This window comes from Sinohyriopsis cumingii, chromosome 14 (genome assembly GCF_028554795.1).
Source record: "Sinohyriopsis cumingii isolate HCF-2022 chromosome 14, ASM2855479v2, whole genome shotgun sequence".
Classification (NCBI taxonomy): domain Eukaryota; kingdom Metazoa; phylum Mollusca; class Bivalvia; order Unionida; family Unionidae; genus Sinohyriopsis; species Sinohyriopsis cumingii.
Window position 1 is genome coordinate 52,249,956 of NC_142974.1, and position 72,089 is coordinate 52,322,044.

Genomic DNA, 72,089 nt, shown 5'->3' on the forward strand with positions numbered 1-72,089 from the left:
GAACTTTGCACAAAAGATTCCTGCTCTGTTTAGAAACCCAAATCTGTTCATAAATGCTTCAACATTAGCATCATAGTCAGTGATCTGTTCATATTTAAGTTCATTAAATGGTTACTGACCATGACCAGATAAGCTATTAAGAAGGCACAATGCTTTTGCACAACGATCTGAACCATTTACGTTTTCATTGTTCTCCTGTACAAAATATTCATTGATTTCTATCTTAAACCAAATAAATCAGATTTCATTTTACATTTGATTTGCTACTCATTGTATTGAATTTACTTTCTACTTTTGATTGATCTATCCATGCATTTCATGTCAATTGTGACCAAGGCTACATGTTTCATTAAGTCAGTTATTTGTCGCCAAGACAAACATGTATTTGTCATATCATGAATAATCCCACTTAAATGTCTATATTGTCCTCAAATTTAAACAAAGTCTTCGTTTAAAAAATTTCTATATCATTCCTGTTATGATGCCAGAATTAAATTTAAAAGGCCAGATGCATCCCCCAAAGACTCTCAAGTGCATAACATCTGATATGTGTGTTTCTTCTGCCATAGGTACCAGGTAAACTAATGAATTTTCAATACTTGACCAACTCAAAATGGCAATGTTTATTTGCTAAAATTATATTTTGTTATTCCTCAGGATCCCACTTTTGACACCACATGTTAAATTTTTCATGTTCCTTAAACCAACATATTGACTTCTGGGTTAGCCTGATGAATATGTAAGGTAAGAGATTTGGAAAGACATCTGAATAACAAAATCATGATAAACAGAATATATAACAACAGAGAGGTGAATGAAAAATTATGTGATATTTATTTATGCTTAATATATAAAGACTTAAGTTTTCACATTCTATTGCATGATCTCTTGCGGTTATTTAGTTGCATAGTAACAATTTTCTATAACATAATGAATATTAACTTTTAATTATAGACTTAACATAGGAGGGATTCTGCATCAAAACAATTGTACGAGTATTTGTAAAATACATATTCCTTTATTGCAACAATTATATGGAATGCAAATATGTTCCTAAATTACAAATTTATATTGTTCAGAATTAAATTTATAACAGTCCTATTTCTTTTTACTTTTATCATATTTTAATACTCAAAGTTTCATTGAAACTTGTGTATCCCAATTTTTAATTTAAAGTCATACTTTTATAACTCCCATATTAGTCTGGCACCTAACCTAGTCTTATTTATCAACACCTACATTTGCCTGTGTCCCAACTGCCAGATAAGATGTGAGTTCTAAACTGACAGCAGCATCCCAGATATTATTTAACTTTTTTGTAAGTTTATCTTCAAAACTTTCTTTTAAACTTGCTCATCCCAATTTTTTAAATTTTTAAAAAAACTGTTTGCATTCCCATCCCAGGACCAGCAAATAACCTAGTCATATACATATAAACACCCACATTTGTCTTCTTTCTTTCTGTGTGTCCCACTTGCCAAAAACCAGGTCACAAGTTCAAAATACATGGTGGAATCCTAAATTTATTTTTACTTTTTTTGGTATTTTCAAGTTCAAACTTTCTTTTAAACTCACCCATCAAATTTTTTTTTAATTAAAACAAAATATACTTTTATGTTCAAACTTTCTTTCTTAACTCCCATCCAAGGACGAGCAATCTGGCTGCCAAACAAGAGGTCGCGATTTCAAAACAAATGTTTTCTTCTATTTCCTTGTAGAACAGCCAATTAATATAGTATTACAATATTTACTCAGGAAATTAAGGACAGTGGATGTAATTCTTTGGTTTTGAAGGCCAACTAATCAAGGTTCCATACCTAATAACCTGTGAGAACAACGATATATCAAACATATAAACATGTGTGCACTGACTCTGATTAAACATTCTTACATTTCTTGGGCATACCGTAATCATCTTTAATATTAGTTTTGTTTTAGTCTTCTCTCTTTGCAACAGAGAAATTCCTAATACTAAAATTTCTGAAATGTAATGAAAGCTATTTACAAGTTTACTCGAAACTGGATCAGAAATCGTAGTTATTTAACACCTACTTAGCAACGTATTGGGCTATACAGATATTGCATCCAATAATATATATATATATATATATATATATATATATATATATATATATATATAGTTCATAAGAAACTAATACACAGTTTAAAACTGTATCGGCAACTTCTCATGTTTAACAAACCTTCCTCTAGTCCCAGTGATGTTTCGTTTGAACAGCCCTTACTATATTCACCCATGAAATTAAAGAACAGTGAATGCAATAGCTCTACTTTGGAGAGACAACTGATGTTCTAGGTTTCACGGTTAAGTCTAATAGAGAGCCATAATTTACAAGAAAAAATACAGATATGAATAAAGGGAGACAACAACTTGTATGGATATTACTATCTTTGAAGAACGTTCAAACTATAAGAAGAAAGATTGGTTGCTCTAAATATCTGTATAATCCTTTCTTAATGGACTGATATGTTTACATAATGAAAACATTTGCCATATTTAGGCATTTATTACTGTATTCAGAAATGAATCAGTACAGGGTCCATAGGTATCTCTGAAACAATTATTTCACTACATAGATATGCTGCGATGTGGGCATCTAAAGCACTTATTACTTGAATTGCTTTCATTTCTTGCACATAAACTGCTGTTATGTTTCATTGGTTTAATTTAGACTCTCATTGGATGACATCTCCTCTAGGATATCATGGATATGAGAAGTCCCTAAGCTTGTTTTACAGTGCACAATAATGCAACCTACATTCTTTCAATCCCTGGTAGAGATGAAAGACAGTGCAACAAATATCATTATAGCAATAAAAATATATTCACAATTCCCATATTTCCTGGGTAAGAATTAAAAACAAAAAATTATTGTGTAGTACAACATTTATTAAATTTTATAGAACCAAAGCACAGCAGGAAATTATAAACAAACCTGAACTGATTTGTGACCGTTCATTTAACAAATTGATAAATAACAACTAAATTTACTTTCATGAATGAGTCAACAATAACTATTGTCCTGCAGATGCGATATACCTTAGATACTTGCTTAAAAGTCGATCTGGCCATAAGTCGACCCCAGTTTTTGGTTTTAGGGCTTCAAAAACGAAATTTCTCATTCACGATCCTATAAGTCAAGGTGTATTTTTCAAGTCATATCTGTATGAAGAGGTAACTTGTCAGTGAGGCAGAGCTGAGTTGCACTTTGGAAAACTAAACAAGCCCAACAACACAATATCCCATAATACATTAATTCCATAAAATGAAAGATAAGTCCAAAAAAAAAATTCAAGGTATCCTTTAAATATCACTATCTAATGTCATGCAGTGCAAAGTCCAAGAATTTGTCATCTGTCTGATAAAGTTCTGAAATTCTCTGTAGTAGTCTACAGTAATCGATAATCCGCATGGTCCAGTCATTTTATATATTGTTCAAATCCATTTCTACCTCTTCTCTGTCATATGAAGGTGCTAATGTAGAGAAAGGTTAAGTTGATTTAGCTGAACAAATGACAGTTATGAAGCAAGATCACAGGGAGTTCAAATAACCAACCTTTCTTACTTGGCATTGAGCAAATGTCATACTCACAGTTCAATCAAAGGTTTGCCACATGCAAAAATAAACAGAGTGCTGCCATTACAAGCTAATAGAGATTAATGTCAAACACTGGAATATTGAAAGCTCTATTTGGCGCTAAACATGTACATGTACTAACGTTGCAGCTGAATCAAAATGATTGTCAACCTGAAAATGGATGAGTGTTGCCTTTAAAAGCGAAGGGTTTATCAGGTCATATGCATTGGCAGAAAACGTTGGGAATATCAGCTGGAAAAAAAATAAATTATTGAAAATTAAAATATAAATCAAAACTTGTAATGCTTCAGATAGTGTTTGCACATCAAATCACAAAATTAATACAAAAAAAATACAGTTTGTTAGGACTGACATGAAAATGGAGCAATATTATTGGTCGACAACACATATGATAAACAGCATTGACAAAGAGATGCATAATGTCCCAACAGCATCATTATTTCTAGTCACTGGTACCTGGTAATGTTGACATTTTCCCCTCCTCCCACACAAAATACCGTAATGTCAAGAATAAAAAGAGATGAAATATCAGAGTTTATGTTCCATGAGTACAAGTTAATAATGATATGTATTCAAGCTGTTTTGTTTAAATGTAAATTAAGGATTTGATTGTGATGGATAGTTACTTGCATTACTCGATTCCTTGTAGGCAGGCATATTTATTGGAAATGTGATATTTTTCTCATATTTAGTGCATAAATGGCTGCAATTTCAATATGAAATTATCAGAACTGTATTTGATGCATATGAATAAAACATTTGATCATGTTGAAGCATTATTATATCTCTAAGACTGAAAATAATGGATAAAAGTCTTGTATCATTTGATGACATTTATTATTCCTTGACCTTTGCTAATGCAGTTTAACAAGCATATGTCTGCAAAAATCGTATACCCATTCTAAGACACTATTCAAACTCTTGTTGAAAAATTAGCAAGACAGGAAATTCTTTGCTATTTTTTATTGGCACCCATATACTGTTTTTTTATATATCTTTTTAAAGCTGAGGCTGTAGGGAAGACACATCCTCTTTTGACGATCTTTAGTTCTGTATTAATATAACTATCCAAGTAACTCAAAAATAAGACAAATGTTCCTGATAATCAAAAAGGAGAAAGTAGCTAAGAAATATGTTTTGTTAATATCTGATTTTTAATAAAGCCCTTAGTACACCAGGACTGTGAACCACTGAATGAAAGCTTATTTTGGCTTACATATTCAATATGTGATTTTCTTTTCTGTGTGTGTAAAATATACAGTTACTTAGGCTTCGTAGAAATTGCCTCATGATCAGAAGTAAAGAACACAAGAGCTGACTCAAACATTGTTGGCACTGTGAGAATATAAAGCAATAATGAAAAACAAGTCCAGTGCACAAAATACATCAATACACATAAACAAATACATGAATAGCTCTTATGTTAATTAACTTTTACATGGTATTTATTGATGAACAAATTTAATATTTGACAAAAATTGTAGCATCATATATATAATAAACAGACACACACACATACACACAGATATATATATATATATATATATATATATATATATATATATATATCAACATGCATGCACCTCCATGAATACATTTTGTTTTGTCAACATAAAACTTTAAATAATCTTTATATCTGAAGAAAGTCATCATTATTAGTCTTGTATGTATCTTTTAGTTTGTTTGTTACCTAAATCTGTTTTCAAGACATTCATCATTTTACCTGCCTGGGACACCTCCAATGGCTTAAGTGGTTAGAATGTCTGCCTCAGATTCAAATCCCAGCCACATCATACCAAAGACTTACAAAAGGAACCAGCAGCTGCCTCGCTTGGTGCTCAGCATTTAGAGATCAGTCTTAAGACTGGTCAGCCTGGTGTCAGGATAATGTAACTGGGTGGGATATGATGCCACATGTCTGCGATATAATACGCCAGTGCTAGGCATCATTATAAACTGCCACACTGCAGACATTATAGCCATATGACTCAAATTGTTAAAACTACATTAAAAATTAAAGAAACCACATAAACATGCCTGGCTCATCATTTACGTTGTTTTAAACAATGCGCCCCCCACCCAACAAACAATCACCACACACAATGTTAAAGTTGAATGGTAAACATACTCTTTGTAACATATAAATGTTAAATGTCTCTCAACACTGAAATCCACACTGAGACCCGTAACAGATACATGTAAAATTACTGTCTCAATACTGAAATCAATGCTGAGAACAGTAGCACATGAATGTAAAATGATTGTCTCAATGCTGAAATCCACACTGAGAACAGTAGCAAATACATGAAAAATTACTGTCTCAATACTGAAATCAATGCTAAGAACAGTAGCATGTGAATGTAAAATGACTGTCTCAATGCTGAAATCCATGCTGAGAACAGTAGCACATGAATGTAAAATTACTGTCTCAATACTGAAATCCACACTGAGAACAGTAGCAAATACATGTAAAATTACTGTCTCAATACTGAAATCAATGCTAAGAACAGTAGCATGTGAATGTAAAATGACTGTCTCAATGCTGAAATCCATGCTGAGAACAGTAGCACATGAATGTAAAATTACTGTCTCAATACTGAAATCCACACTGAGAACAGTAGCAAATACATGTAAAATTACTGTCTCAATACTGAAATCAATGCTAAGAACAGTAGCACGTGAATGTAAAATGACTGTCTCAATGCTGAAATCCATACTGATAACAGTAGCAAATACATGTAAAATTACTGTTTCAATACTGAAATGCACACCGATAACAGTAGAACATATATGTACAATGACAGCCTCAATGCTGAAATCCAAGCTGAGAACAATAGCACATAAATGTAAATTGACCATCTCAGTAATGAAATTTACTCTGAGTACAGTAGTAAACTGACCGCCTCAATACTGAAATCCACACTGAGAACTATTAATTACATTAAATGTCATTGGAATGTTTTCAAAACAAGGCCCACTTGCTTGTACAAGCAGAATAGGTTGTGGTATGGCACAATAATAATATAAACTCTTAAATCATCTAAGATTGAATTTTGGATGGTGAGTGCTTTACACTTTACTTTGTCAGCTCTTAGGGTATTAATTAGCGGACTGTCCATTAAAGTTGCATATGCCATGCTGATCACATTCATTTCTAGCATGATGATAAAAATGCATGCAAAGAATCACCATCGAAATCAACCAAGCTTATTTACATGTTAACCCATCTTTCAAACAGTACTTAGTAATTTATATTCCATCCACTAAACCCACTGTATCTGGGCTTCCACAGAACATTTCTGCTAATTTAGCTTCAACTCATCTCTGTGCACTTTTCATTTAATCATGCTCAAATTATGTATAGCAAAACTTTAAAAGGTTATTACGTTTAACTGGTCTCAACTTGAAAATAATACTAATTTCAATTGGAACAAAACCTCAAGTAGAAGGCATGCTTGCTTGCTTTTAGACATTTACAAGCCACTTCTCTATATTATTCACAAATCATATCCCACACTACTACCAAATGTAACACAATCCATTACATCACAACATTAATTAAAGTGTCTGTGAATATAATGATGTTATATTTTTATTTTCATACAATCTGCCTTTAATCAAGTTTTCTTTCTTAATACAACATCTCATTTTAGAACCACTATAAATTCATACATTCATTTTCTTTTTTGATTATGCAATGCAATTTAAGACCACAATAATTGAATACATTCATTTTCTTTGACAGATGCAGCTTCTAAAGAATCCTCACCGTGCCTGCATTTGAAAGACTGAAAAATAAAAGGAAACTCACAGGTAAAAATGCATCCAAAACCTTTGTAATGAATATATCAACATAGCTCCTATGGCCTATGCTATTTCATACAGCTATTCAATGAACCATTTACCTAAGCAGGCTCATGTATATTCACCAATCCATCAGAAACATTCCACACACACAATATATATATCTATATAGTGCAACCCTGCCATAATGTGCCCTGCTATAACACGAATTCAGATATAACGTAGTCGTGGCATGGTTCCCGAAATTTCCTGTATTCATTCGCACATGGAAAAAAAATGTTCAAAGTACATGAAATAGTGTCTACAAATTTTTTATCATTATGGGGAAGAGATCACGCATGAATTCAAATTTAATATAATTGTAGCGTGGTACCTGAAATTTTAAATGATTATATGTGTATTTTTCACGTTTCTTCTTTAACTGCATACAAACCAAGCAGCAGACAATAAAGTGGTTGATAACAGATTCTCACAATTTAATAATCATCAAAAAAACGAAAGCTACCAGCATATTTGCTGGGCTTGGCAGTGTTATTAGACACAATCAGCTGACCAGTAAATAATGTCCGCTTTATTAGCTGGATATTGAAAGGGTATGAAATTGTACATGCGTTCAGCTTATAAAAATTTATAAAAGTGACTTGTGACTATTGCAGACCTACTGCACTTTGTTCTCAGGTTTTACATGGGTATGGTGTTTGTTTATGAACTCGTTATTAATTTCCTAATTTTTATAAAAATATTTTACCGCTATGGAAAAGCAAGTTCACAAACGCAAGTCATTCTCTGCACTTTGTGCAATGATTAGTAGAGTAGTTTTCACGCATTTCTTTCAATATTTACAAGATCTGAAGTAAAAGTTATATGAATGCTGAAAGCATGTGTTGATTGTTAATTATTCTTGCTGTAGTCATTCAAATGAATAGGCATACAAGCGTTAATTATTGGAAATTTGCAATGTATAAATTTACACGGCAACGCACATTAGAAAATTTTAGCAGTATGAAATCTGTACAGATACTGTTCATAGACCCTGGAACATAATGAACCTGCTTTATCTTTCTCAACCTAATTTTGTTGTTAATGATGTGTGAGAAAATGATTAAATAGTTTAAATATGCATGCAATTTTTGCAATGGAATTACATATATTACGGATTAATTGCAAAACCTGACGGTACGATATCAGACGTCAAGTAAACGGTCTTGATACTCTGTTCATGCTGTATATTAGACGTTGAATTCAGAAAAAATGACCTGGGAAAAAAATTATTGAATATTGTAAATCTGTGTGCAATTTTTCAATGGAATTACATGCATTATAGATGAATTGCATGCTATGACGAGACAAAGGTAAACGGTGCTAATAACCTATTCATCATATACATTAGACATGAATACACGTCTATGTGCCAATGAGTTCTCTGAAAAAAGTAAAAAATTGTAAAACCCCACATTAATGCGACCCTGATATTAATGCAATCCAATTTTTTTTACCCCAATTATCGTGTTATAGCATGGTTCCACTGTATATATATATATATATAGAGAGAGAGAGAGAGAGAGAGAGAGAGAGAGAGAGAGAGATAGGTAGAGAGAGAGAAACATAGATGTAAATTTATTCATCTGCAATATTTTTTAAAAAATTTGAATCTTGTGACAGTACAGATTTCCTTCTAAGCCTGACACCGAACAATCCTATTGGTGGATCAAAACAATAATGATGGTAGCGACATCAGCATCATCCAAAATACTACTGAAATGGTAATCTTTAGTCAAACTATTACTCAATAAAACAATAATGTAATTCCATTAAATAGCTTCCTCATTTTGGTTTACAAAATTCTCTGCAATGCTCAAAGTATTGAAATCTACTGATTAGATGCATTCTTAATATGTTTACACGCTCAGACATTTCTGATATATTTGAATATAAGCCTATATACAGAGTTTGATCAAATTCTTTTAAAGAATTAGCATGCATTGTGCAAAGAGACTCATCCAATCAATTGAGGACTGTTCCATTTAAACATACATCATACCCAGGGAAGGCAGTTTTTTTAAAAATATGTCAAGGTACACCTCTTCCTCGATAACTCATGCACAAAGGGGTCCAAAAACATAGACTTCACAATAAGCAAGGCCGTGAGTTATAGTAGGGCGTCCATAACAATATGAAATGATATCATCCTTGCTGGCCATTGAAAAAACAGCTGGGGGGCATCAACTGGCTTGTTTAATGATCAAATACTCGTTTTAAAATCACGTTGGGAATAATTGCCAATAAAGTGCTTTTTCTAATGTAGTTTTTTGTTTTTATGTAAAAATGAAATTTATTTTCAAGATATCCAATAGCTGAAAGATTGTTTACATTATTCCAACTTTTTTTTCAGCAACCTTCACGTGTATGTGAAAACACTGTACTACATCACTGCTTTATGCTGATGTTGAGAAGTCTCTTTCCCTGAACCATCTACTCCCTGCTTTGCTCTCTCTTCTTGTGGAATTGATTGAAAGAAGTATACTAAGCAGGGAACCAGAATAGTTATTGATTCAAGTTCACAATCAAACAAGATTCAGTGTTCTAAAATAAAATTTTGATGACATGATTTCTTTGCCAGTAATAGTGAAACTTCTTCTCATCCATGAGGAAATCTCAGAGTGCCAATTCAGGAATTACATATTAACTTTAAACTCTGAAACTAGCTGTTCATTAACAAAATGTATCTGTGTAAACAGAAATTTATGTCATCAAATATTCACCATGCCTGGTTGTCTTGTTATAATTGATCACATTTGTGAATGAATATGCTAAATTAGTCCACCCCCTTTATTTGATAAAAAAGATGCAATTAACATGGAAATACAAGGAGGTCATCTTTGAATTTAGGGCAACAATATAACAAATACTTATACAAATTAGGAATCAAAACGCTATCGGTACTTAATTAAGTTCTCACAGAAACCCTTGCGGACATAGCTGCTGCGGTTGAATGACATATTTCATGTCTAAATACAACTGGGCACATTGTATTTATGATCATTACACTTAAACTGAACTACAAGATATAACTAAAACAAGCACTTCACATGATAATAAAAGCTTATTTAACTGGTATTTATTTATTAAAGTGCTGCTTCAACTAAGCGTTACTGATAATTTCATTCATCGAAATTTCATTGCATACTGTTATTTACGGTGTACCAAGAATGTTCTTTGGAAAGAAATTTTAACAAAATATGTGACTTCTTATCAAAAGTTGATAATTTCATAATGTTTATTCACATCTCCAGGTGATATCAACCGTTTTCAAAGATAAAACGAGCAATATATCAAGGTTTCCGTTACCAAATTTTATCATGATTTGCAATTTTTTGCACTTTCTATTAAAAAGAAATTGGATCCATGACTGACTCCGCATTATATTAGGGTTCATGAGTTATGAGGGCACAAGTTATTGAGTAAGTGGTGCACTTTGATTGCACAGAATGCATACTGAAATGACAATACATTTCTAAATTGCATCTATGAGTGAGTACCCCACATTAAAAGTGCCTTACCTGGGTCCCAGGTATGTTTTACTGGAACAGCCCTGATATATCCTCATAAACATGTTTACAATTAACTCATAACCATTTTCTCCAAGCAGTTTTAAAGCAAGGAAATGCAAAGATCTGAACAGTTATCAATGAAATAGTATAAATTTATTAGAATTATGAACAGCTCTCACTCTTCCTTTTTATCAAATGCATAGAAAGGAAGGTGTGATCTTCTTTAATAATAATACTATCAAACAACACGCTAAAACAGGGTCAGGATACTGGAAATACCTGCAAGTATCATTTCTCTACACACAATTCAAATCATAATCATTGCAATTTTATTGTTCCAAATAATAAAATGCACTTTAAAAGAGAATTTGCTTAAATGCAAGAATGAGAGAAATAGTTATGCAAAATAAATAACATATACTCAGATTGATTGATTGATTCTTTGTTTTTTAACGGCGCATCAGCACTTTTAGGCTATTTAGCGCCAAACAAAGTGTTACTTGTATAATCTTTTAAAACTTATAAAAGGTTCTATATCGACCAGCGATATAAAAGAACAAATGGTTGAAATTAAAAACGGTAAGATGGTAACGGTGCAAAATAAAGCTTCCCGATCAATGGGAGATGTAAAAAAGATGAATAGGTATTAAAATGGGACGGTATGTATATTGCATAAAACTGCACAAGGTGATAGCATAAAAGTCAGAGTTTAGAGTAAATATTTACGGCTTTCAAGAACTCGATAATACGAGTGATGTTTATATTATCAAAAAGTTCTTTCATGTCATGCACAACGTAATAACGATCGCGCGTAGGTTGTAGGTCAAAGCACTCTATCATAAAGTGCTTGACAGTGAATGGTTCATTGCAAGAAACGCACTCTGGTGGGTCTTCACCTTTTAGTATGTGGGTGTGGGTGATATAAGTATGACCAATTCGGATAGTTGCAATGACTACCTCCGCCCTACAGATGTTTCTGTATGAATGAGTCCATTCTCCTAGAGCTGGTTTGATTCCATGAAGTTTGTTATTTACAGCATCATTCCATGATGCCTGCCACTTCTGACGTAAGAACTTTCTGATACAAGGTTTAAAATCAGTATATGGTATTTTAGAATCAGATGGTTCTTGAGAAAGGGCCATTTTAGCAGCGCGATCTGCTTTTTCGTTACCTTTAATACCAATGTGGCTAGGTAACCAACAGTATATTATATTGTGGGAGACACTCAGCTCGGTATTTTTACGAGTATGTTTTTCAATAATGGGTTCTCCAGTTTTCTTTTGTGTAGTGACTGGAGTACTGATAGCGAGTCGGAGAAGATGATACTGTTTAAAATACGGTTCTTTTCTATATGTTGCAGAGCAAGGTCTATTGCTCTGATTTCGGCTGTAAAAATTGATGCTCCATTTGGTAAGCGAACTTGCGTTGTGTGATTTCCACAAACAAAGGCTGCAGCAGCCTTTTCCTCATCCTTTGATCCATCAGTGTAAATTCTGGAGTAGTTTTTAAATTCGGTGAGGAGTTCATGGTAAGAGTTGTGGAAGATAGAAGGGTTTGTTTCGGATTTTTTTCCATCGTGTAGCGTAAAACATACTTTTGGTTGTTTAATTAGCCAGGGTGGTGTTTCGGAGATGGATGTTTTCTGAATTTTTGAAAGATCTATATTTGTAGTGTCAAGGCTGGATGATATTCTAATGCCAAAGGAAGGTATGGCGTTTGGTTTATTTTCGTATAAAGTTTTGTATTTGGGTTGAAAAACAGCCGAAAAAGCAGGATTCAGAGGGTTTGATTTTAATTTGAGAGCATACTCTGCGGAAAGCATTTCTCTACGATGCGATAACGGTGGTTCATTCGCCTCAGCTAGAAGGCTTTCACACGGGGATGTTTTAAATGCTCCCAGAGCCAGTCTTATTCCCTGATGATGAATTGGATCAAGCATTTTTAGATACGATTTTCTGGCAGAACCATACACAACGCAACCATAGTCTAGTTTGGAGCAAATAAACGTTCTGTATAAATTTAGGATGACTTTTCTATCAGCACCCCAGTCAGTGTGCGCTACTACTTTAAGTAGGTCAAGTGCTTTTAAGCATTTGGCTTTCAAGTTTTTTAGGTGTGGAATAAAAGTCAGTTTTCTGTCAAAGATAATACCCAAAAATTTTGTTTCCTCAACAACTGGAATAGGTGTTCCGTCCAGCGTGAGTTTAGGTTCATCGTGGTGTCGTCGTAATTGACAGAAATGCATACATACCGTTTTTGATTTCGAGAATTTGAAACCGTTCGTACTAGCCCAATTTTGAATCTTGTTGATATTTTGCTGTAGTTGTCTTTCAATTGTATGTATGTGCTTTGACCGATAACATATGAGAAAATCATCAACATATAGTGAGCAATCCACACCAGGAGTCAAACACTTGGTGATGTTATTAAGTTTGATATTGAAAAGTGTCACAGATAAAATACTGCCCTGGGGCACACCCATCTCTTGCTCGTGCAAATCTGAGAGAGTACAGCCCACTCGTACCTTGAATTCTCTGTCGGAGAGGAAGTTGGATATGAAAGAGGGCAGACGGCCTTTAAGACCTAGATCGTGCAGGTCTTTTAGTATCCCGTACTTCCATGTTGTGTCATAGGCCTTTTCTAAATCAAAGAAAACCGCTACTAAATGTTCTTTCTTGATAAATGCATCGCGAATGAATGTTTCTAGTCTAACCAGATGATCGTTGGTGCTCCGTCCATAACGAAAGCCACTTTGGAAAGGAGATATTAAATTGTTAGTTTCCAGGTACCATACAAGCCGAGAATTGATCATTCGTTCAATTGTTTTGCACATGCAGCTTGTGAGTGCAATAGGTCAATAGTTGGTAGGATCTTCACTATCTTTACCGGGTTTGGGAACTGGTATTACTGTTGCTTCTTTCCATATTTTAGGCAGGTTACCAGTAATCCATAAATCATTGAAGAGTTTTAAAAGAGATGTTAAAGATGATTCTGGAAGATGTTTTAAAAACTGGTAATGTATTTTGTCAGGCCCAGCGGAAGTATCATGGGCCTTGTCTAAAGCCTCCTTAAGTTCTGATAGTGAAAACAGCTGGTTGTAGCTTTCCGAGTTGTTGGATGTGAAATTTAAACGTGACTTTTCTTTTTGAGTTTTCAATTTTTGGAAGGCTTCGGAATAATTAGATGATGACGAATTTTTAGAGAATGTATCAGCAAGAACATTTGCTATGTCACGTTTTGAGCTAAGATTGTTATTGTTCACTTTTAGATGTCGGAAAGAATTGTGTTTTCTCTTTCCGTTTATTTTTCGGATCGTGTCCCAAACTTTCTTAATTGAGGAACGAGAGTTTAAAGAGGAAACATATTTCATCCATGATGCTCGTTTACTTTCTTTGATTGTGCGGCGAGCTTTGGCCCGGAGAATACGATATTTACTTAAATTCTCGGGCGTCGGATGATTGTTAAATTTTTTCAAGGCTTCTCGGCGTTGCCGTATGGCTTCCTTACATTCCTTAGTGAGCCAAGGTTTTAGGGTTCTTTTACAGTTTGCTGAGGACTTGGGGATAGATTCTTCTGCAATGTCGGTTAAAATAGATGTAAAATGCTGAATGGGGTCGTTAACATTGAAAACTGTATCCTCATTCAGCCTGGTTTTACAGAGTGTTTCGAATTTGGCCCAGTCGGCCTTCTTTAAATTCCATTGTGGAATTACTTCATCAATTGTAGAGTTCTGATTTACAAGGGAGATTGGGAAGTGATCGCTGCTGTGAAGGTCATCAGCGACCTTCCATTCATAGTCCAAAAGCAGCGAAGGAGAACAAATTGTCAAATCGATGCATGTGTATGTACCCGTGCCTGGGTGTAAATATGTAGGTGTTTTGGTATTATATAGACACAGATCGTTTCTAGACTCATCGTTTCATATACTCAGAAAGTTTCAAAATATGGTTAATTTATGATTTACAGGGCAATAATTTGCATTGTTCATTATTTGCAAATACTGCCAATTCAGCATATTTGCAAACTATTATTATGATGCTGTGGGTTTAAAGCCATTTTTCAGCACATGTTAGGTACATGGATTTTAACTGGTGTAATGAAAGTGTCATTCTGGGAACCCTTCATAACAATAAAAAATTAAAAGGAACTTGATGGTAAAGGGGGCATATCTGAAGTAAAAAAAAACTGGATCAGAAATATGGATACCTAAATAGTAACAATCAGTTGTTGATACTGGATAATGGATAAATAATTATGCAGAGTCACTGCCTTTGACCTTCCAGCCAGGTGAGATAAACATGAACAGAGAAACAAATTTTGGAATGTTGGACATTAAAACCATTTTTTCTTTCTTCTTAAATTAAAGTCTAATAACACGCACATGAAACATGGAATACTTTTTAAAATAAATAAAACGTTCAAGTTCATATAGTTGTAGGAGTTTTGGAAATATGAACTGGATATGCACTTCAAATTGATTTTTTTTATTATGCCATTTTATTGTGATTTCAACCTGATGTCAAGTTGGAAATATGAATTGGATATGCACTTTAAACTGATTTATTTTATTATGCCATTTTATTGTGATTTCAACCTGATGTCATGTTGGAAATATGAAGTGGATATGCACTTTAAACTGATTTATTTTATTATGCCATTTTATTGTGATTTCAACCTGATGTCATGTTGGAAATATGAAGTGGATATGCACTTTAAACTGATTTATCTTATTATGCCATTTTATTGTGATTTCAACCTGATGTCATGTTGGAAATATGAAGTGGATATGCACTTTAAACTGATTTATTTTATTATGCCATTTTATTGTGATTTCGACCCGATGTCAAGTTGGAAATATGAACAGTATATGCACTTCAAATTGATTTATTTTAGTAACCCATTTTATTGTGATTTCAACCTGATGTCAAGATGGAAATATGAATTGGATATGCATTTTAAACCTTTAAACTGATTTATGTCACTGTGCCATTTTATTGTGATTTCAACCTGATTTCAAGTTGGAAATATGAACTGGATATGCACTTCAAATTGATTTATTTTATAATGCCACTTTGTCGTGATTACAATCTGATGTCAAGTTGGAAATATGAATTGGATATGCACTTTAAACTGATTTATTGTATTATGCCATTTTATTGTGATTTCAACCCGATGTCAAGTTGGAAATATGAATAGTATATGCACTTCAAATTGATTTATTTTAGTAACCAAATTTATTGTGATTTCAACTCGATGTCAAGCTGGAAATATGAATTGGATATGCATTTTAAACCTTTAAACTGATTTATGCCACTGTGCCATTTTATTGTGATTTCAACCTGATTTCAAGTTGGAAATATGAACTGGATATGCACTTCAAATTGATTTATTTTATAATGCCAGTTTGTCGTGATTACAATCTGATGTCAAGTTGGAAATATGAATTGGATATGCACTTTAAACTGATTTATTGTATTATGCCATTTTATTGTGATTTCAACCCGATGTCAAGTTGGAAATATGAACTGGATATGCACTTCAAATTGATTTATTTTAGTATACCATTTTATTGTGATTTCAGCCTGATGTCATGTTGGAAATATGAATTGGATATGCACTTTAAACTGATTTATTTTATTATGCCATTTTATTGTGATTTCAACCTGATATAAAGACACGTGCTGCTGCTATTGAGCAAGGTGCTCACAAGACATTCATGCTTCTGTAGCATGAATTGCTATCTTGATAGTGTTCAATTGAACATATCAAGTACGTCACTGAATTCCAGCTTTGGCAAGTTACACAGTTTCAGATATCCCTACTGCAATCACCTGGTAAAAATAGGTGTGGACATTTAAGCTGGGATACTACTTTGGGAAAATATTCAATACATTTCTAAAATGAGGTAACTTTGGTAAAGTTTTCACAAGAGACCCAAATTCAAATAAACATGCAAACTATGTGTCAATATGTGACATGTTGTTGTTGTTGTGGGGTTTAACGCCATTTTTCAGCACGATATGTGACATGGTAGTAGAATTAAAGCCAAACAGAATTTTGAAAACAGATTTTTGAATTAGGTCGCAGTTATCCAGTTTTGGTTAATGCGAAACACCCATCCTAATAAGCACACAGTTTTAGTTTCGCAGCAACAGAATAACAAGGTATTCAACTGAAAAACTGATGAAAGCTTTAAAAATATATATAACCTGGAAATGCAGTGACATTAACCAGGTGTTGGTACATGATATTTATTCATCACAAGACATTAAACAGTGGAGGCACAGTGCAAAGCAGTAAGGTACTATAGGAATTATAGGTCTAAATCACAATAAAATACCTTCACACAGACAGGATGTAAGTGAAACCTCATGCAAAGCAGTAAGGTACTATAGGAATTATAGGTCTAAATCACAATACCTTCAAATAGGCAGGATGTCAGTGAAACTTCATGATGCATCAAACCGTTCAACACTCAGTCTGAAGGAAGAAGAAAAAGAAAATGAATAACCCATTTGTCTGGCAATTAACAGTTAGAGCTTCACAATATTTAATTCCAATTGTTTCAGTGTATGTATTGTTTCAGTGTATGTATTGTTTCAGTGTATGTATTGTTTCAGTGTATGTATTGTTTCAGTGTATGTATTGTTTCAGTGTATGTATTGTTTCAGTGTATGTATTGTTTCAGTGTATGTATTGTTTCAGTGTATGTATTGTTTCAGTGTATGTATTGTTTCAGTGTATGTATTGTTTCAGTGTATGTATTGTTTCAGTGTATGTATTGTTTCAGTGTATGTATTGTTTCAGTGTATGTATTGTTTCAGTGTATGTATTGTTTCAGTGTATGTCTTCACAAAAAATGCATACATAATGAGTAACATATTGTGAACAATGGACATTTCACTTGGATATAATACTATTTTTAATTTGGTCTTTAACTTACCAACTGATTCTGCATACAACAAAAGTGAAACAAAAGCATCTGAACATCACTTTTGTCTTCAGTAAATGCAAAACCAATCCTTACTGACATGAATATGCTATAATAATGCAAGTTTCATGAGATGAGGAGGTGGGATGAAGAGGTGAATGGCAGCAGATTCAAGCAACATATATGCAGACCTTTTACTAGGTCTAACAATTAGTGCAAGCAATGGGAAGTTTACCCTCTCAAACCTGTGCCACCCACCCATGAATATTTTTAATTTTATAGAAGTACCTAAATTTACCAATAGCATGTAACATACCAAGCATGTATGTGATACCTTCTTGAAGATTTATGTGTCTAAAATAAATTAAACAAACTGTATCCACTATTCAGGCTCATATAAATATGACAAATGGTATCCACTGTTCATCCTCAAGTAAATGTGCCAAACTTCATCCACTATTCATATTCAAATAAAGATGACAAACTTTATTCACTTTTCATCCTGATCTAAATGTGACAAACTTCATTCACTATTCATCTTCATATAAACATAACAAAATTCATCCACTATTCATCTTCATATAAACATAACAAAATTCATACCGTATTCATCCTCAATCCACTGTTCATCCTCATTTAATATGCCAAACGTTATTCACCATTTATCTTCAAAGCATAGGAACATGCATGTAATATCTTCCCATTTCCTTTTGTGAAATGTTTCTAGGAGCCAGTTGGAAAATACGTATTATTCCTAGAGCAAGTAGATTATGTCTTATCTCTATTTTCTTAAGTCCCTCATCAATGACTGTAGTTTCTTAAGCACAGTTGCCCAGATACAGACATGATTTTGGTCTTCTACAAAAAAAAGCTGAAATTGTGAAAGGTGGGGTTTGGGTGTCCTCCCCCAACGAGGTCTCAAGGGGCAGCACCCCTGTTCCGGGGGTCCAGTCATAAAACAATGCTACTGATGCAACTTATGATCATAATGTATAACAAAATAATCATTTGAAAAACTAACAAACTTACCAAACATATTCAACTTGAATAAGTTCAAAATATTTATTGTCACATGAATTTGTTCTCCAATACTACTGATGCTTGAGTTATTTCATGTGCATGTCAGTGTTCACATCATAATTAAGTCACAATAATTTCTCATTTTTTGCAGCAAATATATTTTACTTCTCTCTTTTCATAACAAATTTGTAAAATAAACACCCAAGTACATTAACTATATACAAATAATCCCATACATTCACTTGTCTTTTTCTCCAGTAGACACAACCTGTTGATATGCCTGACAAGCTCTTTTTGTGGCTTTGGCAAAGATTTATTTAGCCTTCCTTTTGGAATGACTTGTTTGGCTCAATGTGCAATTGTATCTTTTCCTTCTCAATGAGAGCCTTTTTCCTTTCAAGATGGTGCTTGTATTGGCAACATGCAGGGCGCATATTCTGACAGAGACCTACCTATGTTCTCTAATGCAAGAAATCTTTCTTCTTATAGTAATTAACTGCACTTTTTCCAGATGCCTTCTAAACTTCAATTTTTCAATATGCAGCTTTTTTTGTAGGTGCTGTTCCAAACAGTTCTAACTATGATTACCGTAAAGCAGAGGTCACAAAATGCCAGTCCTCTAGTGTTCAGTTTTTTTATAAACTGAACAAAAAAGTTTCCGTCTACTTTTTGCTCCAGCCATTCTCCTTAATTATTAAACTTTATGTGTCATGGTCTCTCTCAGCAACTTGGGACAACATTGTTTGCAAACATGTTGTTTCCTTCCATTGCCATCAGTTTCCATTACACAAAGATTCAATGGACGAATTCAAAACTTTTCACCAATCAGAATATTCTTTACAAGAGTCATGGCCTAACAAATATATGGAACGAATACGTTACAAGGATCATTGCGGAATGAGACTGAACAGACCATTTTTAAAAAACCTGATCGGAAATGATTAAAAATACAGACTATATCAGGAAAAATTGAATTCAAGTCAGGAGAAAAGCGGAATCCCGCCTTAAAAAAAAAACATGTCTGCAGATAGCAAGATATCAGTCTGCCCTATAGTTGTTGATAGTGTTTGATAGTCATTGCTTAGAAACACAATATATACAGCCTACCACTGTCACCCTTTAATCAATACAGGAATGTGCAGGTCATTTACCCTTGCAAATCCACAGTGGTAAAAACAACACCTATTTCAAATAAATATATGGGTGTGCATAACCTAGAAAGGCAGTGATATTAAGTTTCTTAGAGCCACAATGGCCAAACAGTGACCACAGCACTTCAAATTTACATTTAATCTGTGTCTTCTTCATGCCAGTGGAGATCACATTAATTCTCAGTTTTGAAATTTTCTCCAGCATGGAGAAAAATACATAAAGACAACAACATCTGTCTGAGAACCCAATTATATTTGTGAAAGGAGCTTTAGGTACATAATCTTGTATTTATATTATCCAAGGTGTAAGCATCCAAAAGATTGTAACTCTTTTTTTTCTAATTTATAAGATGTCCCAGTCTATTGTTAAATTAGGTTAGATATCTTCTTTCAAGTGGCATGCATATTCATTACTTAGACTTACTAATAATAACATATTTATTTTATTTTCAAATATTTAGTCATACCTGACTAAATTAAACAACGGATGTCTTATTTATTGATTATACAATATACTACTTATAAACTTATACAAAACCTTGAAAAACAATGAATTGTTAACATTCTTCTAAATAATTAAACATGACTCTTTGATGGGACTTGTATGCTCTGTTTGTTGTAAAAAAATTCCAGGAATCCATGATAGGTCTATTTGTCCAAGTGTTATTCTTTTTGAACTGCCAGGTACTAAAACCATCTTAAAATTCTAATATACCAAATCTGGTAACAAAAATAATTCCAACATGTTTGAGTTAACATTTTTACAAGATACCTGGTAGTGCACTATAAACTGATTTGCCTTGACTTTTGAACTTGAACCTAATCGCACTGACAGATGATCAATGAATATTCGAGATATACTCACATGCTAAGATTTATTAACTCAATAATCAGATTTATTTTAAGGCAATAAAGGTCCAACTTACTGAACTGGCTTAACTCAAGGTATTCTTGAAACAGATCAACAACAAAATCCAATCTTACTTATCTGTGTTATCATGCTCATAAGACACTACCCAAGTTAACACTTTTAACCTTAAAATCAATGACAGGGTGTGAACTAAACCATACAGCTTTATATGGGTATGACTTTGAAGTTATAAAAAATGATGCAGAATGAATTACCTTGGTTGCTTGATTCATTTCAAGAACGATTTTAATCTAAGGGTGTTGAAAATACATGCAAATGAAATACTTAACAAAGTATCATACTATATTACTATATAGCTCAAGAAAAAGTAATGGATATTTTTTTCTTTTTAATGTTAGAAAGCAAATTTTGATAGGAAAATCTGTTTCTCTGACAATAATTATCCAATCTAATTATTGCTATTAATGTAAGCTTGCTACATCTCAAATCAAGCCCTCCTAAAAAGAAAAAAATCATAATTTGTGCCCATATAATATTGACAAAGGGCAATAACTCAAATGTTACCTCCCCTTGATGCTGCATTGTGCTGCTAGTTTTCAAGAAACATAAACAAGGATGCACTCACAGCATGTAGATTGGTAGAGTTTTAAAGTATTGTGATCTGGTAAGTATATTCTGATAAACAATTTACCTACTTGAAAGCATCTTAACCTGCAGTCAAGCGATCCATGAAAACTATACCCAGCTAAGATGCTTACTGAATTCTTCCTACCAGCAAACAGTTCACAGAAGAATCAAGCAAAATGTTCAATATGCCCCAGAGATGGCTGTATTGATTAAACTCGATCTGGACAGCAGCAACTATCAAATTAAAATTTTGTCTCTGCAAGGCTAAAACCAAGAGATAAAAACTTGAGAAGGTTGACTCTCAGCCAACAGTCTCGGTTATGCTTTGGAACAAACTGTTACATTCAAATGTTAGGCTAACATATCAATCTGATTTCATTAGCTGAAATTTTTATGCAGTGACTGATCCTTTGAGATTTCAGAGTATGCCAAGCGTATTATCTATTTCACCCAGTATACATTTTTTCCACAGACTTCAAGTAATGCATAACGGCATATACAAGAGCTTTGCAAGGTCACTTATCTTGATGGGTCTATCAAACAGTGAGAACAAATAATAAGGCTCTGATAACCCATATATTGCAGTATATTCTTTGCTACAAAGCATCATTTGGTCAGCAAAACAATGTGATCTTAACTGTAGCTCAGGTCAAATGAAGTAACTTGCAATATGTTCACCCTGCAAGCTATCAGGAAACATATTTTATATGATAACAGTTTATGTGAGATTCCAGTTAAAGGCTCAATTTACCTGAACTGACCAATGTCACAATAATACAGTTTTGGAAACAGAGTGAGGGGCTTTGGTTTCTTCAAGTGAAAATTAAAAGGTAAGTTGTCATGAATGTTCACCACGAACAAAATTCCCTGTCATGATGCTGAATGGTCATATATCATGGAGTGATTGCCTTCAGTGGTAATTTAGGCCAACATTTTCTACTTGTACAATCAAAGGAAAAAGTCTACCAGTTGTGGGATTGAGAGACATAAGGAACAATGCACCAGTCCATGAATGCACACCACATTCCCTCAAAAGCCATCAAGGTGGAGTGTATTCTTGCTAGCAAGATTCTCTCCTTAATCAAAGGTTTGACTTATTTCCTTTGCAGGGCTCCACTGACAAAAGCCAGGCATTAAGGAGCAGTATGTTAAGACAAGGATGTAGCATTTAAGACTATGGATGTTGGGCCAGAATCTTCCTTGGTAGATCTATTATCAGAACCAGAATATAATTTATCCAGGCCTTGTCCCATCTTAGAGGAGCAAACAGAATCAGAAGTTATCTGCATCACTTCTGCATAATTTCTTTAATACCACGATCATTGTTGGTTGGCAAATTAACTTAAAGTGCATCAATGGTCCAAGCTTTCAAGTCCAGTAATGAACAAGAGACCATTCAGTATTTGCAATCTAACGATTTTCTTGACAGAGAGTCAGCCAGGACAGTGAGTCTGTCATGAATGTGCTGGATTTGTACAATCATATTGAACTGGTAGATCCAAAGCAGAAACTCACAAATCAGAACACATAAGTCAGATGATTTGGTTCCCTGGTCTGTAGAGGCAGGTCTCCACCATCAAGTTATCTAACATAATAATGACTGTTTTCTCACAGAGATGGTCCTGACAGAACTGAAAGACTGTTAATCAGGGGAAGTCATAAAATTTTCATTGGTGACAAACTCCATACACAGATGGACACAACAATGGAATTTATGGAGGCTGATGGAGGTTGAACTTTTCTCAATTCACTAGAAAGTCGAGATGGTTCAAAAGGGATATGGAATTGTTTCTGCCCTTGAATGGAATGGAGCTTAAACTATGTTTCTAAAGCATGTTGCATAAATATATCTCCATTACTTTGGATAATTCAACTGGAACAGGAAGATAATTTTTGTAAAGCCCAAAGGTATATTCAGAGGGGCTTGAAACTGGTAAATATATCCTCGGTATGCAAATTAATAATTTATGTGATGCCAGGTAGAGACATGAAAGAATGCATTGATCAGGCCAAGATTGATGGCATACTCATCCAATCGTTCCATCTTTATTTAAAGGTTTGGAAGAACTATATACTGGTTGATACAACTCAGGTCAATGATCAACCAATGCTTGAAGTTGGTCTTTTGCACTAGGAACAATAACCCTGAGATTGAAGTTTTTGAAAATCTCCACTGCCTGCTTGTCAATTAATGATGAGATCTCCTAATGCAAAATTTTGTTCTACTCCAAATCTGATGGTATATTCGTCATACAAGAGGACAAACAAGAGGCAAGAATAAAAAGTGAAATCCAAAGGCCCTCCAAAACTGCTTACATCACCCACTCTATTTGCAGAAATACTTTGATCCATCGAGAGTTTAACTCTCAATGGACATTCAGTGTAGATAGTCAACAGCAAGTTTTAGGAAACTTGGGGGCTAAGAAACCCTACTTGTTGCCCTTCTATAGTTACCTCCTAAACTAGTTGGCTTGTTGTCTGCTGGTGTTTGACAGAAATAACAATTCTGGCATATGAATGAGTCATATCTTTTTGTTGGCAATCATCCATACTTTGCGGGAGCCAATGAGATTAAGTGAATGTGGAGGCTGAATGGCAAGTTTGAATGAGGGGGCATTTCCTAAGCAGCATATCTCCTAACTTCTTCAATCTAGCTTCCAAAGTGCAACCATAGCTTAAATGGTGTCATTTTTAATACCAGGGCATGATGTGGTGTGAGTGAGACAAACTAAGTTTAATTGGTATAGGCAGTCAGAATATTTGCCATGGAATTTTGTTCTGCTCTCTTAATGACCCTTGCAATTCAGGCCTCTGACCCCCATGTATGCTAGTTGCCTGATTTATTGGTGCACCAGAAAATCGCTAATGAGATCAAGTCTAACACTTATGGCATGACTATGATATTACAAACTTTGATGTAACACAAAATACATCCTTATCAATTTTATAGAAAATAGGAGCTGGCATACTGACAATTGCCAAACTTTGTCTAAGGCTGGATTTTCAGTATGAGAGGCATTACAGTGTACATTATACCAGTGCAAGGATAACAGCACTGAAACGTGACATTCTGAAAAGAAAGCCTCTTAACTGTCCTGATGGCATACTTTGCTTCACAGATGCTAAGTGATTTAGCTTACTTTTTATGACTCTGAAAGCAGACATAAGGACAGAATCTAGTCCCATTTGTCTTGATCGACAGTTGCCTTGACTTAAAGGCCTGTATAGTGGGAAAGGTGGATGGCACCTGGTATTTTTCTTCTGCTGCAACCTTAAAACTAACCTCAGTCCTATCCATTGTTGGATCTAAGCGCATCAGCTCTTCAGGATTATCATCATACGCTATGTGCGCTATCCTGGTCTAGCTGTGCTTCCATTTCCATATTACAGATGCTGGGCAGCATGGAGAGGGCAATCCCATCATCCCTTTTTGTCACAGCATGCTCTTTGGGTAGGCTGTGAACATATTATAAACTGGTTCCATAGTACAAACATGGATGGCTAGATCACAATCACCTTTTAAATATTTCTTGTACTGCAGCCTTAAAGCTAAACTCAAGTTATTCCCATTGTTGGATCTAAGTATGTCAGTTCTTAAAGATGATCATCATAGTCTTTGTGTGTCCTGTCCTGGTCTAGCTCAGTTTCCAGTTCCACATAATACATGCAGGGTGGCATGGAAGAGACATTTCCATCATCCCTATACCTGGCATAGTACCTTCCCTGTGGGTAGACAGTGAACATGTGATTAACTGGGTCCATAGTACAAATCTGTCATAGCAGTACAGTTAGTTGGTTCACTGCACAGTTATTGACCAGGTAGATAGTGGTATGGATGACTCTATAACTGGACGTGGAATATGTGTGGTGAAATGGACGCATATATCAGTAAGACCTCCACAATTATCCAGGTTTGGCAGCTACATACACCTGAATATGGTATGGATTGCCAGCCTGACCAATATATGGGCAGAAAACATGGGATATGGATGACCAGACTGCTCAACAGACTGGTAGGCAGCTGAGCTATGAATATATTATATGATGGAACTAAACGACCTAGTAAAAATGCCATGTGCCCAGATTTCCAGCCCTGAAGCCATTCTCTGACATTTGAGGAGCCTTGCAATTACTGGACTGCTTAAAAGGGAGTAGAAGGCTTATTAGCTAATAATGGTCAAGATGAAGATATACTATCATCTCTTCCTGCATCTAGTGAAACATCTGTAACACAAAGCAATGGTGTTTAAGACTAAGAAGGCAAATCTGCTGTACCTTGTTCATCCACTTCCACTGATTTGATGGTGGGGTGGGGAAGGGGCACTAACAACTTCATCCACTAGGTTCACACTTTATTCTGTCTTAGGGTGAATACTCAACGCACTTGGTATGTTCAGTGCAAGATTTGCCAATCCCCTTTTATCCAATCTTGTTACTCTTCCACAAAACTGTTGACCAGATATCTTCCATCCACATGGTGCATATACTGCATGGCAGTGATGAAGCACTTTTAGTGCAGATGATATGTCCTCTTTATCCTTGGATTTCATATACTTTCATCACATTTCATTAACAACTAAACATAATTAACAATTCAACATGTTCTAATGTTGCAAAAAAACTACTGATCATAAACAAAATTAGTGAATAGCAGGAAGTTAGAACAAAATATGAATCACAATATGCATCTGCAATACCATACAGGAGCATATCTCAAGAATAAACAGATCTGTAAAATTCACACAAAAATTGGTCAAAATAAAAAAATATAACACCATCTGTAGCAGAAAAGTTAATGCATATTACAAATCCTAATTCCAGCTTAGATGGTTGAAAACCATGGAGATAAAGCAAGATGTTTGTGAAGAATTTTCACACCGCCTGTACTTGAGAGAAAGCTTAAAACTAGTGACACTTGTTAGATGCAAATTTGAGGTGGATGGCAAGAGTAACTGCCCCTTATCAATATGATAAAGAAGGGAAAGATTAGTTGTATCTTTTTAGGAGGGGTGGATTTGGGAGGCAAGAAGTTTATATTTTTATAGTTAATGTCATCATGCAATGTATTTAAAGGCAATAGCTATAAAAGTGTTGCAGTTCTGTTTAAAATGTGAAGTTTTCTGACCCAGACATATCATCTTTCCTTTTGAACACTGACATTATTGTAGAAAACATTTTGTCAAATGCTGGTATATCTAATCTACCTGTAAAGACCTCTACTGTGAAATGTTCCATTTTCGATCATGCCCTCAGTTAATGTTAGTTTTCACTCATTATTGACCAGGAGTGTTTGTGTGTGTCTGTGTGATTTGGATTTTAAACACAGCTTTAAAAATGTGTCAGTCATATCACTATGATGTCAGCAGTGTGGCCGTGTATAATGTCTAGCAGTGGAACATCATGCCACAGACATGTAGCATCATGCCCACCCAATCATATAAATCTGACACCAGGCCAACCAGTCCTAACACTAACGTCTTAAGGCAAGCGACGCTGCTGCTTGTATGATTTGTATAAGTCTATCACATGGCTTGGGTTTGAACCTATGATCTCCCGCATCTGAGGTGAACACTCTAACCACTTATGCCAATGGAATGGTGTATCTATCAGGATTTTTTTATATACCAATTTAGTATTTTGCTTTTAAAAGAATAATAATTAATGGACTAAATACCAAATTGTGTATTTTCATAACCTAAATTATTTTTTATCTCTGCTGAATCTAATCTGAAAATAAATATGTTCTTGCCATATATCTTGAACTTACTGGGAGACTGAGAGTCTGACCTCCTAGCAAGGAGATTCCTATATTATCCTAGAGATGACATTTGTGAAAAGAATTTGAAATGCAACCTACAGGTGCCTATATTTCCCTTTCATAGCCATAAGAGCTTTCCCCAATTCGATGCCGCTGTATTGGTGGCCCAAGTCAAGAGGAGTCCACTCTACTAATGCCTCATTGGTTTGTTGAGCTGAAAACAGAATAAGTAGACATAAACGGACCTAACTAATCACTCTTATCTTTATCTTGATTGCAATAGTGTAAAATATAATTTCTAGATTTTTATTTTCAGAAGGCTATGCACATGAAAAAACATATCAAAAAGAAAGGTTCCTTAAACCCAGAGAACACATATACAATCAACATGTGTGGCAGAGTATCCTTATTCCACTTTTCATTAACAGTAAAGTCCAATCATCTGAAATATTTAGCACATGCAGAAAACTTGAAATTTCATATTCTGGTACAAACACAAGCATATGAATTCAGTAAGATATGCAAAAAAATTTAAAATGCTGACGTGAAATTTGTTCATTCAGAACGAAAATACTCAGCAGCAGATTTACCTTCCTTAACATCAGTGATATTTATGAAGTCCAAAAACTGCTCCTGGTGATTCAACTGTCCAATTTTTACATTCTTCCCAACAGTCACCTGGAAACAGATGAGTTTGGTGTTTTGTTACGTTACTGTTGACTCACCGGTAGAAATGAATTTTTAGAGTAAAATACTTATCCAATTACATTACACTAGGAAATAATTCTGCTACCACCCGAGTCCACTCCTCCCATGGCCTTCAAAAAGTATCTCAACTTGTATAGACAAAGGGAAGTAACTCTTACTTATTACCATCTCTTACCCAGCTACGTTTGCACTCTATAGACTGGATATCATTGCTTTTAAATTGATCACTGAGACAGGATGATCACATTGCACAGAGGGTGTGGAGGGATTTATATCAATGTGACTGGGCAAGTGTTTTCGGAGAAACAAAATCTGTAATAAAACCTCCTTTCTCCAAATACATTAACCAATCACATTAACATTAGGAGCACAGTTAAGAGGAAAATAAAAAATTATAAGCATCCAAACTCTCCTTTAAAACACCATGTTGAGTAAAAAATTACTCTGCTTTTAAGGACAGAACTCTCCTAATGGTACATAACACGACCGAATATAAGCATATACACAGGTGACCTATCCTGTGGACTCTGCAGTCAATACGTAACTAAATCGGTACAAAGGAATGTTTTTCCTTGGTGAATCGAACAAAAGTTGACAGGTTCTACCTCAGAATAAGGGACCCTGAGTGACTGAGTGGTAGAAAGCACTCACCATTTCAGATCACTGCCATCTCAATCACCTATGTCTGCATGGGTTCGAGTCTCTGGCTAGGCTAACATGTGTACGTGAGAAAGCCTGCCAGTAGCTTCTCTTGGGTCTGTGGTTCTTCCCTGCATTTTCCAAGGCTCTTCCTCCACCAGTTATACTGGCCAGTATGTATAGCCTATCTTGTGCTGAAAAATGGCATTTAGCCCTACAACAACAACAACAACCTCAGGATAAAGTTGAGCCAAGACAGGATTGATTCCACTTCAGGAACAGGGTTAGCAAGTAAGGTCTGGACAGACCTAAGTCGGTTAGCAACTCGGAGAGATTTTGGTTGTTGCTAATGTCAAGAACAAATAATGTCATTTCAAAAATAAGTTGAGGTAAGATTAATTATGAAAAAATTCCCAAATTTCCATTGTTAACTCATTATTTGTTATTTTCACCTGAAACGCAATCAGGAAACACATTTTGGGGACTGGTTATCAATACATTCAAAAAATTCTGCATCCAAGAGATTTCTATTTAGCCTGATGCCTAGTTGTGTTAGAACCTTGTTTTTCATTGGCTATTTTGCTCTCGCATGTGCAGAAGGGTAAAAGTTGGAGTTCTTTTTTCTTTTTGTTTTGTTTATTGGACCTATCATTTTCATGTCCGGGCCACATTTTGCTTGATATCCCTAACTAATCCTAATTTTTTACCAATAGACATATTCATAATTCAGACCGGTCTAAGGTCCAGACACACAAACCGATTCCAACAACTGGCAAACATTTTGTTGCATGTTCTTTTTCTTTCTTTAACAGAAGTGGATGTCATCAGGAATTACTTTTCATATTTAAACAGCAGAATGCATTTACAAAGTGTGCTGATCTTGACAGAGGTGACATGTGAATGATCTGTAAAGGCCACACCACTCAGCCAGCCATGGACCACGCCAATTTTGTAGCACTTAAATGAACAATTACTCTTTAATAAAATAAATAAAATTGATTACGAAAACATCATATGCTAAATCACATCGTAGTGTAACAAATAAATTGTTAGGAAGAATGTTGTACGATAAATTTATTTGTGCATCAGTGTAATATCACTCTTTACATCAGTGGTTCTCAACCACTTTAGGCAGCAAGCATAACAAATATTTATTTCTAAGCATAATGATCTCATTTGAAATGATGATATGTTTTGCAAACTAAAAGAAAATCCTGTCAGCCATCTGCAACTGTCCAGAATGTCCTCGTGACTTTGCTTTGGACCAGGACTTGGGGACTCGGAACCAAGCTTTGCCTTATGGACTTTACATCATAAAACTGAAGTCCCTACTGTGGATGTGAATAGTCAAAATGTGTCTTTAAAAATAAAAAAGTACACTGGGGTATAGTTTTTCTACTTTTTTCCAATTTTCGAATGTGCAAGCTCTTTAAGATGATACATATGCAGGTCAAGAACACACACACACATATAGTTTTTTACATGATGTCACAGGTATGTCCCAATACAGAAGATAATTCATTAAGCCTACTATGTTAAATACCATTCTAAAATATAGGCATTCAAGAACTGAATGATTTTTATCTCTACTAAATAAAAAATGCAAGAAAAGTTGAGTTTCCTTATTCAAAAAGTGTCATATCTGACAAAAAGTGTCTTTCAGTGAATGTTACAACACTGCAATGCTCACCCTGTACCCAACAGGATCATACTTGGGGTTGTGCAGAATCAGCCATCCACTGTATGAATTGCCATGCTTGGTTAAGCAAATTTTCTTGCCTGGGCTGGATAAAAATAAAGATGAATGCTTACTCATTATAATGAAATGAAAATTGAAAGTTTTCTGATGACTGTTCATCCTGTAAAATCTTCCATCATGGTGACAACAATACATCACATCTATGTAAATAATGTGAAATCATTTAATTGTCTTGGCATATATTTTCTGTTTTGGAGAAAATAACATTTCTACGGTCACAAAGTTCATGGGTTGTCAAAGACATCCAGTTGATTTCAAAAAATGATTGCCATTCAGTGAATCTGTATGTTCCTGGTTGTAGCAACCAAATGTAATTGAACTTTTAATAAATCTGAATTTTGACATTTTCCAATTGCCCTAGGTGCTGGAAACAGTGATGACATCTTTTGGTCAAATACCTGAAGCAAGGACACCATGTCTGCACAGATTTTTATTCTTGCACATAATGGTTGAGGAAATGTTACAGACAGATAGAAAGATGGACAGATAAAAGGTCTCAAAATATCTTTGACCTTCATTTTGTTGCTTTTAAAACTGGAAACCAATATAAATTAGTTATTCTGAATACAAGCAGCTGAATTAAAGAATTTCACTAACTTTCATGGTACTAATTTTTATTAATAAGAATGCCCTTTCAAGCTATTCATTGAACAAACTTTCTCTATGCAGTCACAGTCAAAAAACACAGTGCAATGTGCTTGAGATTGTAGACTTTACTACAAGCTCTGCACTGGACCACGTAGAGTAATCACACAATACCCCATTCAATACATGATTTATGTTACATGGTAATCCCACTTTAAGGTGTATTCTTTATGGCTTTCATAGACAGCATTAGAATGAGTACTGTTATCATGTACTTGATGATAAGGTAGTCACATTATAAGGCTGTATACTGTATGGCTCTCATGTACAGCATTACAATGAGTACTGTATCATGTACTTGATGATAAGGTAGTCACACTATAAGGCTGTATACTGTAGGGCTCTCATGTACACCATTACAATGAGTACTGTATCATGTACTTGATGATAAGGTAGTCACACTATAAGGCTGTATACTCTAGGGCTTTCATGGGCAGCATTACAATGACTACTGTATAAATTACTCCATTACAAAACAGCATCACCATAAGACTGTATATTGTATGACTCTCTTGGACAGCATTGTAATGGGTACTGTGTCATGTGCTTGATTACAAGGCAGTCTCACTACACGGCAGTATACTCAATTAATCTCATGGACAGCATTGTAATGGGTACTGTGTCATGTACTTGATTACAAGGCAGTCTCACTACACGGCAGTATACTCAATTGCTCCCATGGACAGCATTGTAATGGAAACCGTGTCATGTGCTTGATTACAAGGCAGTCTCACTACACGGCAGTATACTCAATTGCTCCCATGGACAGCATTGTAATGTGTACTGTGTCATGTACTCGATTACAAGGTAGTCTCACTACATGGCAGTATACTCAATTGCTCCCATGGACAGCATTGTAATGTGTACTGTGTCATGTACTCGATTACAAGGTAGTCTCACTACATGGCAGTATACTCAATTGCTCCCATGGACAGCATTGTAATGTGTACTGTGTCATGTGCTTGATTACAAGGCAGTCTCACTACACGGCAGTATACTCAATTGCTCCCATGGACAGCATTGTAATGGGTACTGTGTCATGTGCTTGATTACAAGGCAGTCTCACTACACGGCAGTATACTCAATTGCTCCCATGGACAGCACTGTAATGGATACCGCGTCGTGTGCTTGATTACAAGGCAGTCTCACTACATGGCAGTATACTCTCATGCACAATGGACAGTATTGTAATGGATACCGTGTCATGTGCTTGATTACAAGGCAGTCTCACTACATGGCAGTATACTCAATTGCTCCCATGGACAGCATTGTAATGGAAACCGTGTCATGTGCTTGATTACAAGGCAGTCTCACTACACAGCAGTATACTCAATTGCTCGGGGGCCCCGAGTGGCCGAGTGGTCTAAAGCACTCTCTGTCACGGATCACTGCTGTCTCACCTCTATCTGCGTAGGTTCGAGTCTCGGGCTCGGCCAATGTGGATATGTGAGAAAGCTTGCCGGTAGCTTCTCGTGGGTCAGTGGTTCTTTCCAGGGTTTTCCCGGGTTCTTCCTCCACCATTAATACTGGCCGCCATGTATAGCCTATCTTGTGCTGAAAAATAGCGTTAAACCCTATAACAACAACAACAACTCAATTGCTCTCAAGGACAGCATTGTAATGGGTACTGTGTCATGTACATGATTACAAGGTAGTCTCACTACATGGCAGTATACTCAATTGCTCCCATGGACAGCATTGTAATGGATACTGTGTCATGTGCTTGATTACAAGGCAGTCTCACTACATGGCAGTATACTCTTATGCACAATGGACAGTATTGTAATGGATACTGTGTCATGTGCTTGATTACAAGGCAGTCTCACTACACGGCAGTATACTCAATTGCTCCCATGGACAGCATTGTAATGGATACCGTGTCATGTGCTTGATTACAAGGCAGTCTCACTACACGGCAGTATACTCAATTGCTCCCATGGACAGCATTGTAATGGATACCGTGTCATGTGCTTGATTACAAGGCAGTCTCACTACACGGCAGTATACTCAATTGCTCCCATGGACAGCATTGTAATGGATACCGTGTCATGTGCTTGATTACAAGGCAGTCTCACTACACGGCAGTATACTCAATTGCTCCCATGGACAGCATTGTAATGGATACTGTGTCATGTGCTTGATTACAAGGCAGTCTCACTACATGGCAGTATACTCTTATGCACAATGGACAGTATTGTAATGGATACTGCGTCGTGTGCTTGATTACAAGGCAGTCTCACTACACAGCAGTATACTCAATTAATCTCATGCACAAAAGACAGCATTACAATGAGTACTATAGCTACTATGGTCTTATTGGCTCCCAGTAATGTAATTTTTTCTCAGTATAACTTCTTTATATATAATACAACTGTTAAAGATATACTTTATAAATAATGATAGCAAATAAGCAACCTTTTTCATTTTCTTAATGTTTATAATTTCAATACAAACTTGTTTTGGTATATACTTGTTACCCAACACAGTAAGTTCATCTTGATTTGTCAAGGAATTTTTGTGGCAGTTCACAATAATGGCACATTCCAAGATTTCTAAACCAGTCTGAAACAATCCCTGTACCATGTACATGTGGGCAAATGTACACGTGTCTTCAGATCATACTGTTTGTCATTTCTTTATTGCGGATAAAACATTACCGTTAACTATTCATACATAACACACTAAAATGCATAAAATTTAAAAAATGGCTCCTTTATAGTAGGTATTTAAACTAAACCCTTCTTTCCAACTATATCAACACAGACTTGAGTACAACTATTTTGAGAACGGTTTTTCGTAATGCAATCACTCACTTTATATAGCTTCATTACAAGAGCTGACTGAAGGATTGCAAACTCATGGTTTATTTATTAGTCTACAAACTAGTAGTAATTCTAGGCATTGGTCAAATAGTACAATATAACCGGTCTTGAATGAACATTCTTTCTGCCAATAAATAATGGTCTCTCAAGACAGGTCATAGCACTACATAATCGATAAATCTGTGCATGGAGATTCTGGTCTCTCAAAGTAGATGGTCTCTCATAGCAGTGGTCTCTCAAGACAGATTTTGCTGTCTCTGCTTCATTGCTTTTTTTCTCCATATTTTCAGAAATACAGGTCAAGTCAGAAAATAACATTAACCTTACAGCACTTCTAGCAAATTCCTCCACAAAAGAGCATTGTCTGACTTACATAATTACATTTTAAAGTTAAATCTTAAATAAAACAATACCTAGGTTTTGCTTTTAATGAATTGTATATTTTTTGGAATATATGTGCTCGATGATTCACAAAAAGAATCTAATAAACTGGTAGGCCTACTTCCCAGATATAGTGATGCCCGCCATTATTTCCCCCATCACTGATTCACTTAAATAAGTTTCAAACTAATTTTATGATGAAATAGTGTATAAGGCAGTTTAAATATCCAAAAACAGCCAGATGTATGTTAACACTTGGAATACTGAAAGCACTCATCAATTCTCAGATAGGAATGACAGTCAACTCTGAATGTTTTGAAACTAATGTCAAATCGTTTATATTTCTCACTCCTGCCCCATCACAGATCAAACTTCCAACACTTTTGCATTAACATTATACACCTCTCCCTCAATAACTCACACACAATGGGGTCCAAAAGCATAGACCACACTATAAGTGAGGGCATGAAAAACCAAGGGACCTCCTAGAACTCCGCTAGACATAAAAAAAACCACGGAGGGTGGGGTGGGGAATGGAGACTGTAATGTTTAATGACTGAAATGACTGAATCCTCGATAATAATACATCGATAACAATTGTCAATAACGTGCTTTTTCTAATGAAGTTGATCATTATTTTGTATAAATTAATTTACAAAATGTCCAACATGTGAAAGATCTTTAACATTATTCAAACTGTTTCAACAACCATCACATGTACACGAAAATACCTGTGTATTATGTCACTGCTTTTTGTTTACTTATTAGTCTGGTTCCCTGAGTGATATTTAATAATACTGAGCCAAGCAGGGATCCAATGGAGCAGGGAATCAGACTAACTGTTGATACACCACCAACCAAGATTCCTTTTTTTCAAAAACTAATGACATTAATTTCATGAGACAATCATCTATGTCAAAACTTAATTTTTGTATTGTTTAATTAGTACAATATTGATGTCATGATTTCATTAAAAGAAATAGTGAAACTTCTTATCATCTTTCAGGGTATGTCTAAGTGCCAGTTGAGGAGTTCTCTGAAACTCATTTCCCCACAATGGTCCATATCTGTGAAACCAAAAGCTCTTTAGTTTACAAACTATTCATTTTGCTTGGTTGCCTTGCTATCTTTGAGCACATTAATGAATGAGTCTGTTAATTTAAGGTAGTTTAATTATATTACATACACAATAACATTTATAACAGTGTTCAATTGATGTTGTTGTTGTTATAGGGTTTAATGCCATTTTTCAGCACATGATAGGCTATGCATGGCGGCCAGTATTAATGGTGGAGGAAGATCCCAGGAAAACCCCAGGATGAACCACCAACCCACGAGAAGCTACTGGCCAGCTTTCTCACATACCCATATTGGCCGAATCCTAGACTCGAACCCACGCAGACAGAAGTGAGATTGCAGTGATCTGTAATGGAGAGCGCTTTAGACCACTCAGACACTCAGGGGCCCCTGTGTTCGATTGATCATCTGAAGTGAATTCATCCAATGTATGACCGGGGCTGCTAGATTTTAAGTTTGTAGGATTTGTACAACTTTTAACTTTTCATTTTATTCCACATCCTTTTTATTTCATTCAGAAGATGTGATAATACAAAGAAGGACAGCTTTTAATTCCATCAAAACATGGTCGGCACTTAATTAAGTTCGCAGAGAAATGCTCGAGGACATAGCTGTTAAGGTAAATTGACATATTTTACGTTTAAATACACATTGCATATATGATGATTACAATTTTAAAGGAACTAAAAGATAGATATAAAAACAAATTTCATGTAATAAAAAATTATTTAATTGATATTTAAATATTACTGTACTGACAAAAGTAGGTGTAACATTTTCATTGATTAAAATTTCTTTAATATATTTTAATTATGGTGTACTAAGAATGTCATTTGGAAAGAAAATGTAACAAATTATAAGACCTCATTAAAAGTTGATCATTTCATAATGTTGATAAAAAAATTCCAGATCACACACACCATTTTTTACCACAAAACAAGTGATATATCAGCATTGCAGTTGCCAATTTTGATCACGATTTTCTTCAAGTTTAACAAACAAGGATCAATTTTTGAGTATTTTCTAGTTTAAAAAATGGGATCCACACCTGACCCTGCACTATAAGTGGGTTTGCAAGTTATCAGGGTGCAAGTTATTGAGGGAGTGGTAGGAGTGGTGAAGGTAGATTTCAAGGACATAACACACGTTAATATCGACTGTATTACAATAACCACTGAAACTGCTAGGATAACAAATGTGGCTCAAAATTATATTTGTAACACTGACCTTCAAGTGAGAGATCAGAACTCTTTACTCAAAACACCATCTATTTTATTTCAACCTAATATTTATTTTCTTCATTTCATTGGAGTACTACATATGAGAAGACAAAAAACAATCTATAGAAAGTTCTCTATTACAACCATATTAATGAAATGGTATTCAGTTATCTCCAAAAGTAGTTAATTTGTGAGAAAACAAGCAAGAAACTCTGAGGTTCACAATAGTACTCAAATTCTAAACCCATGCAAAGAATTATCCTAAATATGTTTTCCTTACTCTGGTGCCATGACAATGAATTCATTATCATTCATTATTAAAGCTACTCAAAGCCTGCAGGAATTTAAATATAAATATAGATGTGCCACAAAAAGATGACTGTTGGTTTAATTTGTCTTCTTATGTCTTCATTCTGTCTTTTATTTGATACGTACATGTATAGCATTTGGCAGAATATAACTTTTGGCTTATTTAGCTGTTGTATCCTCTCTAAATAAATTCTGTTTTCTTCTTCTACTAACTTGTATGCCAGGGTAATAATGCAAATACAGAAGTCACACATGGTACATGGACAGCATAAAAGGACAAACATTACTAATGATAAACCTGAAATTGTATGGTAGGAGTATAGATATATATACCTTATCCATAAATTGCCATATTTATAGGTTGGGAAATCAGTTGGTATTTTGGAAGGCTGTAAAGAAAATAACAAAAATATGGTTCATGAATTGGAAACACTACTGACTTAGCTATTAAATCAAATTTGCTTTTATTTAAAACAACAACAAAAATTACTGAGGTAATAAATATTGCTGTCTTTTATATCTATGCAATGAAATAACTCTGGCTGAAGCATATGATTTAATACAAAGCTTTTCATTTCCTATGTTCAAATATTGATATGTATTTATTTACTGTACATATTGCCAGGTGTATAATAAAGTAACATCAATTCTTGGTGTTTAATAATAACATTATTTATTGTTATATTATCAGGTGTATAATAAAGTATTAATAGTTCTTGGTGTTTAACAATAACATCATATAGTTTTTAACACTCGATCTCTATCTCACAACAGCAATTACTTGTCTGGATCTAAATTTTGTACATAAAGGAAATAATGTACCAGATTTATGTCTTGACTGGAACCACTACAAAAACAGAGCCAAACATACAAGAAAAGACTACCTGAAAGTTAGTTGTGTTTATCTACCCACTTAAAGCAAAAATCAAGTGTCCCGTAAATTGACAAATATTATACTAGTCAATAATAGTTTCCATTGATCTAATTTCTAATTAAGACTATTTCTTCTTCGTAAATGCTGAGTGATGAGCATAAAAGTAAACAGTCTGGCTTTATGGCTGAACTGAACCTAACATTGGCACACTTTTCAGTTTGAGGTTACCCAAACCTCATTAGACATCTTTTGGTGAATACCACATGCCAATATGACCATCAATTCAGAAGCAGTAGCAATAATAAGCGTTCAAGACAGAAACCGTTTTATTGTATGCAACATCAGCATCATTTTCATTTAAAGCCAACTGGACATAATAAGAAGTCTTTTGATGAAAATCAGAATGCCTTCTCATTTAAGACAAGTACCAAGGGCAAAGATTTTCAAGTTGAATGCCACGATGGCCATAATGGATATCAGATCAGCACCTACATTTCAGTCTGTGCAATCTATACAACATGGACATCCATGATGAGTATCCAAATATAAAATTGAAGATGACTGCCATTGCAGCTGTATTGCAGGTCAGATCAGCACCAGTTTTATTAAAAAGCAGCTCAACATCATAAAAGAATCTTCTGGTAAAAAAAAAACACAACAACATATGAACATGGCTTTTGCATCAGGAGAAGAAATAATAAGATGGCTGCCATTGTATATAATTTAGGACCAAGTAGACATTGTAACAAGTCTTTTGTTCACAGTCTCATCTAAAAATGACTTATGTTTATAAGAAATAGTGATCAAAGACTTTCAGGATGTCTGCCATGATGGCCATTTTAGAGGTCAGCACCACTTTCAGTTGTGATCAACAAGACATGATAAGAAGTCTACTGGTGAAAAGTTGATTTCGTTATGACTTTCTATTTTGGGGAAATAGCATAAACAAGGTAATAATTTAGAGAAAATCCCATGTACATAAGTAGCTATATTTTCAAGATGGCAGCTGTGATGGACATATCAAATATCTGATCAGCATCATTTTCATTTAGAACAACCAGACCTTGGAATGAACATGTATTTAAAGTTTCACAGCAATCCTCCACATAGCTTAGGGACAGTAGAGATAACACAGCTTTGCTAATGGATAGCTCCTCTGGTCTCTTGCACATACAAAACTCTCTAATCTCAAAGATCTTAAGGGAATCTATATTCCAAAATAAATGTTTACATGTCCAGTGGATATATAACAAAAACAAGAAAATTCAGACTTACTAAAGAATTCTATCTGAATATCACTTACACCTTTCATCTTTTCAACTGCCCAAACATCCTTTTCATTGAGTTTGACTGCTTCTCCAAGGGAGTGGAAACCAATACATGGATACAAACCAAACTTGCTTGAGTTGATATCAAACTCAAACACCTGGATTGAAAATAAGAAAAATAACTTAATGGTACCCTGAGGTGTGATTGGAAAGACTAAAGTGACATCTTCGAAGCATTTTTATTCTAACTACATATCCATTTAATCTATATGGTTGACATGGTTTTTGATACGCATACCAAATTTACCCTATTTACATAACCATTTAATCTCTATGGTTGACATGGTTTTTGATAAACATACCAGAGTTACCCTATTTACATAACCATTTAATCTACATGGTTGACATGGTTTTTGATACACATACCAGAGTTACCCTATTTACAGAACCATTTAATCTCTACGGTTGACATGGTTTTTGATAAACATACCACAGTTACCCTATTTACAGAACCATTTAATCTCTATGGTTGACATGGTTTTTGATAAACATACCAGTTACCCTATTTACAGAACCATTTAATCTATGTGGTTGACATGGTTTTTGATACACATATCACAATTACCCTATATACATACCCATGTGCTCTTATATGGTTGACATCATTTGTGACACTACACCACATTTACCCTAATTACATACCCATTTACTCCTACAAGGTTGACATGGGTTTTGAAACATATGTTCAATAAATATTTATGTATCATACACCCAGATTGGATGCATTTAGGTGCAGATCAGTATTCGCAGATTCACCAAATCATACATTAATAACTCCCAAATGGTTTTCAATTTCATTCACAGACACAACAGCTAAAACTATTTAGGAAGCATGCATAACTAGAAAACCTAATTTATATTTATGTTCTGAGCTGAAGCAAGGAAAGGGCTTTAATTATGTCTTGGCATGATGACTGGCGGCTTCAGTGGATCATGTTTGCATAGCTGCCAACCTTCCAGGCTCACAATTAGTGAAAATAGGGATAACAAGTCATGAATTTGGACAAGAATTCATGAAAAATACCATGACAATAACTCCATCCACTCTGACCACCCCATCCACTCTGACCATCAATACTACATTATATCAAGTTCGCAATATAAAACTAAAACACTACATATATGCAGAAATATTTATTTATCAAGACATGATACTGTGGCAGACTTGAACTTCCTCAACTGCTTGATCGTAAATTTGTTTTCTAAAGAGTTCAGACTTCTTGCCGGCTGGTTAATCTTGGTGACTAAAATTACTGATAAATTTTCTGCAGCTAAGGAGTCCCTAAAGTCTTATTTTTCCTCACTAGAGAAAATACACTTTCGCTTGCACTGTTGCTGTGAGGAATGCACAGGATCGACAGCATTTTTGGTTCTTCCACATGATAATTTAGAATCGATTTTCGAGTCCGGCAACATCTGTCATAACAAATGTTTAGCATGGTCTCCAGCTGATTAAGGTAGATTGTGTTCGACAAGAAAACTCACAAATAATGCTTCAGCGTTGGTAGTCTGCAGGTCTTCCGCCAATGGTTTAAAATATATTCCAGAGTGGAAATCTGCGAATTCTTAATTTTCCCAACTTCTATGTGTTTTTTGCAACCGACGTGCTTCCTCACATTGTCTCTGCGATGGGCACACTGAGTGCAAAAAGCATGATGAATATCAATATTTAATGGCAGAATGCACGGCCAATTTTTTATATATTCCAAATTAAACTTCACTTTTTGAGTAATAAATTTCTTTTTTCTTGGTGGTGAAGACATTTTCAAGATCTTACATGTGATTATGAATGGTAATTCATATCAGTGTTGGTGATGCATGCGCAGAGAAAAATTCCAGTTAGGCCCCAGTTTCTCTCAAAAGCATTTGTAAAACTACTCTTATACATATAGATTAAAATAGGCTAAAATGCTTGCTACAGGGCTAACTGTACTAATCAGCTGTAGATCTACTAATATTGTGACCAGCAGTACCGGACCATTTCGGCAACTGCAAATATCATGACTAGCGCTTAATGGGAAATCGGTTATTTTATTAAAGATTTAAAATAATTGAGGATTGGAGAATTCGTGAATTTTTGGCTTGTGGCATGAATCCACGAATCGCTGAAAAACTCGTGAAATTCACACCAAATTCGTGAGGGTTGGCAGCTATGCGTATGCCCTAACAAATTCATTCTTTCCAATGAATGGGATTAAAATCCATAGGTAGATGACTTTGATCAAAACCCATATGTAGCTAACCCAGAATGGCACAGACTCAGATTCTAAGTCATAATGGGTCTGTCTGTGTCACTCCACATAATAAGTCATACATGAAGTATGCTAGTACATCATGGAAGATCAGATATGAGGATATCATGTTTAAAGGGAGGTGTGTGCTGTAAAAGAAAACCACCATGAAGTTCTTATACCTAAATTATAATATATTTGCAAGATGTTATTTATAAATACTTGAAAATGACCATGTGGCACAATGCTACACAGAACACTATGATAGGATAAAAAGCATAAATCCTTATATCACTGTGTTCACTAACTTTACCTCTGTAAATTGTAATATTTTTATGAATCCCCTTCTATTTTGTTTTCCTTATTCAACGATATAATGCAGTAACCACTAATAATCATTGTGTAGCAGACAAAGCATTATTACAAGCTATGATGTTACTCGGTAGCGTAACCCATTTATTATTAATCTCTCTGTCTCTCTCTCTCTCTCTCTCTCTCTATATGTATATACTAAACAGAGGCAAACTGCACAGGCACATATTTCATTGATAACGCAAACACAAGATGCATCTCCTGTCAAGTGTGCGACAGACAGTTCTGAGCACAAATATGCCTGAAAAAGACACGCACTCACAAAACCCAAACCAGTTAGTGACGTCATGGTCATCTTCACGCCATGAACAACAGCAAATGTACGTATGAAGTCAAATATGATGAATAAAGTCATGTCATGAATAAAGCTTACATTTGTACCCTTTACAAGTCTATTAAGAAATTCACTTTAGTTTTAATATTTTGTGCACCATGATTTGCAAACATATGTTATTCAATTTATTCATCAACTGCATGTGAAAGCAACTCAATAAATGTACCAGACTTAGTCTTATAATTTTCACTGCTACCAATAGTAACATGATTGAAACAATAGTTTACGGATTTTACTCTTATGTAAATAGTGCATCTATTTAAAAGTTTGATACCTGATTACAAGCTTGATATTATCAACCTGAAAACTAAAATTTGTCACCATGGATTTTGTATTCCTTTGTCCATACATGCTTAGCATGGATCAAAAGAATCTGATGCACACACACTTGAGTCATAAAATGCATAAAACTTCATCCATCTTTATGGGACCACATTTTGTTGGATGTTCTCTATCCAGAGTGAAACACTGCAGAATATAAAATGTTGCTAATATTTAACTGATGCGACTTTATATATAGGCAGATTGATCATGTTTTAAGAAAAGGTAACAATAAGTTCCTTGTAGATTTAATTTCTACGGAATTCAAACATTTAAATATCAATTTAAAAAAAAGCCAAATGCAAGTTTCTGATTCAGCAAGACATAAGTGAAATGAAGAGAATAGATTCATAATAATGTCCTTTGTTATCTCCCTTGAACAATAAACCACTAACCTGTCTTCCATTCTTCCTAAACCACCCCTTCTTTCTCGGTACATCAATCTCCACTTCCATAACATCACCCACATCACATGTCTCTCTTGTGTGATGACAAGCAAGTCCTGTCTCCATAAATATCCTGAAAATTTAAGAAATACGAAAATTGAACTTTTAAATACAAACAAACCTTATTCTAGCCTGCTTTTGTTTATACATGTAAGAAGTTAACATAGTAAATACGTAGCAAAGCCTGCAGGGAGTGATTTTTTCATAATTATAGAATATATATAAAAACAGAGTGACACCTCCAATTCTTTACCAGCATCTGCTGGAACAGAGTCATGGGGTGCCAACTTAAGTATAGAATATATAAAATGGAATGTTTTCTGCATAATTTGAGTGTGCAGATTTAAAAAATGAACCCATCTTTATGATCTTTTAAAATAAATTCACAGGAAGCATTCAAACACATGTACCATCCACCATTTTTAATATTGGTCTTTGGCAATTTTTTTAAATTCTTGACCTCATGTTATTTCAAGTTGAAATTTGCATATTTCTTACATTTATTTTATATGGAAATGTTTTGTGAACATTCAGCTTTAAGAATAAATTGACTTTTTATATGTTCCAGGTAATTCAGAAGCCCCCCAACTTTTTTGCATGAAATACTATATTTTTGAGTCATATACAAGTTGAAAGTATATGTTGCTGTTAAAATGGAATATTTTCTGCTTAATTAGAGTGTGCAGATTTCAAAAATGAACCCATCTTTATATTTTCAAATAAATTCACAGGAAGCATTTAAACACGTGTACCGTCCACCATTTTTAATATTGGTCTTTGGTCACTTTTTTGAAAATTGTTGACCTCATGTTACTTCATGCTGAAATTTGCATATTTTTTACATATGGTTATATATAAATGTGTTGTCAACATCCAGCTTCAAGAATAAATTCACTTTTTCTATGTTCCAGGTACTTCTGAAGACTTTCTGTGCCTTTTTATCACATGCCCCCTAACATTTTGTGCATGAAGTAGCATAATCATGAGTCAAACCAAGTTGAAATTGTATGTTACTCTTAAAACCAATAGTGCATATTCATTACAATGTTCACAATTTAGTAAATAACAATTGCTACTTTAGAATTTAGTTATCATAAGATATATTTGGTCAGTTTTCATATCTATAAAATAAAATCAATGACAAAAGGTTTTCCACTAAGTTTTCAATACAGTAAGTCAGGATTTCTATAGTGTCAGCTTAGGATGGTGCAACATTTAATTTTGGATGTCATAAATTTGCAATATTTTCATAATAATTCTGACAATTGTTTTGAGCAATATTACATAGTTCATGAAGTAAAGACAACTGTGGTAACAGAGATAGAGAAGAAACTGGCACTGAGTTGTTTCTTAAGAAATATTTATGATTATGTATTTGTTTAAATGGAGAAATACTACAGATAGATTCTCTATTCCTTGGCTTATGATGACAATATTCATATTGATATTCACAAAATATGTCATAATTTTAAATGAATTTGTTTTCATTCTTCAAAATTCTGAAAAATAATTGAACTTTTACCACTTTTCCATCCCTACTAAACATGAACATTTTAATTTTAATACCAGTGTCCCTAGATAAGAATCATACGTAAAACAGATGATCTGACATTGATAATATCAAGTGATCACAATCACATATATATTATCAATATGTCTAGTATCACTGAGTCGGTGAGTGATACTCCCGTCGAGTCTCTAACCTCGAAAATATATTACACAAAAAAAGTTGTACAAATATTTTGTAATAAGTTTGGTATAATGAATGACAGCATGTGTGTATAATCTGATTCCTTGCTATAAACGTCTGCCTTTTCATGCAATCAAGTTTTCATGTGATTTGAACCCAAATTATGTTGTATTGTTGTCATTGTTTACATTTTGTATGTACCAATGTGCCGGGAAGAGTTACCGTTCTTGCTGGCATGGGTGACCTTAGACAAAGACATAATTCGTGGGCTTTCCGCAAATATTCGCACACATTTTACCATCATTCTCGTAAAAAGAACTCCAAAGTATTTAAATACTAGGCACAGGTGAGCGTATATGTTCGTTTATTTAATATTTCAGCATTTGGAAAAATTCGATTTTCATTTTTTTCCACTGAATAAGCTGTAGAAATGGCCCAATGTCAAATACGCTAAATATAGACATTTGACTTTTCTACCATGAATACATTAGGATGTAATAATGTCAGCATTTTACATATTAAAGCAGAGAAGTACCGGGTGTAAGGAGGTTGACATTTTGAGAAACCGTTAATCTTGATCACCAGTGCCCTCTAGCGGCGCCCCTTGTTGCTATTGGCAGAACCAGATTATGTCAATACACATCTACCTAGCACAAAACGAACTTACTTTCTGGCCAGTCTGAACACACCACATATCCAACTGAATATATAAAATGTCAGGCCTTCTAAAGAATTTCCTCCATGATAAAAACAGCAAGCGGTAATAATAAATTTATCAAAAGGCAATGGTGATCTTATTACGAGATAAAGATATATTTGTAAATATTTGTAAATGAAAATTAAGATGCTCTTTTTGTGGTCAGCTGACTTTGAATTTAGCTTGAGACAAAGCCATAGCAGTAAGGTTAAATCTAAAATACTTCAATATAGATGTTTATGTAGAATTTGGACAAATGTATTCCTGGTCATTCAGAAGTGTATGCGCATGCCCAAATTATAGATATGTGGGGGGGGGGGCGGGAGTGAAGAAATTATGGGGTGGGTTCATGTTGAAACATATGCCTATCTTTGGATAAATATTGTACTTTAATTTATGTCAATCCTTAACATTAAATTGTGACCCTTACAATATTTGCTCTGAACAAAATGGCACTGGAATTTTCTTTAAAAATTGTCTTAACACTCAAATGGCAAAGATAATAACGATCTTAACCATCATTATCTGGATGAGATTTAATGCATCAACAATTTATCTGGCTACTTATGTTCAATGGATAAATGGAACAAAAAAAGAACTCTGATATTCTGCAGTATAAATAAACAGTTTTCTGCACTGAAAAAAATAGTTCTTTCTTAACTTATATAATTATATATGCTACCCTCCATCAACACTGGTATGTTATGAATATGTGTGTGTGTGTGTGTGTGTTACCCTCCATCATCACTGGTATGCTATGAATGTTTGTGTGTGTGTGTGTGTGTTACCCTCCATCATCACTGATATGTACATGCATGTGTGTGTGTGTTACCCTCCATCATCCGCATGGTAGCCAATACTACAAGGGTCCCATCCTGGTTGTCGATTAGGGCGATAATTCTGGGGAACCAGTCCAACAGATATTGCTTTAATTGATCCTGGTGCCAAAATAGCTGCAATAAAGGAAAAATGGTTTAACAACATATCAGCAATAATAAAGGATATATTGGAGAATGGGTAATAGATGTAGCAAGCAATTTCCACAGCACTGGTCATTCTTTCAAGTCTGTTCCTTTGGTCAGTGTTGGTTATAAAAGATTTATACATAAGAGAGTTAGGGCAGAAGTAACATCATAAACATCATCCACAACATTTCTGTATATGTACATGTGGCTGGAACTTTGCTGATCTAAATTTGAGAATACTTTTCTAGAGATAATATGTCAATATTGTCAACAGTATAAAATAATTGCACTTATTAACTAACCAGTCACCCAATGAAGATAACCACACACACTAATTAGTACAGCATTTTCTTGAAATTCAAGGATGTTCATTCTTTAAAATTTTATATGAGGGTATAAGCATAATTGCTGCTATTACAAGTGGCAAAAAAGTGTTGCTGTTGTTGTTGTTTAATGCCATTTTTCAGCACATGATATGTTATACATGGCGGCCAGCATTAATGGTGGAGAAAGAACCTGGGAAATCCCCAGAAAGAACCACCAACCCTCGAAAAGCTACTGGCAAGCTTTCTCACATACCCACATTGGCCAAATCCAAGACTTGAACCCATGCAGACAGAGGTGAGATGGCAGTGATCCAAAATGGTGAGCGCTTTAGACCACTCGACCACTAGGGGCCCCGGCAAAAAAGTGTAATTTGGATATAAAAATTATCTACATATTACTAACCAGAATTACAACACATATAAAACAGATACATTCTTAAGACTAAAATAGTTCAGCAGCTGGAAAAAAGTCTTGTCAAAAGGGCAATATATATGGATTAGAAACAGAAAACAAACACAAAATTTACTGAAAATGTAGTTATATTCAGTACTGACTTTAACTAGTACAAATGTGTAAATTTCACTCATGATCATGAACTGGAATTCTGTATCATGTTCACAAAGGATCCATCTGACCATGGGACGAATGTGTGTAAAGCTTCACCAAAATCATCCAAGTAGAATAGGAAAAGTACTGATAATAAACTTGTGCTAACTTATGGATGGACAATGGACACAGACCATCCCATAAGCTCATAGGGTATATGACCAGTAGAGTTAAAAAGGGACTACTTACTAATGGAACACTTGCAGTTCTCCTTGGTCAAGGGTTTTGGAGCAATAAGCTGGCCCACAGGTATAGCTGTAGACTGTGTGTCATAGCTGAAAAATAAAACTTAAACTTAGATAAAGATGGAATTCTACTTGTGCATTCCAGTATACCTTTTTTTAAACCTATATCATACATTCTTTCACAAAGACAATAAAAAAAACAGGAATAAAAGTAAATAATACTGTAACAAAATACACAGAAAAACAAAAATACCTTGAAATAAATGAAAATCTCTGGATGAAAATAGTTTAAAAGAATTCAAGATAAACTATTTCTTCCTTTCAATTGCTGAGTGTTCAAACCATCTCTGACAAGTTTAATCACATACTGAGTTTCAAAGCAGCCATTCTGGAATAAGATTGGCACCATTTTTACATAAGAGAAATTAGACATCATTAGAAATCTTTCTGAGAAATCCTGATGTAAATATAGTCATTTTGATCCAACAAAATATCATAGGAAGTCTTAAGTTGTAAGATCCAATACTTTCAAAACAGCCACCATGGCAGCCATTATACAGGGCCAGATCTGTCCCATTTTAGTTTTAAACCAATTAATATTACAAAATGTGTTTTGGTGAAATCCGAAGCCTATTAGACTTATCCTGTATTAGAAGAGATAAAAATGTTTTCAAGGTAGCAGCCATACTGGATGTCAGATTTTGCCGTATTTTATTGATAAATGTCAGACTCCTGTGCATAAATAACTATGTAATTAATATACTTACTGTGCTGTTATTAACCTGGTGGAATCAAAATCTGACATTAGCAAATGGATGCATTTTCATGTTCCAATAACATGCATTTGAATTTGTTGAATTGCGATGGTAGATGAGGTACGTTGACATATGTTCAAGTAGGTTAATGTGGGGGATATGTTTCTTGAATAAAAAGAAATGTTGCTTACAGTTTCAACAGGTATAATATATAATTATTTGTTTCATTAAATAACAATATTTAAACTTCACTCAATTTCAGTATTCCTGGCTTTCATCGCTTTCTAGCCAAATGAAATGTAGACCAACAAAACTTGAAAACAGGTCAATTTCTTTTGTGCGAATTTGAAGTTATTAGAGAAAAGACATCAGAGTAGGTAAAGTATGACTATAACATTATTACTTTACTTTGTAGAAAAGCATCATTATTTTAGTTGCCAGTTGTGAGATATTCCTGAAAATTTTACTTTCGTTACGATGTTAGTTGACATCAAAACACATTACACAGTGCTGTTAGTTAGGCAGTAAGACCCTGATGCACAAAACATAAATATCAGCATTGATGTCTTAGATTAAGTCTAACCTCCCTTGATGCATGGGTCAAACTATGACAGAATGTCTTGCCCAGGACCCAATATGACATTTAAACTTTGTGAATGGAAAGAGTGTTGATGACATCATGTAAATGGGAACAGAAAAAATTTAAGACATTTTCCAGACTTTTAAGTTGCTTTTAATTTTTCCATACCTTTTCAAGGCCTGGAAAAGCAATTTTCAAATTTAAGAATTTTTCCAGATTTCCAGACCTGCAGGGGAACCCTGCTAAATACATGTAGTTTGAGACTGCAGAGTTAACCTTCTGTCAACATCAATTCACACAAGTGGTTGATGTTATAAATCATGAAAATAGATTTTCTGACTCATTCTTATGAGACACCATACTTTTCTGCAATCTTTTAGCGGGGCCCCGAGTGGCCGAGTGGTCTAAATCGCTCTTTGTTACGGATCACTGCCATCTCACCTCTGTCTGCGGCGGTTCGAGTCTAAGATTCAGCCAATGTGGGTATGTGAGAAAGTTTGCCAGTAGCTTCTCGAGGGTCGGTGGTTCTTTCCGGGGTTTTCCCGGGTTCTTCCTCCACCATTAATACTGGCCGCCATGTATAGCCTATCGTGTGCTGAAAAATGGGGTTAAACCCCACAACAGCAATCTTTTAAAAAGTTATCAATAGATACTGAAGTGTCCCGCTGAAAACATTTGTACTTAAATAGCGGTTATTAGTACGAATAGTGTATTGACGATTTGACAATACTGTCCAAATCAGCTTTGATTACTTTCATGATTTATATTCATGTCATCACCAATTTCATTTAAACACCATTACAACAAAATAGGTCATTGTTTATTTGCCAATCAATTACAGGTGCTTACATATGCACTCAAAATAATATGGTTTCTTTGAAGTATGTCAGAGTTTCATTAGGAGGGACAGATTTTTCCACAAGTTAATTACAACGATAAGGATAAACTATTAATCAGCCACACTGGCTTCATATTTACTTAAGTCTAGCCTATATAGATTATGCAGACTAGCATGGCAACAGCAGACCATACTATGAAAAGGGGGACCATCCTGGGGGAAAACAAGTTGTGTCACAAGCATACACCACAGGAAAACAATGGCACATCCGTTAAAAACTTCATGTGTATTTGACCCAGAAGCTTCGGGGGTGGGGGTGTGCTGTTAATTAATTGTATCAAACGATAATGTTATAAAATGAAACAAAGATAATTTCCACACTGTTTTCTTTCAGTACATATATTGTCATATATGTGATAGACTAAATCAGGCACAATGGCCCAAGTTTGAGGACAGGGTCCATGGTGGTACTGCGTTACCTCCAGAATGGCGTTATAATGAAGGAATGCTGCATTGTTTTTGTCTCAAAATGTCACTAACAAATGATCTAGCAATGCTAACTGAAAATACTAACACTGCAGCTCCATGAGCACCAACAAACATACTCAGCTACAAAATAACGTAAAATGCCATTAACAGATATGGTTGCAGTGAATGTCCTACACGAATGAAACCCTTTTTTGACCTCATGTGATGTTTGTTCAAGGGAAAAAGGGAAAAACTATCCCTACTAATTGAAATGACTGCCATGCAGCCCCAAGACATGAGCTCCAATAACAAGCTTGATGTCAGCATTATGAACTACATTAACACTAGATAAAAGATATTGCATTTTCTACAAGAACAAAACCCCATCTGTAACCCTGCACAATTTGCCATAGTTTCTTGCAAAACAATGATGCGGAATGGGAGCATGGCATTTAGTTTTGCCCACAGTGAATCATCTACCATTATGTTAGGAGCACTAACCAGAGGACTAAAAATGTTCTGCATTAAGTAATCATCGTACACTTTGTACAATATACAAGAAACAGTGCTAATCTGATTCTGACTGCTTTTCAATGAGTTTTGGGAACACCTTGAACTATTGGAAAAACTATCCCAGAATTCACTAGTAGCTAAAGCACAAACTGACCATCACTTTGGACTTGTATACTGACCACTCATATGACTTCTGTGTCATCTTGTAGGGTACTTTAAGGTTCAAAGAAATGAGGGAATACAGCGTAATTTTGTATCACTGGTTATGTTCCAGAAGAAAAAATGAATGGACTGGTGTATGGATGGACAACATGTCTGACAATCCCCAACAGCGTAAATTTCCAAAGACCTGAATGGCTAAAATTTAAAATCTAACTTACAATTGGCCAATCAAATGCCTAAAGTTTGAGTTAAAAATTTAGAGACCTACTATTTATTTTTCTGGTGAATTTTTGGGATATTATTGGAATACTTTTCAGTTCCAAAAGAGTTTGCAAGAAAATATTCTCGCTCAAACTTTAGAAGAAAATTTTAACTGATATTACTATAGCAATATACGAAAACACTATATGGGTAGCCACTGAGCTGGTTTCTTCCTCACTATGAACTTCATCCAACCCAGAATAAAACGTTGTGCAGGCAAGAGAAGGGTACAAAATTACCAGAGGATTCCTGTCTCATGGCAGACTCGGACTTCATGGCTTTCAGATGCAAAGTATTGTGGAATAAATTCACATATATCTTCCTTACTCCCACAGGCTGACAAATAGGCATGGTCCTAGAAATGAATATGATGCAAATAATAATAATAATAATAATGAATATAATAATAATAATTATAATGTATGTGTGTGTGATTAGGATTTCTAATGTAGCTTTCAAATATTGAGGAGTTTAAACTGTCAAAGAAACAATTCTCTGCAAATGTATGTAAAACAGACCAAAAAATATGTAAATATCAGGGCAAAATCCATATAAGCAGATAAAAATAGTTTTTTTCATCCAATATCTAGTATGACAAACTGACAATGTATATAAACAATTTGTAAAAATCTATATGCAGGAACTGGACTAAACAGTGGCCATAATTTTTTACAACTCATTTGAAGACATGAACTGAAACTTTGAGTTACTTGTGCAGAAAAAAGGTAAATACAATAATGGATACTTGCAGGGATTATATCAGAAGAATCATTAATCATTCCAATCAAAGAAGTCAGTTCACTTGGCTTGATTTCAGATGGAGTAAACAGTTTATTCTCCACACGTATCTTTGGTGTTTCTTTAGTTTTTGACAACACTGTAGAAGTCAACTGTTCAAGATCTTGGGCTTTCTTTATTACTTCAACATCTGTCCTTTGATCAATTAAGTTATGTGCATTATTATTTGCATTTGAATAGATTTTTAATTCAGCCTGTACATCTCTAATGAAAACTGCATTTTGCTGTCGCAGGTCTTTGTAAAAATTTTGTATTTTGTCTTTCATTTTTGCAACTTCTTGATCAAGCACTTTTATTAACTGTAAACGCTGCTCTTCTAGGGCTTTTATTTCTTCCATCTCTGCATCATCAAGCCTCCTACCAAGCTCTTCTCCCACCTGGGCGGAAGCAGTGATGCTTTCAATTTTGTTCATTATATACTTTATCTTGGTCTGTACACTTTTTTTCACATCAGCTGCAGCATCTGCTACGGTTTCTGTGGCATGATTTTCGTGCTTAACTGCTTTACATGTGTAACAAATTAAAGCTTTACAGTCTTTGCAGAAAAGCTTGATCTCCTCATCCGGGTGTTTATCACAGAATATGCGTTGCCGAATTTTGCCTTTCATTTCAGAATCTAGACTTCCCAAATCACTTATTTTGTGACTCCTACTCACTTTCGATTTTTCGTGGACAAAACAGCATGTCTGACACAAATTCTCCTCGCAATCCAAGCATCTACTATTTGCCACGATTTCCGGACCACAAATATCACATGAAAATTTCTCACCAGAGTCCATGTCGTCGATGTAAAAATTTGTTTGGAAGCCGGACACACCCTCCATAGGCAACTCGACGCTTTTCCTGCAAAGGGGGCAATCGAATCGACCGTTATGAAGTTTAGCACGTACGTAATCTTCCAGGCACTTGTAACAAAAACTATGGTGACATGATATGAGCTTTGGATTTTTAAAACTATCCATACAAATACTGCACTCTTGTCGATTAGCCGCCATTGTTGTTTTTGTTGAACTAGTTCACTATGGTACCTTGATTGGAGCACCGTTTTATTTATATAGTCTGGGTAATGTAGGCGTAATGTAGCTACGATATCGTATCATCCGGGTATTATTGAACGCTGTGTTTTCCCGGTACTTAATGTTGTTATCGGCACATATTAAAACCGTACTGTTGTTACTTCATTGTTACAAATTAATAAGTTTCTCTGACTTTCCCTCTATGTATTCCTGTAAAAAAAATCTCGGTCAATCCAATCGCGTAAATGTAAATAAAACCGCATATGGCGGCTGACCCAGATGTAATCGGGTCACAATTATTTTGGAGACGACACTCATTATTATTAACAACAATGTATTCCTACACCATATAACAGTTTTAAACTAGGATTTTTTTTCAAAGCCTGTCAGCGAAAATCTCTTTAAATTATGTTCAATGACATGCACATACTAGGGGGTTGTTCATTTGGGGGACAAGGACAAAACGTTCTCAAACCGAAACGTACCCAAGTCAAAACATACCCAGACCGAAACATACCGAAGTCCAAAACGTATTCAAGTCTAAAAGAATATTTTATAAAGTCAGCTAATGAAAATAACTTAATGTGCTCACTGTTTTTATATATCATGTTCATATAATCTTATATAAAAACACACACGTTTGTCTTTGTTTGAAAGAAATGGTGGCAGCATCCAAATCTGTATTTTAGCACCAGAGAGGGTGAACAAACCACTTAAAGGAATGGTCACCCTTGTGTTTAGACCAAAAAAAATAGTGACCCTTCATAGAGGTCAATATCACGTCTACGATTATTGTTTGTACCAAACAGAATTGTAGACGAACCCCCCTCTGCTGCTCAATAATCTTGGGAATCTTCATCTGAATCATGGGAATCTTTTGTTTTGTTCTTCAAGTAATATTCAAGTTCTGATGGTGGTTTTTCTATTTTTGGATTTATGTTCTTTCTTTTTCTGTAATATATCATCAAACTTCTGTATCGATCTCCACCGCAATTTTCGCAAATCTGATATAATCCTCTAACGCCGTTGTTACATACAACACAACTTCGTGAACCAGCATGAGGATTTTTCTTTAAAATATAATTATGTTTTTTACAATATTCTCCACGACACCTTTTGTTGCATTTATCTGTTGTTCCTTGAATTAACCACGCACAGTTGTTCATTATATTAATGATATCTGTTTAATTAAATTTACACCCTCTCTGCTGATATCAATTAAAAAATTGTTATATTTAAAATAATGGTACATCCAGAATCTCATACTGCAAGAATAGCACGAGAGTAGTAAGGTGGGACGGTCTAGGGACTAGGGGAGTTCCATGTTAAAAAGGTAATATCCACTCTGGGGACTACGTAAATTTAACATAGGAAGCAATATCCACTCTGGGGACTATATAAATTTAACATGGGAGAAAAAAGATATCCACTCTGGGGACAAGGGAATTTAACATGGGAGAAAGGAAATATCCATTCTAGGGACAAAGGCATTTGAACAATGGGAGAAAAAAATATCGATTCTAGGGACAAAGGCAATTGAAACATGGGATTTTTAAATATAAAAAAATAGAAAATAAAAAATAAAGAGGGTTGGCAATGGAAAGTCAATCTCTTTTCCAGACCTATGAGTGGCCCTGAAAAGGGCCTTTGGGTTTCTTCGTCTTCTTCTAACTCGTCCACTTCTTTATCCATCCCCTTATTTTTTCCATCATTCCTTTCTTCTTCTTCTTCTTCTTTTCATTTTCCGGTATCCAGTCCGGGTGACCCATGGCTCGGAACTTCTGTTGGATTTGTATCCAGTTAGCGTTCAGTTTCTCTAGTTCTTCCTTTTTCTTTCTATTTTCTTCTTCTTTTCTATCTTTTGCCCACCTGTCCTTTATTTTCTCCACTTCTTCATCTATCACCTTTCTCATCTTTTCTTCCCCTGTTTTCAATCTTTCAACACTCCTTTTGACAAAGGGCCACTCTGACCTTTTTTCTATCTCTTCCAAAAACCTTCTTACTTCTTCTACCTTCTCCAGGGCCTCTTTTAAGGTCCCCACTCTAACATAAGGGGGATTTATTAGCCCTCTCAATCTCTTCACTTCTTCTTCAATTAATCCTTCTATCATCTCCCTGGCTAATTTTAGTTCGTTCACGCAGTGCACACTGGTTCTTAACCTCCAATCTCTTTCAATCCTTTCAACTCCATATTCACCATCCACCATCCAAAAATAAACATGCCTTAAATCATTAAACAGTTGGGACACTTCCATCTTCTTTTTTTTTATTCCTTAGAATGGTGCGAACGACGAACTTTGTGGGTGCTTATAGTGAAAGCGCGGACGTGATGGAAAACATCCCCCTAAAACAAAATTGATATTACCTAGATTATCACTTAAAACGCGCGGACGTGAAGGAAAACATCCCCCTACTTTTCTCATTTCATATAATATACTATCCACATAACTGAAGCAGCAATTAACAAACCCCAAATCTACTATCCACACACGCAAAGCATTATAATTAAACCCAATAATCTACTAACCACACAAACTTACTTGAGCTCTTACAAACACACACATAAAAAACACACACTCACACAAATAAAAAGAGTCAGTGTTTATATTCACACTACTCTACATACACGCACATTGGCAAATTGATTACTATTTCTTTTCTAAAGGTTTGGGTAGCCCTGAAAAGGGCTGTTTGTTTTTGAACTCCAGGACACCTGGTTAATGCTGGCACCTTCCTGGCCTGGCACCACACACACATCTTCTACTCCAATCTTTCCAGTTGACTCGTTTGACTGGGAGCGCAGAGGGAGGATGATCAGCTTCATCACCCCAATCCTCTGTCTCTGGTATCTTGTAAGACATCCTCTCTCCTATTTTCTTTTCCTCCTCTTCCTTTTGTCTTCTCTCCTCCTCTTCTTTCTTTATCCTTGCCTCTTCTACTATGGCCTCCGCGGCCATTCATTTACTATGCGCCTGGCATATTCCAGGTGCATCTGGATTTCTAGCAGTTTCACAATTCTGGTATTCATTGTCTTGTCAACGAATGAACAGGGTAGCTAGACTGCCCAGTGATTTTCAATTTATAGTAAAAGCGCGGACGTGATGGAAAACATTCCCCTAAAACAAAATTTAGTTAGTTAGTTAGTTGGATTATAGTGGTTTTCGTTCTTTTGAACATGTACCACTTTTTTATTCACGCACTGCGTGATTTTTAATTACTCCTGGGGGAAGGAAAAGGAGCCTCATCCCCCAGGCTTTTATGTACTCAAAGAGTACTTTTTAATTTAGCCACTCAGGTGTAGGACTAACTAGTCCTTAACAACCTGACTGAAAGGCTAATAGACATGAGTGGGAATAGTCACACCACACACTCGTGTTTCTTAGTTGGATTGAAATGCCCCAGGTGTCAAACCAAGCAGTACGTGACTCCCGCCACGATTGGTCGGCAGCGATGAGGTTACATTAGGACACCCGGTCTTGTGGCATTGACGAAGTGGCCCGCTTTTTTGATATCATCAATTGCCTTTCCCAGTCCGATATTCCGGTAGACAGAGCCTTCCTTTTTTCCACTCTATTTAGGTGGTGCAGGTTCATCAGCTTCATCGCCGCTGGATGATGATACTTCCAGGGCCGCTGCCAGCGTGGAAGTTTCAAATTCTTCAGTGTCGTCTGCCAACATTGCCTGGATTTGGCTGAGTATGTTAGTAGAAATAGCTGTGGAAGCTTGATTTAAAAGTTCAGCCAGATGTTGTTTAAGAGACAAGGAGACGGTTAGGAGTATTTTTTTTTTTTTTTTTTTTTTTTTTTTATTCATCAATTCCTTATTTATTTTGATACCCTATCTTATTGGTTTGGAATGAAAACTTGTTTTTATGGTTGTTTGTATGTTATTATGGAGTCCTGTTTTAATTAATTCCTATTTTCCTATTTTAATTTTTTGTGGCCTTAATTGGTTTTTATTATTCGGGGTATGAACGGCTGTGTCAGTTTGTGAACCTACGAGACCTAGCAGGCCGTCATAATTCCCAAACAGTGATTTTGTAATATTCGTCCTTAACTGGTTTTTATTATTCGGGCTATGAACGGCTGTGTCAGTCTGTGAACCCACGAGACCGAGCCGGCCGTCATAATTCCCAAACAGTGATTTGTTATATTTTTAACTGGTCTTTGATTTACTTTCTTAGATTTTTTTGAGTAGATTGGATTCGTGTATAAAACTTATGATATTTTTGAATGTTAGATTAATATTGGGGTTTGTGTTCATCATGAATTCTGGGTATGTTGTAGGGGATCCAATTTTATGCTGTTTAACTTTAAACTTAGCCCTTTCTTTTTCAAGTTTATGGCAGTTGTTAAAAATATGCTCTATGTCTTCTGGGACCCTGCAGTGGTAGCAGTTAGGGTTATGTGGTTGTGGTCCTATGTACTGTCCGAAGCTGTTAGCCAGCTTGGTTTTGCCCGTGAGTATTCTATTTATGAATTTTTGTTCACTGCCTTTTGTTTTGGGTGGTTTCCTATTTCTACATACTTCTTTAATGATGGTTTTTAGTTTCCTGCCTTGAGTGCTTGTGTTCCATAATTCCTGCCATTTATTATCAATGAGGGTTTTAGATATGCTATTGAGTTCGCATATGCTATAATCTAGGTTGATGTGAGTGGTTTCGTTTAGTTTTTGTTTAGCTGTTATATCTGCCATATCGTTACCTGGTATGTTAATATGGGATGGTATCCACATAAATTCTACTTGTAAGTTATTATTGTTCAGTATTTTTAACAATAAATTGGTTTGCCTAAGATAGTTTTCTCTTGATTTGGTGTTGTTATTAAGTATTGAGTTTATGACGCTTAGCGAGTCACTTATTATTACCGCTTGGGGTATTTTGTTCTCTTTGATCCATTTGAGTGCTTCAAGTATGGCCCAGAATTCAGCTGTGTATATAGAGCAGAGGTTAGGTAGTCTTCTTCCTACTTTAATGTTAAGTTCGGGGATTACGTAAGCTGCTGCTGTTCTGGGTGGTTCTGTAATTTTGGATCCATCAGTGTAAATCTTAATGTAGTTGCAATATTTTGAGTTGATTTCTTCTGTACAGATTGTGTTTAGTTTGAGTTCCTGTTCGTTTTTATTGCCATATTTCGTAATGAGTGTGTTAACTGTGGGGTTGATATTTATCCATGGTTCTTTGTCATAGTGATTTGCAATTTCTGCTTGGAGTTTGTCTATAGGAAGTTGTTCAACTAATTGATGGACTAATTTCCCTGCTGGTATGTTTTGTGATAATTTAGTTCTAAAAGGTATGTTGCATTTATTTATAGCTAGCCGGGTGGGGTGTGTGTCGGGGTGTGTTGTTAGCCTGGCTGCATATCTGAGGGTGAGTTCTTGTCTTCTAAGGTGGAGCGGCAGTTCTCCAGTTAAGATTTGAAGTTCCACTAGTGATGTGGATGGTAGTGCACCAGTGCAAATAATTAGGGCCTTTCTTTGTATGCTATCTAGTTTTTTGAGGTTATTTTGCGGTGCCGAGTTGTAAATTTGGCATCCGTAATCTAGTTTAGATCTAATTAACGATTTATATAAAGCTAGTAAGGTTTCTTGATTGGATCCCCAGGTGGTTCCTTTAAGGGTTGTAAGGAGGTTAAGGTCTTTATTACACCTTTTGACTAGTTCGTTTATGTGGTGTCCCCAGTTTAGCTTGGAGTCATAATGCATTCCTAAAAATCGTGCTACATTTACGAATTTAATTTCTTGATTTTGGATGGTGAGTTTGGGAAACTGATTTTGTAATTTACGTTTGGTGGTGAATAATACTGCTATGGTTTTTTCATGGGATATTTTGAAACCCCATTTATCAGCCCATTTCCCTATTTTGTTTAAGCTTGTTTGAATATCGCTGATTACTTTGTGGTTGGAAGGGTTTCCTGCTCTCCATAATCCACTATCATCAGCAAATTGTGAGAGTTCAATTAGTTTTGATGTTAAGTTGGTGTCCAAGTCATTAATCATGATGTTGAAAAGGGTTGGGCTGAGTACGCTCCCTTGTGGTGTACCGTTTTCAAGTGTGTGTGGTTCAGAGTAGGTGTCGCCGACTCTGGTTGATATTTTACGGTCAGCGAGGAAGTTTTCAATGAATTTAAACATTCGACCTGTGATGGCGTAGTGGTTGAGTTTGGCTAATAAGCCTTTGGTCCATACAAGGTCGAATGCCTTTTCGAGGTCAATAAATACTGCAATTAAATTCCTATCAGCTTTGCGTTTGGAGTTGAACGCCAATTTAATTGCGGTTTCTAATCGTATTAGTTGATCCGTGGTGGATCTTTTGTTTCTAAATCCGCATTGATTATCAGAGATTAAATTATTGCTCTCTAGGTGGTGTTTGAGTCGGTTGGTGACTATGGTTTCCATGATCTTACAAATGTTGTTTGTTAGGGAAATGGGTCTGTAGGAGCTAATATCGTTAGGGTCTTTTCCTTGCTTGGGTATTGGAATTACTATTGCGTGTTTCCATTTATCGGGTAGTTTGCCTGAGGTCCATATTTGGTTTAGTAATTTAATAATTGTTTGTTTAATGTTATTTGGGATATTTTTGTATATTGTGTATCCTATTTGATCTTCCCCTGGGCTAGTTTCGTTTTTGGTTTTCAATGCTAGGTCCCATTCGTAAGTTGTAATGTCTTTATTTAGGTTCGAGACTTTGGGACCGAGGTCTTTAAAGAGATTACTATGGGTTCTTTCTACTTTGTCCCTATGTAATTGAAATGCTGGGGTGTGGTTGGTGTTGCTACTCATATCTGAGAAATGCTGAGCTAGTCGGTCAGCCTTTTCTTTATTAGTAATGGCTCCAGCTATTTTTGGAGTGGTGTTAGTTGTCTTTCCTCTAATTGATCTAATCTTATCCCAGACTTGTTTGGTACTAGTTGTGATATTGATATTCGTGCAGTAATTATGCCAAGTTGATTCCTTTGCCTGTTTAATTATGTTTTTAAGGTTTTTCTCCTTTTGTTTATATATAGTGAAATCAATAGAGTTTTTAGTGCGTTTGAATTTATTGAGGGCTTTTTTCTTATCAGTGATGGCTTGTTTGCATTCATCATTCCACCATGGGACTCCTTGTTTATGTGGGTTACCACTGGTTTTGGGTATGTTAGTGGTGGCTGCCTTTAGTATGGTATCAATCAGGTCTTCGTAATATTTATTAAGATTATCATTTTCTATGTTTTTGGTGTCTATTTTGCTTAGTGTTTCATTAAATGAGGTCCAATCTGCTTTTGAATATATCCATCTAGGGGTTCTTTTTAGCGAGTTGTATTGGACCGTCATCTGCAGGGTGACTATTACTGGAAAGTGGTCACTGCCCAAGGGGTCAGTTTGATCCACTCTCCAGTCCGCCACCTGGGTTATTGATGGCGAGCAAATGGTGAGGTCGATGGCGGACATGAGACCGTTTTCTGGGTTAAGGCGTGTTTTTGTACCGTCATTTAAAATGGCTAAGTTAGATTCTGCGGTCCATTCTTCAATCAATTTGCCTCTTTTGTCCGTCACACCGCCCCCCCCCCCCCATAGCTCGTTATGGGCATTGAAATCTCCACAGATGACGATCTGATTTACTCGTTTGTGATCATTTATTTGTTTGTAAGTAATTAAGTTAGCTGTGCCTGATGTTCCCCCTGGGTCATAAATATTGAATATTTGTATTTGACCCTTGCCTGAATGAATTATGAGGGACTGAATTTCGAATGCTTCGTTGCTACCTGGGGTTGGTGTTATGGTTATTGTTGTTACATTCGGGATGTTATCTGCTATATAGATGGCTAAACCCCCACCTCCTTGTCCCGTGGTTCGATTTTTGAAGTGACCTGGGGCATATCCTGGGAGTTTGGGTATTTGTTTGGTTCTACTTGTTATTTTTGTTTCTTGAATGCATATAATATCTGGTGTGTGTTCTAAGCTTTGTAATTTGGCTTTGAGTTCACTGATATTACTTATTAAGCCTCTAGCATTCCATTGCCATATTATAATATAATTTATATTACCTAGATCATGACCAAACAAACGCGCGGACCTAAAAGAAACACTCACTCACTTTTTTACTATCCATTACTAATTTAAAAATTTTCATTAATCACTTCAATATACTATTCACATACGCAAAAGCAATTCAATCACACCCCAAATCTACTCTCCTCTTCTTGCCTTAGGTGTCACCTTGCACACATGGTTCATCATAGGGTGACACCTGATCTCTCTCTTTCTTTCCTCCTCTTCTTTCATTTTTCTCTCTTCCTCCTCCTGTTCTATCCTGGCTTCTTCCACAAGGGCCTCTGCAGCCAGCTCGTTCAGGAGGCATCTGGCATATTCCAGGTGCATCTGGAGTTCAAAAAGTTTTTCAAGTCTGCTACTCATTTTTATTGTTGATCATTCAACAAGGGTAGCTAGACTGTCCAGCGAGTTTCAATTTATAGTGAAAGCGTGGACGTGAAGGAAAACATCCCCCTAAAAACATAAAATTGATCTTACCTAGATCATGACCAAACAACGCGCGGACCTAAAAGAAACACTCACTCACTTTTTTATACTACCCATTACTGTTCTAAAAAAAATTTCATTAATCACTTCAATATACTATCCACATACGCAAAGCAATCCAATCAAACCCCCAAATCTACTCTCCCTACACCTCAAACAGTCAAAAACATGATCTTAATCTACTATCCACACCAACGTACGTGAGCACCTACAAACACACAATCCTATACACAAACACATACCCTCTCACTATAAAAAAGAGTTAGTGTTTATATTTACACTACTCTACCTACACACATTGGCAAATCGATTGTTATTTCTTTTCTAGAGTATTGGGGTAGCCCTGAAAAGGGCTGGTTTTTTTTTTTTTTTTTTGTTTGCTACGGCAATCTTTTAGTTTCTAAGAATGCGACGTCCTCTGAGGATAGACTTTCTGACGATAGGTCTGCTTCTTCGGAAAGAGAAGAAGAACTCTTTGGTATCGATACGACAATCGACAAAGCCTCTGTCAGGTTCAGGTTGCTGCTGCTGTTGTTGTTGTTGTTGTTGCTGTTGCTGCTCTCTCTGCTGTTTCTGAAGTCTGTACTTCTCTGTCCATTCTTCTGTTTCCGTGTTCATTTCTTCTCTGAAGAGCTCTTCTATCAGGTCTTCAGTGACTTTTAACATTCTCACATTCTCTATCTCTTCTGGCTTCGGTATCAGACTGTGTCTGACCCTATGCAAATTCACTTAGGCTTCGTTTAGCTTAGTTAGTTTGGAGCACATCTTCGTAGGAGGATGAGTCGACAATGGATGGTTAGACTGGAAACTTCCCCGGTTCTTAAAGTCAAAGCGCGGACGTGAAGGAAAACATCCCTCTACGGTTTTCGAGCCGGAACGATCAATGAGTGCCATGAGAGGGATAGAGAGAAGTCAAAGAGCATGAATCAATATTTATATAGCCAAACAAAAGACAAAGGCATTTTTTTTCAGAACACAACATTTTTTATTCAAAATCAATTAACACTAACAAACAACTCTAACATTTTTAACAATAATCCAACAATATAACATCAAACATTTTTTTCAAATCTCAAACATTTTTTTTCAATTAACACTCTACTTTAAACAGGGCTGACAACGTTGTGAATGAAATTGTGATTTCCACTGTTGGAAATCATTAGGCCATTGATGGACACTACGTTTCCTAGCTTGAGACAAAAGATAAGCATAATGGTCACAAAAACATTGATCTACTTTCACATCGTTTCTAGAAGAAGAACGAGGATCAAAATGAGTCACTAAATGTTCTAAGGAATAGACCAGGCTGCGATGATGCAGAAAATACACACAATATTGTCCACACACCAAGGAATCTGTGCCTTGTAATTTCACATTATTGAATCGGGTGGTCTGAGCATTTCTTCTCATAAAGTCGATGATATCGTCTTCCAAAGGAGGCAATCCGTACGAATCGAAATATTCCACACATCCTTCTTGAGGAAAGTAAACGGCTACCCAGTGGGTTCCTGGGAGATGACTGTCGTCCGTGTTGATCACATAAGCTAGATGGTCTTGAGGTTTGCGATGAGGGAGTTCATCTTTAGCACAGACGACAGGATTCCAAGAAGCCGTATACGAACTGTGGTTCAAAAGGTAATAAAGTTCCCAGGTATCCATGTTTTGTGTGGTTTTCTTCTTCTTCACAGGTAATAATAAGTCATCAATTCGATCCTGACTTTTTGCTTGAAAATGTCTGACAAATAACCGTTTCTTCGTTTCGTCTCCTCACTTTGATTCAGGAGAGCTTCGATACGATCGATCTCTTGAGTGGTTAATGGTGGACAAGAATGTTCACGCAAGTCTTCATACCACTGGTGCAACACGACTTCGTCCGAGATGAGACTCGAAGCCTCGTCCAGATACTCGTCCAATTTTACTTCTTGACTCAGCATCAGGCATTTATCGTGTTGAATTTGACTGGGATGGTCGTTTTGACATCCATAGCAATCTTTCTTGATCAGTTCCGTCATTTTTTCGATCAAGTGTTTGGCAAAACAGGAGACTAAATGGGCTTCTTGTTCTGGCCATATCGACTTCATCATGACAACTTCTTCGTCTTTGTCTTGGGATTCTCCTTCCACGGTCTCCTCAGATTCCATCTCCAAAGTTTCTCCACTAGGTAAAGAGGGATAACAGTCTTCCATGACTTCTAATAGTCTAGAATGACTTCAAGCAAACTGTTGATTTCTATCGTATTATCGAATTCTGCATACAAGATGACGTTCAACGTTACATCAGGGTCTCGGTCTTTAAACTGAATTTCCACACGAATCTGGCCGGATTTTATAGGGTGGAAATGTCCCTCGTCGCTGCCTTGGTCTGGAGTGAAATCAAAAGCCCACAAAGCATAACCTCCTGCATAATCCTCGTACGTAATACCGTGACTGGTGTTGGTTCCTAACTGACCGGTGGCTTCGTACAAGGACAAGTACGATCTCAAGTAATTCTTCTTCTCAAAGTCAGGTTCGAAAGGTCGGGTACACAAGGTCTTGCCATCGCGACTGACTTCGATCTTGGACACGCCAAAGTGTCGAAAGTAGAAAGGATTTTTAGCGATAGCTCCGTTGAAGGCTTCATTCTCGACAATACCAACGATTAAACGTTTGGGTAGTTGTCCTTGGAACAGATGATCTTCGATCATGGATCGTTGCCCCTTGGGAATAGTGAAAGTTTTCACTTCCACGCGTCGGATCGGATACTTGGCGGTCGTTCTGCTCAACGTCTGACTGATGTCCTTTCCCACTTTAGGTAACACTTCCACGCGTCGTGCGTAGAGTCTAGCTTCTTGGATTTTGGTTTTGTAATCGTCAGCACCAGCCATTAAATGGAAAGCGGTACTGCTACGATTCAGTCTCAGGCGGACATCCACCCCGTTCAGCAAATACTTTTATTGCAACCACATGTCCAAATGCAAACGATCCATCAGTTCTAAACTTGTGTCGACTCCCATGATTCTGTTTCTTCGTTCTAGAAATCCCTCATTTGTTGATTTAGTTTTATCTTTTGTATCAGTTTCGAATGTTTCAAACTCGTTAGCTTCGTCAGCTTCCCATACCACACAGGCATTGAGATGAGTGTTCTTGGCGTCTATTCCGTACGTCAAGAGATTTTCCAGGTAGGCGCGATAAGGGTAAGTATCCATGCTACTACTGACTAGTTTGTTATTCAAGTACAAGTCCACTCCACTAAACAAGGAATGCATGAAATTGTTGACGGGAGCTACTGCTTCAGTGTCTATATCACCTCCTGTCTTATCTAGAACTTTGACATTCAGGTACAAGTAACTGCTATTCAGATCGATGTAATCTTCTGGTTGTCCCTTGATTTCAAACTCGATGGGAGCGGAATCGGTCAAAGAGGAGACGGGATGAAATTCCACCCATTGGGATTCTTGCATGGTCATCATGGTGGGGGGCATGGCAAACAGATCCAGTTCCGACTTGGAACAGGCGCAAGACTCTCGGTGCATCATTTTTGTCTCTTTCTCAATAATCGAAAACGTCTAAGTCTCGAACGGTTCTTCTTTTCTTCGCATTTCCAGCTTTAGAAGTGTGAAGTCTGGTGAAAGGGTGTTTTCTGCGTCGTCTCTTTCTGCCTTGTCCTTGCTGCATGCCTGACTCGGTAGCGTGCAGAGCATTTATAGGTGTTTCTCGTCGGCCCAAAAGGTCTCTGCCCGTTTGCAGCAAGACATTTTTGCCAGCCCTCATAAAAGCTTCTTTAGGGTTTTGTTTGTCGATGATGACATTTTGGAGAAATTCTTTGCCTTGTGTCAGTGCCGCATCTTTCAAGGCGTGCAATCCGCGTGTCACCATCGGTTTCAACACCGGGGCCACCGAAAGAAAGGCCGATTTCAGCATATCTCCTAAACCGTGTCCTCGCTGTCGAGCAACCCCTCGGTACACTGGATACATGACTTACGAGTCGTGAGAGAACCGTTTTCGAAAATGGAGTTTCACCGTGACTTTTCCTTTGGTGAATGGAATATTTTGCCCCAGATCTCCTTTTATAGCAATGTTGACCGTGTCCAAATACGACTTACTGACAGGCAAATAGTGAGGATGTACAAATTCGCGGTGAACGTGGTAAGTGTTTCCACCTTCCTGGTCACTGGTTGAGGTACTGTCCACTTTGAAAGGAATGACACGCAGTAACGGCATGGAGGTGTGTCCCACCACGTTATATTCCACCACATCGGAGTACACAAACATCAAATTCAGTCCTTGGTTCAGTTCTACAGGGAATCGAAAAAACTTGTAAAATTCCATATTGCTGTTGATCTTCGGTTTAAAATTTGCAGCCATTTTTGTGTCTCGACCTAAAATATTAAACAAGTCACGATTAAAACTGATGGACAACGTTTGGGTATCCTGAAATTTCATCAGTAAGCGACGAGCCACTTTATGGTACTCCAGGGTGACACTTTTTTTGATTCTGTTCAGGGCTTTGCCAAAGGTTAACTCGAACCTGGAAGCAATGGTGTCCACCAAATGTTGGCCACTAAAATAAAGCCCTGACGGAATTTTCAAGGTGTAGATACTGAAGAGTGGATTGTTGGCTGGTTTTACGTCGCCTGAAAACCCGATTTCATTCATGGTTTCTTGCAATTGTTGGTTCAGGATTTCGACCTCAAAAGTGTTTTGCTTTTCGGTGATGTTTTGGATTTGTGTAGGGTGAATCATTTCCACTAAAGCCACTTCCCAATGGGCTTCGTGATCTAACTGGATGGCCTGAGGTAATTTCGCCGTGTAACAGCACAACATGTTGTTGGGAAATACCTCCATGGAACTGTCACTGGGTAAGGTTAAGTAAAATTGGTTTTGGTGACTCATAATTCCAGAGTTCTGTGGCTGTCCGAGGGGTTACTGGACGTCAGAGGCGTGTCTCCGCCCAAAATGGGGTTCTGGTTGTTGTTGGAGTGGTGACTGGCACTGGCACTGGACACAAGGTTTCCGTTCGAGGAGTATTTCAGGGAGGGATTGGGAAGCAGGTAACCGATGCAACTGCTCAAAAAAATGGTCCACAATTGTTTGTTTCCTTGTTGCAAACTCAAATTGGCAATGGCTGCCCCGATGACACAATACACCACGAAGATTTGGCAGAAAAAGACGATTTGCGTTTTAGGCACACGTTCTCCGCACCACACCCACAAGGGTTGTTTTTGTAAATCTTGCACAGAAGAACTGGGTGAAGGAGTGGTCGACGTAGCTGCGTCTGTGTGAAAGGGCATGATGGTCACTTCTTTTTATAGTCGATGACTTGCGAAGCGTCGATCCAAGAATCAAAACTGGGTGGATATCCTTTCCAACGTACTTTGACTTCTTTGACACGTCGTTTGCCCACTTTACGGGTTCTGCGTTCGAGAATGCTTTCGATGTCGTACACGTCGTCTTCTTTTTTGGTGACACGTTGTAACTCGGGCAAATAAAACGTTCCTTTGAGCACTTTTCCGTTCATGTCTTCCAATTTATAGACGGCAGGATGACGGCCATGCACTCGTCCAGTGACACGAAACAATTCGGTCGTCCAGTTAGGTAAGTAACCTTTGTCGAAAGTGCGTTTGGTTTTGCCAATGCGCACCCAATCTCCTACGGTCAACTCTCCGCTTTTCTTGGGGACAGCCCTCGTCGGGGACATACCAAACAGGTGCTCAAACACCAGCACTTCGTTCTCGGGAGTCACTTCTTGCGGGGCACGTCCGATGCTTCGATGGTAAGATTGGTTGTACGCTTGCACCAGGTGCGGTAAGATGTCGATGTACTTCAGAGTGTGGTGATGCGTAAAATATTTCCACATGCGTTCTTTCAAAGTGCGTTGAAAACGTTCCACGATGCTGGCTTTGGTTTCGGGATTCTCGGTGGTAAGAAAATGAATGTCACGTTTCTTTAATTCTTTTTGGAAAGCTTGGTTCAGAAATTCGGTGCCTTTGTGAGTTTGCCATCGAAGAGGGTGACGACCGTTTTGTTTCAACACCCGTTGCAGGGCTCGCACTAACTCGCTGCTCGATTTGGAAGTCAAAGGTACGACCCAGGCAAATTTGGAAAAGACGTCGATGACACAAAACAAATATTTGTAGCCACGATTGTAGCTGGCCAAATGAGAGACATCAGCTAAATCGGCTTGCCATTGATGATCGATGCCTTCCACTTGGGTGCGACTTCTGACAAACTTGCGTCGAATGGGTTTGTGTAAAGTGTAGGTAGCTTGTTCTTGTAACCATCGTTGCACTTGAGGTAAACGGAGACTTTTCAGTCGAGTTTTGGCAGCACGATACAATTTTTGAACTCCTGCGTAACCTGCAGGATGGGAGGGATCGTAGTAAATGCTGGCTAAGACTTTTTCCATTTTTGTGTTTGTTTGTGTGTTAATAAGTTACCCACTCCTCGGTGATGCTACCTTGGGTGGGACGATAGGGTGGTTTAGAAACGGATTTACGTATCTGATGGGCTACGGGAGTAGAAGTCGAAGGTAGTGGTGGTGGTGGTGGCAATGGAATGGCTTTGGTCTTCTTTTCTTTTTTCACTTCTGGTTTCCCTTCTTTCTTTTTCACTTCTGTCGAAGGAGGAGTGGACATCATCTTTTTAACCCAAGCTTTCATTTCTTCTCGTTGGGGTGTGGGGGACGGGGTCAACAAGGATGCTGAAATCTTACTCGAAATGGGAGCTGCTGACGGTGTTTGAAACACTTCTCGCATCTCTTCTTCCTCAGGTCTTCGTGGGGTAGCATCTCTGGTGACCCCTGGGGATGGTAGTAGTGGTGGTGGTGGTAGTGATGATGGTGCTGCACTTTTCATCAAGGTCTTAAAATCTTTCAGAGTGGGTAGAGCTTTTTCGTCTAAAGCTTTCTGGTGAAAGAGTTGCAGTCGTTGCAAGAGTTGACCGTACTTTTGCGATTTTTCTGTTTCGGACAAATCTTGGCGATCCATCAAGGACTGCAATTCGTGTTGTAACTGGGACATCTCCTTTAAATTGGGATTGGGAGGTAAATGCGGGGTGCGTTGTTCTTGCCAACGATGGTATTCCATCCATCGTTTGTAAGGCACTAAAGCTAGTTTTCGTCCTTCCATGAGGTTGTCAGGGGTCAATTCTGAGATCTTGGGACTTCCGAGGGCCTTTTTATCTTCCTCCCACCAGTCCTCCCAACATGGTCCCCAAGACTCCTTTCAGTAAGGGGCCTAACAAGAGGGGTAAAATACCTCCACGTTGGACCAACATCTTCTTCTTTTGGCGAATAGGAAATTTCTTTTGAACCATTTGGCGAAGAACGTGACGATGTTTGCCTAAGCATTGTGTCTGGTGTTTGGACAAAGGGATCGTGCCTTTCTAGACGTTCAAACAACATTCGCACACGGTATCGATGACCTCTTTGGAGGCTGATTGAATGAGTTTTTTTCATAGAGGTGGAGAAGCTTTGGACAGGACAGATAACATATCCCAATGTTTGACTAAACGAGGAGGCAGTCCTTTCCTTTTCTTTCCTTGTGGTTGTTTAGAAGAGGGATGTTTTCTGGAGGGTGACATCTTCAGGAGCACCAAAAAACACTGATACCTCGACTTGGTCACAGGCCTTTTTTATACTGGAACGCGTCGCCACTGATTGTCTTTACGTCGTATCAACTTCAGGACAGGCATGACACGTCGTGCAGGGATACGCAACGGACTAAATCGAGCCAGTTCTTGCTTGGACAAATCCAGTAAACTTTGTAACATGCCCGATCTTTCTTGGACTTTGATTTTGGGAGAAGGTACTTTGTGAGCAGCAGCCACTGCCACTAAATTGGAGGGTCCTACCACTGGGGAAGTTCTTGGGGTCATCAACGGAGAAGTTCTTGGTGTGATCAACGTCTCCAAGTACTCTTCAGTTCTTGGTGTCATCAACGGAGAAGTGGATGAACGTGAGGCTGCCGTAGACGCGGTCACCGCTGTGGCAGGTCGTGGTTTGCGAGTGTAAGGTTGCGTCCTGGCCGAAGTGCCTCTCTTGCGACTAGTTTTCTATTGTGGGCTTTTCTTTTTCTGGGGACTGTTTCTCTGTTTCTTTTTCTGGGGGCTTCTTTTCTTTTTCCGGGGTGGTGTCTGGTAAGAGGAGGGTCCCGCCACTGGAGAAGTTCTCCTTGGGGACCTGGTCTTTTTCTTTTTCTTCTTCTTGGAGCTTCGTTTGACTTTTTTCTTGGGGAGAAGTTTTGGGGCATTAGGATCCCATCTTAAGAGAGGGTGAATGATGACCCCTCCTAGAGTACCGCTCCCTCCAGGTTTCAAAATGATTTGTTTTTTGGTTTGAGTGTCGATGCGGGGATCGGCCAGCTGGGTCAAAGCGATTTTGTTTCGATCAAAAAAGCGTTTGGTTTGATGAGGAATCTGAATGATTCCTTGGAGTAATTGACGTGCCGTCACCGTGAACCATCGTAAGACTTTTTTGAGACTAGCTTCTAAGACACGAGCTCGTATTTGTGGATTTTTTCTCAACTGATGCCATACAAGGCACGAATCAATTTGACGGGAAGATGCGACTGAGGGGACGTCATGTTCAAAATGTGTGTGAGACAAACGAAAAGGGTCTGAGGTTTTTATAGATTTTTTTTGTGGAGTGAAATTAAGTCGAGGACGGAGACGTGTACAGGACAGGCCCTCCGTCTTGGCACCAGTGGTGAAACAAGTGGGTACGAAATCGCAAATCCTCGGGGGTCGTAGGTTTCAAATCGACGAGTAAATAGGCGTGTGGAGTTTGAGTGGCATCGTCGTACGCCTGAGTCAGCCAAGGCGTTCCTAACTGTTTGGCTAAGACTTGCACTTGCGATTTATCTTGAGGGCTTTTAAACAAGACCACGTAATGCGCATTGAGACTGATGGTGCGATGGGCTTTACTTTGTTGAAACAAATTTTGGGTGATGTAAACGACACTGGCATTACGGTTATGCCCTTTGCGCATGAACCACAGTTTAATTTCTTCTTCGTCTTCTCCTAACATTTCGTCAAAAATGACCAAATGGGTTTGACGGGAGTCAGAAACAATGCCGTCGTCTTCTTTAGGAATGCCTTCCACAAACACGATGGAATCGCCTTGACTTTCTCGCAAGAGGCTATACGCCGATTGCCACTCTTTGTAACACCACACGATCCGCTGAGGTGGCCGATCGATCAAATGATGTTTATGTTCGATCAAACGTTTGACGAATTCGGTTTTGCCTGAACCGCTAGGTCCAGCAATAAGCATGTAAAAGGGATGGCGAAGATACAAAGCCTCCGAACTGGCACGATCTAAGTGTTCGTCAATGACTTTGACAGTAGAGGAAGAGGGAGCAGAGACAGCAGAGGTAGCCATAGTGTTAGAAATGTCACTTGTGACACGAAAACAAACAAGACAAGAGTTTATATACTTTTTTTCAGGACACGTTTTCTGAATGTTTTAAACATGAATACGAAAGACAAAAATACACAAAAACCAAAGGCTTAAGTACAAGGATAAAAGGCACATGATAACCATCAACGTGGAATAAAAACAAGTGTCTGTACAACATGTTTTGGGTAATGTTCTGACCAGTTCTATAGAGGGTAAGGTCACACAAGTGTCCTCCCGAAAGGGTCTTTCAGGCCTGTCCACGACAGTCCTGTCCTGGGTGACGGGTTCTTCTGGCACCGTCACTAATACAGGTTGAAAAGTAACTTTATTCTTTGCACCTTGAAAGGAAGGATCACAACTCTCGAGCATAATGGGCCACTTCTTGGGTCCTATCCTCAAAATCGCATTTTTTCCAGGCACGGACATCTGTCCAATGGGGGTGTAAGTCACAAGCTACACACACATCGTCATACACGTCTTGGGTAGCTAAAAGTTGACGAATCTTTTTTTCCCGTAGAGGTCGAGAAGTATCCAGAGGAAAACGTAAGGCTTTGAGCAAAAGGAGTCTCTCGTGAACATTTAAAGGCACCACTTTCATGTTGAATGGGGTGGTAAATACTTTTCGTAAAGAGTCCACAAGGAATCGGCTGGTAAACGAAATCCCAGAAAACAAGTCACTAAGACACACACCACTTGTCGACCCAAATTGAATGGATACAGTTCTTGTAATAATTGATGGTAATGATCCATGGTTTGAATATGGTCATTGAGTTCCTTCCACGGAATCTGTTCGATTACATACGACATAAGTCGTGGCATGGCAGCCTGTTTTTATAGTCTCTTTGTTTCGGAAACAATACACGTACTTTCTAGCCAGACATCTTCGTTCTCCAGTGGGGAATCTAAATGTTGCATACTGTAACCGAAACGTCAGAGTTTGTTTAGATGTTTCCTCTTCCGCTAAGTAGATTCCACGTAAAATATGTCGGTAATCCTTTACCTTGTCTTCCTCAATGTGTTGCACTAGGTGAATCTCGAAGTAACCAAAATGATCAAGACGTGGATCATCGGGGGCCTGGAAGTATTGAACAAGGTCTGACCACTGAAACAATTTCTGACGAATCAGTTCTCTTATACCATTCAGGTACCAGTGGTTAAAGATCTGGTGACGTAACGGATGCAATTGTTCTTTACGTTTCACTTGTATTTTGACCAGCTCTCGGTAAATGCGTTCTCTCAACTCCACAGGCAAAGCACGAATGTTCTCTTGTAAAGTATCCATGAATAGGTCAGTCCGTACAATTCACAATCTTCTCCTAGAGCAAAAGTAATCCACATAGTGAGTAATTTCTGGCCACTGCCATGCGGGGTAACGTCCAAGAATGTCACTGAACTCTTTTGATGTAAACGGTCTAGAGTAATACAATAGGACGAATGCACAATTGACCCAAAGAAATCTAACACACTGGTTGACTTTTTTCACTTTCCTCTTGTGAATTTCTCGGCACAAAAGTTATACAGTCACCCATTGAGATTTCA

General features: G+C 36.6%; 1 protein-coding gene across 1 annotated transcript; it reads right to left on the minus strand.

Moving 5' to 3' along the window:
• Positions 1 to 2,887: 2,887 nt before the first annotated feature.
• On the minus strand, positions 2,888 to 52,690 carry LOC149783801 (uncharacterized). Its single transcript, XM_089932027.1, has 12 exons — positions 51,594 to 52,690; positions 51,084 to 51,199; positions 47,272 to 47,357; positions 46,017 to 46,137; positions 42,747 to 42,870; positions 39,069 to 39,191; positions 37,225 to 37,280; positions 30,369 to 30,462; positions 27,922 to 28,009; positions 27,431 to 27,545; positions 17,394 to 17,453; positions 2,888 to 7,405 (listed from the first exon to the last, which is right to left on the minus strand). Exons 1-11 carry the CDS (start codon positions 52,635 to 52,637, stop codon positions 17,423 to 17,425), a joined length of 1,998 nt encoding a protein of 665 aa, XP_089788153.1. The 5' UTR covers positions 52,638 to 52,690; the 3' UTR covers positions 2,888 to 7,405; positions 17,394 to 17,422.
• Between the last annotated feature and the right edge of the window lie 19,399 nt (positions 52,691 to 72,089).

What these genes read in the sequence shown, in the direction of transcription:
- LOC149783801 (XM_089932027.1), bottom strand. Translation starts at nt 52,637, where the DNA reads ATGGCGGCTAATCGACAAGAGTGCAGTATTTGTATGGATAGTTTTAAA. An exon ending in ATTCTTCTGATATAATCCCT is followed by an intron (nt 51,200 to 51,593) that starts GCAAGTATCCAT and finishes ATTCATTTCTAG; the next exon opens with GACCATGCCTATTTGTCAGC. An exon ending in TTAGGAAGAATGGAAGACAG is followed by an intron (nt 39,192 to 42,746) that starts GTTAGTGGTTTA and finishes TTTTCAATCCAG; the next exon opens with GTGTTTGAGTTTGATATCAA.